This window comes from Echiichthys vipera (genome assembly GCF_963691815.1).
Source record: "Echiichthys vipera genome assembly, chromosome: 9".
Classification (NCBI taxonomy): Eukaryota; Metazoa; Chordata; class Actinopteri; order Perciformes; family Trachinidae; genus Echiichthys; species Echiichthys vipera.
In genome coordinates, this window is record NC_139834.1 from 485,430 (window position 1) to 551,685 (window position 66,256).

Consider the following 66,256-nt stretch of genomic DNA (forward strand, 5'->3'; position numbering starts at 1 on the left):
TCAAAAATGAGTCAAAAATGTCCAAAAAACGTCAAAAATGAGTCAAAAATGAGTCAAAAATGTCCAAAAATGTCCAAAAAACGTCAAAAATGAGTCAAAAATGTCCAAAAACGGTCAAAAATGTCCAAAATGAGTCAAAAATGTCCAAAAATGTCCAAAAATGTCCAAAAACAGTCAAAAATGTCCAAAAACGGTCAAAAATGAGACAAAAATGTCCAAAAATGTCCAAAAATGTCCAAAAACGTCAAAAATGTCCAAAAATGTCCAAAAACGTCAAAAATGTCCAAAAATGTCCAAAATGAGTCAAAAATGTCCAAAAATGTCCAAAAACGGTCAAAAATGATTAAAAAACGTCAAAAATGTCCAAAAACGAGACAAAAATGTACCAAAACAGTCAATAATGTCCAAAATTGTCCAAAATAAGACAAAAATGTCCAAAAACAGTCAAAATTGTCCAAAATAAGACAAAAATGTCCAAAAATGTCCAAAAACGGTCAAAATGTCCAAAAACGGTCAAAAATGTCCAAAAACGTCAAAAACGAGACAAAAATGTCCAAAAACGTCAAAAATGTCCAAAAACGGTCAAAATGTCCAAAATGAGTCAAAAATGTCCAAAACGAGTCAAAAATGTCCAAAAACGTCAAAAATGTCCAAAAACGTCAAAGTTGTCCCAAAAATGTCCAAAAAACGTCCAAAAACAGTCAAAAATGAGTCAAAAATGTCCAAAAATGTCCAAAAACGGTCAAAAATGAGTCAAAAATGTCCAAAAATGTCCAAAAACGGTCAAAAATGAGTCAAAAATGTCCAAAAATGTCCAAAAACGGTCAAAAATTTGTCAAAAATGTCCAAAAACGTCAAAAATGAGACAAAAATGTCCAAAAATGTCCAAAAATGTCCAAAATGAGTCAAAAATGTCCAAAATTGTCCAAAAATGTCAAAAATGTCCAAAAACGTCAAGAATGTCCAAAAATGTCCAAAATGAGTCAAAAATGTCCAAAAATGTCCAAAACTGTCAAAGTTGTCCAAAAATGTCCAAAAAACGTCCAAAAACGGTCAAAAATTAGTCAAAAATGTCCAAAAACAGTCAAAAATGTCCAAAAACGGTCAAAATGTCCAAAATGAGTCAAAAATGTCCAAAAATGTCAAAAACAGTCAAAAATGTCCAAAAACGGTCAAAATGTCCAAAATGAGTCAAAAATGTCCAAAAATGTCCAAAAACGGTCAAAAATGTCCAAAAATGAGTCAAAAATGTCCAAAAACGGTCAAAAATGCCCAAAATGAGTCAAAAATGTCCAAAATGAGACAAAAATGTCCAAAAACGTCCAAAATGAGACAAAAATGTCCAAAAATGTCCAAAAATGTCCAAAAATGTCCAAAATGAGACAAAAATGTCCAAAAACGGTCAAAAATGTCCAAAAATGTCCAAAAATGTCCAAAATTGGCCAAAATGAGACAAAAATGTCCAAAAATGTCCAAAATAAGACAAAAATGTCCAAAAATGTCCAAAAACGGTCAAAATGTCCAAAAATGTCCAAAAATGTCCAAAATGAGTCAAAAATGTCCAAAATGAGACAAAAATGTCCAAAACGGTCAAAAATGTCAAAAAATGCCCAAAAATGTCCAAAAACGGTCAAAAATGTCCAAAAATGTCCAAAAACGTCAAAAATGTCCAAAAATGTCCAAAATGAGACAAAAATGTCCAAAAATGTCCAAAAAAACGTCCAAAAACGGTCAAAAATTTGTCAAAAAATGTCCAAAAACGTCAAAAATGAGACAAAAATGTCCAAAAATGTCCAAAAATGTCCAAAATGAGTCAAAAATGTCCAAAATTGTCCAAAACGAGTCAAAAATGTCCAAAAACGTCAAAAATGTCCAAAAATGTCCAAAAAACGTCCAAAAACGGTCAAAAATTAGTCAAAAATGTCCAAAAACAGTCAAAAATGTCCAAAAACGGTCAAAATGTCCAAAATGAGTCAAAAATGTCCAAAAATGTCCAAAAACGGTCAAAAATGTCCAAAAATGAGTCAAAAATGTCCAAAAACGGTCAAAAATGCCCAAAATGAGTCAAAAATGTCCAAAATGAGACAAAAATGTCCAAAAACGTCCAAAATGAGACAAAAATGTCCAAAAATGTCCAAAATGAGACAAAAATGTCCAAAAATGTCCAAAAAATGTCCAAAATTGGCCAAAATGAGACAAAAATGTCCAAAAATGTCCAAAATAAGACAAAAATGTCCAAAAACGTCAAAAATGTCCAAAACCGTCAAAAATGTCCAAAAACGTCAAAAATGTCCAAAAACGGTCAAAAATGTCCAAAATTGTCCAAAATGAGACAAAAATGTCCAAAAACGGTGCAAAAATTAGTCAAAAATGTCCAAAAATGTCCAAAATTGTCCAAAAATGTCCAAAATGAGTCAAAAATGTCCAAAAATGTCCAAAAATGTCAAAAATGTCCAAAAACGTCAAAAATGAGACAAAAATGTCCAAAAATGTCCAAAAATGTCCAAAATGAGTCAAAAATGTCCAAAATTGTCCAAAAATGTCAAAAATGTCCAAAAACGTCAAGAATGTCCAAAAATGTCCAAAATGAGTCAAAAATGTCCAAAAATGTCCAAAACTGTCAAAGTTGTCCAAAAATGTCCAAAAAACGTCCAAAAACGGTCAAAAATTAGTCAAAAATGTCCAAAAACAGTCAAAAATGTCCAAAAACGGTCAAAATGTCCAAAATGAGTCAAAAATGTCCAAAAATGTCCAAAAACAGTCAAAAATGTCCAAAAACGGTCAAAATGTCCAAAATGAGTCAAAAATGTCCAAAAATGTCCAAAAACGGTCAAAAATGTCCAAAAATGAGTCAAAAATGTCCAAAAACGGTCAAAAATGCCCAAAATGAGTCAAAAATGTCCAAAATGAGACAAAAATGTCCAAAAACGTCCAAAATGAGACAAAAATGTCCAAAAATGTCCAAAAATGTCCAAAAATGTCCAAAATGAGACAAAAAATGTCCAAAAACGGTCAAAAATGTCCAAAAATGTCCAAAAATGTCCAAAATTGGCCAAAATGAGACAAAAATGTCCAAAAATGTCCAAAATAAGACAAAAATGTCCAAAAATGTCCAAAAACGGTCAAAATGTCCAAAAATGTCCAAAAATGTCCAAAATGAGTCAAAAATGTCCAAAATGAGACAAAAATGTCCAAAACGGTCAAAAATGTCAAAAAATGCCCAAAAATGTCCAAAAACGGTCAAAAATGTCCAAAAATGTCCAAAAACGTCAAAAATGTCCAAAAATGTCCAAAATGAGACAAAAATGTCCAAAAATGTCCAAAAAACGTCCAAAAACGGTCAAAAATTTGTCAAAAATGTCCAAAAACGTCAAAAATGAGACAAAAATGTCCAAAAATGTCCAAAAATGTCCAAAATGAGTCAAAAATGTCCAAAATTGTCCAAAACGAGTCAAAAATGTCCAAAAACGTCAAAAATGTCCAAAAATGTCCAAAAAACGTCCAAAAACGGTCAAAAATTAGTCAAAAATGTCCAAAAACAGTCAAAAATGTCCAAAAACGGTCAAAATGTCCAAAATGAGTCAAAAATGTCCAAAAATGTCCAAAAACGGTCAAAAATGTCCAAAAATGAGTCAAAAATGTCCAAAAACGGTCAAAAATGCCCAAAATGAGTCAAAAATGTCCAAAATGAGACAAAAATGTCCAAAAACGTCCAAAATGAGACAAAAATGTCCAAAAATGTCCAAAATGAGACAAAAATGTCCAAAAATGTCCAAAAATGTCCAAAATTGGCCAAAATGAGACAAAAATGTCCAAAAATGTCCAAAATAAGACAAAAATGTCCAAAAACGTCAAAAATGTCCAAAACCGTCAAAAATGTCCAAAAACGGTCAAAAATGTCCAAAAACGGTCAAAAATGTCCAAAATTGTCCAAAATGAGACAAAAATGTCCAAAAACGGTCAAAAATTAGTCAAAAATGTCCAAAAATGTCCAAAATTGTCCAAAAATGTCCAAAATGAGTCAAAAATGTCCAAAAATGTCCAAAAATGACAAAAATGTCCAAAAACGGTCAAAAATGTCCGAAAATGAGTCAAAAATGTCCAAAAATGAGTCAAAAATGTCCAAAAATGTCCAAAAATGTCCAAAAATGAGTCAAAAACGTCAAAAATGTCCAAAAACGTCAAAAATGTCCAAAAATGTCAAAAATGTCCAAAAACGTCAAAGTTGTCCAAAAATTGTCTCATTTTTGGACATTTTTGACCGTTTTTGGACATTTTTGTCTCATTTTTGTCTCATTTTGGACATTTTTGACTCATTTTGGACATTTTTGACTGTTTTTGGACATTTTTGACTCATTTTTGACGTTTTTTGGACATTTCTGTCTCATTTTGGACATTTTTGACTGTTTTTGGACATTTTTGGACATTTTTGACTCATTTTGGACATTTTTGACTCATTTTGGGCATTTTTGGACATTTTTGGACATTTTTGACTCATTTTGGACATTTTTGACTCATTTTGGACATTTTTGACTGTTTTTGGACATTTTTGACTGTTTTTGGACATTTTTGACTCATTTTTGACGTTTTTTTGGACATTTTTGACTCATTTTGGACATTTTTGACCGTTTTTGGACATTTTTGACTCATTTTGGACATTTTTGACTGTTTTTGGACATTTTTGACTGTTTTTGGACATTTTTGACTCATTTTGGACATTTTTGACTCATTTTGGACATTTTTGACCGTTTTTGGACATTTTTGACCGTTTTTGGACATTTTTGTCTCATTTTGGACATTTTTGTCTCATTTTTGGACATTTTTGACCGTTTTTTGGAGTTTTTTGGACATTTTTGGACATTTTTGACTCATTTTGGACATTTTTGACTCATTTTGGGCATTTTTGACCGTTTTTGGACATTTTTGACTCATTTTGGACATTTTTGACCGTTTTTGGACATTTTTGGACATTTTTGACTCATTTTGGACATTTTGACCGTTTTTGGACATTTTTGACTGTTTTTGGACATTTTTGACCGTTTTTGGACGTTTTTTGGACATTTTTGGACATTTTTGACTAATTTTTGACCGTTTTTGGACGTTTTTGGACATTTTTGGACAACTTTGACAGTTTTGGACATTTTTGGACATTTTTGACTCATTTTGGACATTTTTGGACATTCTTGACGTTTTTGGACATTTTTGACATTTTTGGACAATTTTGGACATTTTTGACTCATTTTGGACATTTTTGGACATTTTTGGACATTTTTGTCTCATTTTTGACGTTTTTGGACATTTTTGACAAATTTTTGACCGTTTTTGGACATTTTTGGACATTTTTGACTCATTTTTGACCGTTTTTGGACATTTTTGGACATTTTTGACTCATTTTTGACCGTTTTTTGGACATTTTTGGACATTTTTGACTCATTTTTGACTGTTTTTGGACGTTTTTTGGACATTTTTGGACAACTTTGACGTTTTTGGACATTTTTGACGTTTTTGGACATTTTTGACTCGTTTTGGACATTTTTGACTCATTTTGGACATTTTGACCGTTTTGGACATTTTTGACGTTTTTGGACATTTTTGTCTCGTTTTTGACGTTTTTGGACATTTTTGACCGTTTTTGGACATTTTGACCGTTTTTGGACATTTTTGGACATTTTTGTCTTATTTTGGACAATTTTGACTGTTTTTGGACATTTTTGTCTTATTTTGGACAATTTTGGACATTATTGACTGTTTTGGTACATTTTTGTCTCGTTTTTGGACATTTTTGACGTTTTTTAATCATTTTTGACCGTTTTTGGACATTTTTGGACATTTTTGACTCATTTTGGACATTTTTGGACATTTTTGACGTTTTTGGACATTTTTGGACATTTTTGACGTTTTTGGACATTTTTGGACATTTTTGGACATTTTTGTCTCATTTTTGACCGTTTTTGGACATTTTTGACTGTTTTTGGACATTTTTGGACATTTTTGGACATTTTTGACTCATTTTGGACATTTTTGACCGTTTTTGGACATTTTTGACTCATTTTTGACGTTTTTTGGACATTTTTGGACATTTTTGACTCATTTTTGACTCATTTTTGACGTTTTTTGGACATTTTTGACTCATTTTTGACGTTTTTTGGACATTTTTGGACATTTTTGATTCATTTTGGACATTTTTGACCGTTTTCGGACATTTTTGACTCATTTTTGACGTTTTTTGGACATTTTTGGACATTTTGGACATTTTTGGACATTTTTGACCGTTTTTGGACATTTTTGGGCATTTTTGGACATTTTTGTCTCATTTTGGACATTTTTGTCTCGTTTTGGACATTTTTGACTGTTTTTGGACGTTTTTGGGCATTTTTGGACATTTTTGTCTCATTTTTGTCTCATTTTGGACATTTTTGACTGTTTTTGGACATTTTTGACTGTTTTTGGACATTTTTGACTCATTTTGGACATTTTTGACCGTTTTTGGACATTTTTGACTCATTTTGGACATTTTTGACTGTTTTTGGACATTTTTGACTCATTTTTGACGTTTTTTGGACATTTTTGTCTCATTTTGGACATTTTTTGACCGTTTTTGGACATTTTTGACTCATTTTGGACATTTTTGACTCATTTTTGTCTTATTTTGGACATTTTTGACCGTTTTTGGACATTTTTGACTCATTTTGGACATTTCTGTCTCATTTTGGACATTTTTGGACATTTCTGACGTTTTTGGACATTTTTGACTGTTTTTGGACATTTTTGACTCATTTTTGACGTTTTTTGGACATTTTTGACGTTTTTGACTCATTTTTGACTGTTTTTGGACATTTCTGTCTCATTTTGGACATTTTTGGACATTTCTGACATTTTTGGACATTTTTGACTGTTTTTGGACATTTTTGACTCATTTTTGACGTTTTTTGGACATTTTTGACGTTTTTGACTCATTTTTGACTGTTTTTGGACATTTTTGGACATTTTTGACCGTTTTTGGACATTTTTGACGTTTTTGACTCATTTTTGACTGTTTTTGGACATTTTTGACTGTTTTTGGACATTTTTGACTCATTTTTGACGTTTTTTGGACATTTTTGACGTTTTTGACTCATTTTTGACTGTTTTTGGACATTTTTGGACATTTTTGGACATTTTTGACGTTTTTTGGACATTTTTGACGTTTTTGACTCATTTTTGACTGTTTTTGGACATTTTTGGACATTTTTGGACATTTTTGACCGTTTTTGGACATTTTTGGACATTTTTGACTCATTTTGGACATTTTTGACTGTTTTTGGACATTTTTGACTGTTTTTGGACATTTTTGACTGTTTTTGGACATTTTTGGACATTTTTGGACATTTTTGACTGTTTTGGACATTTTTGACTCATTTTGGACATTTTTGACTCGTTTTGGACATTTTTGACTCATTTTGGACATTTTTGACTGTTTTTGGACATTTTTGACTCATTTTGGACATTTTTGACTGTTTTTGGACATTTTTGACTCATTTTGGACATTTTTGACTGTTTTTGGACATTTTTGACTCATTTTTGACGTTTTTTGGACATTTTTGACTCATTTTGGACATTTTTGACCGTTTTTGGACATTTTTGACTCATTTTTGACGTTTTTTGGACATTTTTGGACATTTTTGACTCAATTTGGACATTTTTGTCTCATTTTGGACATTTTTGGACATTTTTGTCTCATTTTTGACCGTTTTTGGACATTTTTGACTCATTTTGGACATTTTTGGCTCATTTTGGACATTTTTGTCTCATTTTTGGACATTTTTGGCTCATTTTTGGCTCATTTTGTACATTTTTGACTCATTTTGGACATTTTTGACTCATTTTGGACATTTTTGTCTCATTTTGGACATTTTTGACCGTTTTTGGACATTTTTGGGCATTTTTGGACATTTTTGTCTCATTTTTGGACATTTTTGTCTCATTTTGGACATTTTTGACTCATTTTGGACATTTTTGACGTTTTTGGACATTTTTGTCTCATTTTGGACATTTTTGACCGTTTTTGGACGTTTTTGACTCATTTTGGACATTTTTGTCTTATTTTGGACATTTTTGACCGTTTTTGGACATTTTTGACTCATTTTGGACATTTTTGACTCATTTTTGTCTTATTTTGGACATTTTTGACCGTTTTTGGACATTTTTGACTCATTTTGGACATTTTTGTCTCATTTTTGTCTCATTTTGGACATTTTTGACCGTTTTTGGACATTTTTGACTCATTTTGGACAATTTTGTCTCATTTTTGACTCATTTTGGACATTTCTGTCTCATTTTGGACATTTTTGGACATTTCTGACATTTTTGGACATTTTTGACCGTTTTTGGACATTTTTGACTGTTTTTGGACATTTCTGACGTTTTTGACTCATTTTTGACCGTTTTTGGACATTTTTGACTCATTTTGGACAATTTTGTCTCATTTTTGACTCATTTTGGACATTTCTGTCTCATTTTGGACATTTTTGGACATTTTTGACTCATTTTGGACATTTTTGACTGTTTTTGGACATTTTTGACTGTTTTTGGACATTTTTGACTCATTTTGGACATTTTTGACCGTTTTTGGACATTTTTGACTCATTTTGGACATTTTTGACTGTTTTTGGACATTTTTGACTGTTTTTGGACATTTTTGACTCATTTTGGACATTTTTGACCGTTTTTGGACATTTTTGACTCATTTTGGACATTTTTGACTGTTTTTGGACATTTTTGACTCATTTTTGACGTTTTTTGGACATTTTTGACTCATTTTGGACATTTTTGACCGTTTTTGGACATTTTTGACTCATTTTTGACGTTTTTTGGACATTTTTGGACATTTTTGACTCAATTTGGACATTTTTGTCTCATTTTGGACATTTTTGGACATTTTTGACTCATTTTTGACCGTTTTTGGACATTTTTGACTGTTTTTGGACATTTTTGTCTTATTTTGGACATTTTTGTCTTATTTTGGACATTTTTGGACATTTTTGACTCATTTTGGACATTTTTGACCGTTTTTGGACATTTTTGTCTTATTTTGGACATTTTTGACTGTTTTTGGACATTTTTGACTCATTTTGGACATTTTTGGCTCATTTTGGACATTTTTGTCTCATTTTTGGACATTTTTGGCTCATTTTGTACATTTTTGACTCATTTTGGACATTTTTGACTCATTTTGGACATTTTTGACTCATTTTGGACATTTTTGTCTCATTTTGGACATTTTTGACCGTTTTTGGACATTTTTGGGCATTTTTGGACATTTTTGACCGTTTTTGGACATTTTTGTCTCATTTTGGACATTTTTGACTCATTTTGGACATTTTTGACGTTTTTGGACATTTTTGACATTTTTGGACATTTTTGTCTCATTTTGGACATTTTTGGCTCATTTTGTACATTTTTGACTCATTTTGGACATTTTTGACTCATTTTGGACATTTTTGACTCATTTTGGACATTTTTGTCTCATTTTGGACATTTTTGACCGTTTTTGGACATTTTTGGGCATTTTTGGACATTTTTGTCTCATTTTGGACATTTTTGACTCATTTTGGACATTTTTGACTGTTTTTGGACATTTTTGTCTCATTTTTGACAATTTTGACTCATTTTGGACATTTTTGTCTTATTTTGGACGTTTTTTGGACATTTTTGACTCATTTTTGGACAATTTTGACTCATTTTGGACATTTTTGTCTTATTTTGGACGTTTTTGGACATTTTTGACATTTTTGGACATTTTTGTCTCATTTTGGACAATTTTGACTCATTTTGGACATTTTTGTCTTATTTTGGACGTTTTTTGGACATTTTTGACTCATTTTTGGACATTTCTGACTATTTTGGACATTTTTGACTGTTTTTGTGGAATTTCAAAGCTGTAACTTGTGGAAATGTTGAATTTTTACCTTTTTAAAAACTTTTTTTAAAAAGTTTCTCCAATAAAAACTTTGTCAAAGCCTCCGCGCTGCTGTCGTTCTGTCGTCTTTGTTCTTATTTCAAACCTTTAAAGGTTCAAACGTCAGTTTCCACACTTTAACCTTATTAAAAACTGTCATGTTGTAAAAACCTGGTCCGTCTGTGACACGTGGGGTTCGCTGTGTTGCTAAGCAACAGTTAAGGTTCTTAAAGAGCCTGTGGTTATTACGGGACGCTGCGTCACAGGTGGAGCGCGTGAACACAAACAGGAAGTGTCGATTCAGAGGCTGAAGTCAAACACCTGAACGCGTCTTTCACCTGTGAACACTTGTGGGTTCCTGCGGGTCGGGCCGGACTCTGGGCCGGACTCTGGGCCGGGTCAGAGCTTTAAGAGTTTAACATGTTTATCATCGTGTCGGCACCAAACACGCCGTCACGTGACCGATGAAGGTGACGGGTCGGGTGTGGCGTGGAGACCACCTGGTGAGGATCAGATCAGAGGTCGTGCGTCGGTTCCGTCCGTCCTCCTGAAGAGTCGTCGACCCGACACCAGAAGAACTTTCCTCACTGCTCTTGTTGTGAGCGCCCCCAGGTGGACACATTTAAAACTGCACTTCACGTCTTTAATCGCTTCACTCTGCAAACTCGTCCCGCGGCCGGATCGGAGCCTTCGACGGGCCGGTTCAGGCCCACGGGCCGCATGTTTGGCCCCTGTGCTTTAAAGCATCACAGCAGTTAAACAACGATGAAACGGACTCGAACCGGCGTCGTCAGGGAGACGTTTGCTCAGACGAAGGAGAATCAAAGAACGATGAGTCAGTGAAATAAACCAAAGTTCAGTTTTTTAATTTGATATTTTATAAAAACGCTTGAGACGCTCGAGCTCGAGGTCCGCAGACCTGAGAGGAGGTTTCTATAACGTCCTACCGTCTGTAACGTCCTGCTGCCGTCTCCTGGAAACCGTGTGATTCTGTATAAACTGTGCAGGTGACGGTGTGTGTGAGCGTGAGTGAGCGTGTGAGCGTGTGAGCGTGTGCGTGCGTGTGTGTGTGTGAGTGTGTGTGTGTGTGAGCGTGTGTAAACTTGTGTAAACGTGTGTGAGTGTGTGTGAGCGTGTGTGAACGTGTGTGTGTGTGTGAGCGTGAGTGTGTGTGTGTGTGAGCGTGTGTGTGTGTGAGCATGAGTGAGCGTGTGTGTGAGCGTGTGTGTGTGTGAGCATGAGTGAGCGTGTGTGTGAGCGTGTGTGTGTGTGAGCATGAGTGAGCGTGTGTAAGCGTGTGTGTGTGTGAGCGTGAGTGTGTGTGAGAGCGTGTGTGTGTGTGTGAGCGCGTGTGTGTGTGAGCGTGAGCGTGTGTGTGTGAGCGTGTGTGTGTGTGAGTGAGCGTGTGTGAGCGTGTGAGCGTGTGAGCGTGTGTGTGTGTGTGTGTGTGTGTGAGAGCGTGTGTGTGTGCGTGTGTGTGTGTGTGTGAGCGTGTGTGTGTGTGTGTGAGCGTGTGTGTGTGTGTGTGTGTAAGCGTGTGTGTGTGTGTGCGCACATCTTTCACACGTTTGATCTCAGGTGTGATGGTTTTAAACAAAAAGACGTTTGAACCTGAAACAAAAGAAAATAAAGGATCTGTTGTGTTCTCGTGTCCCGACCCTGAAACAGAGAAACGTTCAAAGTTCGCAGCTTGAGTTCGATTCTTATTTTCCACGTTTGAGGTTAAAAACATCTCCGCTCACACGTTCAGTGATGAGTCTTAAATCAGAGGTCGTTAGAGACGACGTGCACGGATCAGACATGAGCGGAAACAAAGAACCAGCTGACTCTGACGTTTGGTTCAGATGTGAAAAGGAAAAGAAAGAAAAACATCAATTTAAAGAGAAATTAAAGCGTAAAATCATCTCAGAGCCTTTTTCAGCAAAGACGAGGCATTTAAAGGTCTTTTTTAACCACTAATGCTGCTGAAAATAACAGCAAACCAAACAAAAACACTGATCAGTAACCATGGAGACAGTTTTCAACTATTAAGGTAGAAATCCAGGAGAGATGCTAACAGGCGGACGTGGCTAACAGTGGTTAGCTCGGGGCAGCACGGTGAAGGCATTCAAAGGTCTTTTTTAACCACTAATGCTGCTGAAAATAACAGCAAACCTCTGCAGCAGCATGAGAAGAGTCCCTACACACACACACACACACACACACACACACACACACACACACACACACACACACACACACACACACACACACACACACACACACACACACACACACACACACACACACACACACACACACACACACACACACACACACACACACACACACACACACACACACACACACACACACACACACACACACACGAGAAGAGTCCCTACACACACACAACAAAGCACCAATGGGCTCCTTCCACTGTAATGGACTTTACTATGAGAGGAGCTGGTGCAGGGGCCAGTAGGTAAGTCTTTAAAACACTCTTTAATAAACTCTGGCTTCACTAACTACGCTGATGACGCTTTGTTTCCTGGTTCAAAATGAGACGACGTCTAAACAACATGAGCTCAAAGTGACCTGATGACATCACAAACGTCTCAACACGGTGAAAAACGTCTTTAAATGTTTGTTTAGCTCCAAAAATATTCACTTTAATGTGAAATCAAAGAGAGAAAATCAGAGATTTCCAGGTTTCAGAGGCTGAAAACAACTTTTTCTGATGGAAACTCAAAACAAAATGACTTAAACTTAAAATTACGTTAGAAATCCAGGAGAGATGCTAACAGCCGGACGTGGCTAACAGGGGTTAGCTCGGGGCAGCACGGTGAAGGCATTCAAAGGTCTTTTTTAACCACTAATGCTGCTGAAAATAACAACAAACCTCTGCAGCAGCATGAGAAGAGTCCCTACACACACAACAAAGCACCATCAGATGCAAAATGACTAAAAACAGAATCAAAATAAGTCAAAATAGACGCTCACACACTTTCAAACTACAGCTAAACCCTGATGAGTCACTGCAGGAGCAGAATATCAGCTCATGTTTGAGCGACGCGTCCTCGTTTGACTGGACGGTGACGCTGTCAGTCATCGTTTTAAACCCGCCCCACAACAGAAGCGTTTATTATCCACCTGAACGTCTGTCACTTTAAATATAATGAATAAAATTAAGTTTCAACATGAAGCTGAAGCTGCAGGCGTCAACTGACCATGAGCCAAGTGGCACCGCAGGGATCTGTCTAAAGCTCATTCTGCTCCAACAGGTCGGACTGAGAGGAGCGCAGGGTTCCCAACGCCACCGCCCCCTCAGTGCACGCCACTGACCATCAGCCTCTGATTCAGCATTAAGACGCGTCACTGCTAGCTAAGCTTTAAGGCACCACTTTAATAATGAAGCTTACTCTTCTGTTTATTCATAAAAGGTGTAAACATGTCGATTTAGGGCGTCACGTTAAGAGCAGGACTAGTTTAGGACTTCTAAGGGCGCCCTCCCACTGTGCCTCCGTCCCGTGCCCCGTGCTTTAGGGTCCTTGTCCCCCCCTCCAGGCCCGTTTGTACTCACACTACCTGGGCCTCGGAGAATGCTTCTTGCTGCCTATACGTCATCACGCCGTAACACGTCACACGCATTGATGACGTCATGGCGATGCGTGGCTTTGTTTCCAGATCTTTCCGTAGACCTCTGAGTTTTTGTGCGTCTTGTCGACTGTTTTTGAATCTTTTCATCGACCAAATCTGCAGTAAACACTCCACCTCCGCATCACACCAACGTGAACCTTTCACCGCCATTGTTTGAAATGTCCGCGCATGGCCCCTCCTTCTTTTTTCTACGTCCCAACAGGCGCACAGGAAATGACCTCAGAACCGCCGTAGGCCTCGTGCTCGTACACGTGCGCACGCTCGTGCTCGTACACGTGCAAACGTGCTTTACTAAAGCCCACCTCTCCCAAACGGGCCGTGGACGGCAAGCGTGCCGCTCCTAGACGTGGTACGGTTGCACTCACACTGGTCAAAGGAACCAGACTTTAGCCGTGACACCTGCTGGGACACGTTTCTGCAGGAACACGATCTGAAACCAACGTCTGCAAACAAGATCACAACAGACGACGTCAGGGAACGCTGTGCTTCGGTCTCACATCACCTTCCTGCTGGAACACGGTTTAGTTCTGGTGTTCAGAAGCTTTCATTGGTGATTTCTCAGCGTAGACACACTTTGCTCGAGTGTTGACGCCCACGATGACACGTGTGCGCTCGAGCATCTACTCAGGTGTGCTGCTCACAAACCACAGTCAGAGCCCTGCAGCTTCATCAGCAGCTCGCTGCAGATATTCCTGTGTGTGCTTCACCTCCTGCTCTACGTCAACGCCATCTGGGACTGAACAGAGAACATTTGCGTTGATGAGACTCTTCACTGAAATATAACACCGCTGATGAAGCTCAGCTAAGCAGCAAATACACTGCAGCTCCTGTAACTCCTTCACAATGAAGGCGATCCACTGGTTCCCCGAAAGAAGGCGCCGACTGTGAAGCAGCAGCAACGACGTCACACAAACGCCTCAGAGTCTCAACAGACCGCAGGTGAACTTTCTCTCTCGTCACCAAGAGGGTGAGACTGCTGCAGGTGGTCAGCTGTTACCGAGCAGAACCACTGCGACGGTGCTAAACCCTGCAGTGAGGTCGCCACGGAGACACACGACACACACGACACATCAAGGCTAGGCCCAAGAAACCTCCATCCAATAATAGGTGTAATAAACCTGATTCACAGCAGACATCTACAGGTGAGCTGGAGCTGCTGAGGCCAGTCTCTCCTCCACGGAGCCTCCTGGTCTTGAGGCCGGATCAGGGCCAGTTTCCGGGTGAATAGGGCCCACGTTCGCTTACCGATGGGTCACGCACCGACGCCGCGGCCTGAGACCAGATCCAGGTTCTCGGGTTCAAACACGGACGTTAGGACTCTGTCAGCAGTTACAGGTGAACTGCACTGATCAGACAGATGAACTTTATCAAGAGACCATTTTTATTCACGTTGTCATGGAGATAAAAATAATATGGAATAATGTTAAAAATCAGCCAGAATGAGACGTCTTTCTTTAGGCGTCATGATTAAATAGTATCAACTGTAGGTCAGGCAACTCCAGTGTGTTTGGACCAGTTGCGAGTTTTGTATTTTTGCTGGTTGACAGCGACTGTGGGGACTTTACAGGACGAGACGCCGCCAGAGACTGATCAGTAGACAGATGAGTACTTGGCGTTCATTTATTTTATTCTACATAAGCGGCAACAGGAAACGCTTGCCGGCTGCAGCCTGGTTGAGAGTTGGGCTTTTGTTAAGCACAGATGCACATGTACGAGCACGAGTGTGAGCACTGCCGGCGGTCATGTGGTCCCCACGACGGACAGTTAGTGGTGGTTTGATGCGGAGGTGGAGTGTTTAGTGCAAACAGACAAAACTAAATCTCTGAGGGGTGATGAGCTGAAGCCGCGGCCCAGATCATTTCAGGGGGGGGGGGGGGGCAATCACCCTAAAGCACGGTACGAATGGACGGTGTGAATGTGCCCTGACTGTTATTCCTGTACGGCTTTATTAAGTTACAGTAGTGTGAGTCTGTTATACAGGCGACGTTTACAGCGTGGCAGCAGGTTTTACAAAAATACTGCGAGGGTACCAGAGCGATATCAGGAAGGGGAGCGTTTTTTGGTTCCACCAGAGACGCAACACCAGCTGGTTCGAAGATGGCCGGAGACAGCGACTTGAACGGAGCCACTGTTGAAGCAAAACTCTGCTGTTAAATCATCCCAAGGTCTTTTTCTTCAAATACACTCAAATAATCCATTGAGACAATTTTTCTGTAACAACTATCAAGGTAGAAATCCAGGAGAGATGCTAACAGCAGCACGTGGCTAACAGTGGTTAGCTCGGGGCAGCACGGTGAAGGCATTCAAAGGTCTTTTTTAACCACTAATGCTGCTGAAAATAACAGCAAACCTCTGCAGCAGCATGAGAAGAGTCCTTACACACAACAAAGCATCATCAGCGTAGTTAGTGAAGCCAGAGTTTATTAAAGAGTGTTTTAAAGACTTACCTACAGGCCCCTGCACCAGCTCCTCTCATAGTAAAGTCCATTACAGTGGAAGGAGCCCAGCCTCAAGGTGAAACTTAATTTTATTTGTCATATTTAAAGTTTCAGACTTTCAGGTGGATAATAAACATTTCTGTCATGTGGGGGGCGGGTTTAAAACGATGACTGACAGCGTCACCGTCCAGTCAAACGAGGACACGTCGATCAAACATGAGCTGATATTCTGCTCCTGCAGTGACTCATCAGGGTTTAGCTGTAGTTTGAAAGTGTGTGAGCGTCTATTTTGACTTATTTTGCATCTGTTGCTGCTTTGTTGTGCGTGTGTGCGTGTGTGTGTGTGTGTGTGTGTGTGTGTAGGGACTCTTCTCATGCGGCTGCAGAGGTTTGCTGTTATTTTCAGCAGCATTAGTGGTTAAAAAAGACCTTTGAATGCCTTCACCGTGCTGCCCCGAGCTAACCACTGTTAGCCACGTCCGGCTGTTAGCATCTCTCCTGATTTCTACCTTAATAAAAACTGTCTCCATGGTTACTGAGGATTAAAGTGCAGAAACAGACCCTGGAGGAGGAGTTTACAGCAGAATTTCACTTTAATTAGATAAAATTTCTGCCATAAAAAGGTTTATTATAAGCTTTTTAAATAAACTAATGTATGTGATAAAAGCCTCTGCTGTTTGAGGTAAATGATGACTAATCCCAGCGGGTCCCTCATATCGCATGTTTTGTTTTGATAACCTTTACCAGACTTGACCAAACGTGGAGGAAAAGTTAGACCACTATCGGCAGAGCTCGCTGTTCAGAAAGAGAAAGAGAGATGCATTAATATCAACAGCACACAACAGGACACGCAGGTATTTGTGACTGAAACATAATGAAAATAGGATTTATTTGTCAAACATCGACGTCAATTTCCCCAAGTTATGTACAGATTTACATTTAATTACACAAAACTGTCAGTTTCACCACTTAAATCAGACAATTCTGGATGTGTTTGACAAAAAGAAGATATAATTGTGTCTCTGAAGCATCACTCCCAGTAATGGAGGAGCCGTTTACGCCCCCTGGTAAAGGCTGTGAGAGCTAATGTGGCCACAGCTACAGCTACACATGTGGTGGAGTATTGGTGAAGAGAAGAGGATCACGTATACCAGTTGTTACCGATACTACCTTTAAAAAAATACCCGGCCACGTTGGCAGCAGCATGTCCGGCCTCGTCACCTTCCACCAGCAGAATCCACTTTAGCATAAAGAAAAATAGGCGGCGCTAAATGAGAGCATTCTTTTCAACAATGGTGCCGGTTCACAAAGAGATCGATCCTCGTCACAACAAAGCGTTTACAGCCGGAGCTTTTTCTCTGCTTTTCCAATCTGACGAGTGATTCAGAGATCATCTTTGTGGAGCTTCACCGTCATCGTAACATCTTAGCATTCACGACACTTCGCGTTAGATAACTGAGATCACATTTCCTATAACAACAAAACTAAACAGAATCATAAAAGTACTCAAAACCCACTGAGTGGGAACAAGGAATGCATTTATAAACAATCAGAAGTACTAAAGGTCACTGCTGAACGTCTCAGTCTGTGGAAAACAACCAGAAAACAGTCTTTTCTTGTGGGATCCTTACCATGGAGCCAGGCAGGTAAAGGTGTTCAGAGAGCCCTTCATCCGCATGGAGGATCAAACTTTACCTAGAAGAAACTGTCAACAAGGTTTAGCAGTAACGTGTACTCAATGCATCATTACACAGAAACACATGCACAGTCTGCAGCTCTGACGTAATCTTAACTCAATCAACAGTGTTCATCCAACTTCAAGAGGTTCAGTACAGCGTCAAATCAAGGTCAGTCTCAACAAAACAGAGATAAGTACTTGACCCTACATTTTGAGCGACGTGCTTGCACTCTCCGCACACTTGGTGCAGAACTCCACTGAGACGTGATTCTTGTCCACGTGCAGACACACGCCACCCGCGGTCTCTTTCTCCTCCACCTTCACGCGCTTCCTGGGTAAGGCGTAGTCGTGGTCGTTGGCGCTGGGCCCCTGGAAAAGCGAGGAAGATAATTTCATCCCATTCACACCGCTGAGCCTGGACAAGAGCTGGGCTAACATGCTCTCATTGGCCAGCACCGCTCTCAAGTACCTGGTCTCATCCTCCAACTCTTCCACTCTCTTGTTCAGCTCAGAGTTTTCCTGCTTCAGGACGTTGTTTTCCGTCGACAGGGAGCCGACTTTCTTCTCCAGGTCGTTCACATATTCTTTCTTCCTCAGGCGGTTCAACCTGGCAGCAATGGCGTTTTTGTTGATCATGTGGTTAGAGTGGTTGTGCCTGTTCTTCATCTTCACGTCAGAGGAAACTCTCTCCGGAGACGAGGCCGTTGAAGCATCGATCTCAGAATCTTGGTCTTTGGCGCCGCACACGCTGAGATCATCCAGCTGGATGTCGAACAGCGTGGAGGCGGCGTCTCTTTCAAGTGTCCATTTCAAGTCTTCAATCCCAAACAGGTCGTCGAGCTCGATCCCCGAGGTGTCAATGTCATCAGATGGGAACGCATCATATGGATTTGGGAGCTCTTCAGTGGTTTCAACCACATCTACGACTTCCACCCCGAGAGGCTGCACGTCTGCGTCTGCGTTGTTCATGGCGCGTCCTCTTCGTCTGGTGATCATCGCGGTTTGACAGACGGACTGCAGGGAACGCCGTCCAGGAGATACCTTGGGATTCCTCACCTGTAGAGAAACGGAAAGAAGACATTGTTTATTAATCACTAAGGTTTTTTTCACTGCTGTTACACAAATAAAAATAAACCTATACACAATGAGAGCTGGAGGACATCAGCGAGAAGCTGCTGTTTCCTTCTCTGACATGTTCCAGATCAGCCCTCAGTGTCGACGCTCCGCCATGAAACATTTTCTCCGCCCTTGTTGCCGTGACGGTGACTCGATTAAAGTGACCCGCTCGCCGAAGCCGTCGCCTTGCACGAAACTCAACAGCAGCAAATAAACAGGAGGTGAACTTGAGCCCGCGGAGGCAGAAGGTGTCTCCTCTCGTCTCTGTCAGAGACTGTGTTGCTCCTACGCTCGCTCTCAAAATCACTTTAAAAGCACAAAACTGAACCGACGCATAACTGGAAACACGGAGATCGTCCAAGTGTTCAGAGGAAGATGAGAGGAATAATAATCGCTCAGAGGAGAGAGAGAGAGAGAGAGAGAGAGAGAGAGAGAGAGAGAGAGAGAGAGAGAGAGAGAGAGAGAGAGGTGCTTCTGTCTGCAGGTGACTCACATCAACAGGAACCTGTCTCACATTTCGCTCCTTCTCACTTCTTTAGTTTGTTCTTATTTTATTTAATCTGCTGTTAAACTGAACGCTGCGTGTTGTTGTTTATGTATAAACCTGCGTTTAACCACAATGTCTGTTGCACTCTGTCACATTAAGTTATTGTTTTTAGCTTTATTTTGATTTGATTTGATGTTTTTATGCTTATTGTCACTCTGATCCTTTCATCTTTGTATTAAAATTGTTGCACAATAATAAAAAAAGCTTCTTGAATCCAGATCTGGATGTTAAGGCACAAAAGGAATCGCTTTAAATCATTTCCTTAGTTTGTAATTTTAAATTTATAAATGTATAATTGACCCGACAGCACTCAGTCAGAAAGTGACAGAACCAGGACGTTGCTGTAGTGTCCTCAAAGCAGTTTCAGTCCAAAGCAACTGGACTTGGTTCTTTGTCAGGAAGACGTTTCACCTCTGATCCAAGAGGCTTCATCAGTTCATGTACACATCTGACCAGGACCAGGACCAGGACCAGGACCAGGACCAGGACCAGGACTGGACCAGGACCAGGACTGGACCAGGACCAGGACCAGGACCAGGACCAGGCTGGGACTGGACCAGGACCAGGACCAGAACCAGGCTGGGACTGGACCAGGACCAGGCTGGGACTGGACCAGGACCAGGACCAACTGTAGCAGTGACCAGTCCCGTTTTTACTAAGTACTCGTAATCAGCTAATGTGAGTATTTGAATGTTGAAATGACTGAAAACACCCGTCCCTCCTAAAGAGACAGCGTCTGAAACACTGAGTGAAACAGAGAAGTCCAGTCACAGCAGCACAGGAAACTGAGGAAACTGAGGAAACTTAATTAAAAAGACTCAAAAAAGCTCTTTGGACTTAATGTTTTGTTACAGTTTTTACTTTAAGGGAATATAATTCTGCTGCACTGTTCAGTAACTTGCTAAATAATAAAAATTAATGTACAGAACGTGATAAAACCGTGTTGTTGCCACATCATTCACACCTAAACACAACATTATCACAAGTAGAGAGAAGTTAAACCCATAAAGTTAAAGTTTGGAACATTTCTGCAGTAAAGTTGAATTATTGTTGTTGAGCCTGGAAACACATGAGTCAGTCAGTCACATGAGTCAGCAGGAAGTTAAAGTTAAAGGAGAGGAAGTCGCTGAAAGCTGCAGGTGAACATTAATATCGTGTTATTTAAAGACTCTGCTGCTGTCGCCTCCATTTTGACTGAACGTCTCACTGACGTAAGAGCAGCGTCACTGTCACCGAGCAACACACTTCACATAACTGCACTTTAATGCACCTGTGACACACGCGCACACGCACACACACGCGCACACACACACACACACACACACACACCCCATCTCCTAATGTCGGTGTGTTTGTGCCACCGACAAACAATAACACACGGTGTCCGTAAGCGTCCTAGCATTAGCTTTAGCACTAGCTTAAACGTTAGCTGTAGCATTAGCTCGTTCGCAGGGCCGTGGTTGCCCAGCGTAAATGTCCTAATGTTTAAAACTCAGTATCTAACTCTCCCGCTGCGGCACCGATAGTTAGTTAGTCGGTTAGTTGAGTCGGTTAACCGTTAAACTGACTTTAGCCGGTTCCCGCCCGGTTGTGGTCGAAGCTAGCGCGGCTAACGCTAACACGCGGCGCTAAAGCAGAACTAACGTAATCATGACGCAGCAGATTTTAACGGCGCGTCTTTAACCGACAACTCACCGTCCTCACGGAAACAGACGAACCAGCTCAGCGGACCGTTTCCGGTAAACGGAGCCGGTTATTCACGCTCGTGCCGCCGCTCACAAAACTTTTACTTAAAGGTGAAAAAGGACAATGGCGGCAGGTCCGCTCTTCTTCTTCTTCTGCGCTCTTCCTCTTCGTCTTCTTCTTCGTTGTTTTTGGCGGGTTGTTAAACCAACTGTAAGTTGCGCAGCGCCCCCTACCGACCGGAGTGTGCACCACAGGGTCCAGTTCTCTACAGTTTTACATCAAATTATCTGAAAATAATGAAACAACAAAACAAAAAACCCTCTATTCATATTCACCTGTGTTAAAGTGTGTTAAAGTGTCCTCTAGGAGCATAAACGTGTGTTAAAGTGTCCTCTAGGAGCATAAACGTGTGTTAAAGTGTCCTCTAGGAGCATAAACGTATGCTAAAGTGTCCTCTAGGAGCATAAACGTGTGTTAAAGTGTCCTCTAGGAGCATAAACGTGTGCTAAAGTGTCCTCTAGGAGCATAAACGTGTGTTAAAGTGTCCTCTAGGAGCATAAACGTGTGCTAAAGTGTCCTCTAGGAGCATAAACGTGTGTTAAAGTGTCCTCTAGGAGCAGAAACGTGTGTTAAAGTGTCCTCTAGGAGCATAAACGTATGCTAAAGTGTCCTCTAGGAGCATAAACGTGTGTTAAAGTGTCCTCTAGGAGCATAAACGTGTGTTAAAGTGTCCTCTAGGAGCATAAACGTGTGTTATAGTGTCCTCTAGGAGCATAAACGTGTGCTAAAGTGTCCTCTAGGAGCATAAACGTGTGTTAAAGTGTCCTCTAGGAGCATAAACGTGTGTTAAAGTGTCCTCTAGGAGCATAAACGTGTGCTAAAGTGTCCTCTAGGAGCATAAACGTGTGTTAAAGTGTCCTCTAGGACACACACACACACACACACACACACACACACACACACACACACACACACACACACACACACACACACACACACACACACACACACACACACACACACACACACACACACACACACACACACACACACACACACACACACACACACACACACACACACACACACACACACACACACACACACACACACACACACACACACACACACACACTCCTTCAGTAGAAACAGTTTTTATTGAATCAAAGTGCCCAAAAACATTTTAAACACAACCACCGTGTGTTCACCGGATCCTCTCTGTGTCGGTGCAGCTGCTGGGTTTGAACATCGCTCTGAGCGCTGGAACCAGAGCGAGCCTGATCTAAACTGAGGTGGAGAACCACTGATCTAAGGGCGCACTCCCGTCCCGTGCCCCAGCACGTGTCACGGCTAAAGTCTGGTTCCTTTGACCAGTGTGAGTGCAACCGTACCACGTCTAGGAGCGGCACGCTTGTACTCACACTACCTGGGCCTCGGAGAATGCTTCTTGCTGCCTATACGTCATCACGCCGTAACACGTCACACGCATTGATGACGTCATGGCGATGCGTGACCTCAGAACCGCCGTAGGCCTCGTGCTCGTACACGTGCGCACGCTCGTGCTCGTACACGTGCAAACGTGCTTTACTAAAGCCCACCTCTCCCAAACGGGCCGTGGACGGCAAGCGTGCCGCTCCTAGACGTGGTACGGTTGCACTCACACTGGTCAAAGGAACCAGACTTTAGCCGTGACACGTGCTGGGGCACGGGACGGAGGCACAGTGGGAGGGCGCCCTGAGTCAACGCACAAATCAATTCATCAACTACATTTTTGTTTCTGCAGCACACTTCTTTTTTTTTTTTGTTTCTTTTTTAAGTTCAGCATCAAAACAACAACATTTGGCAGCGGCTCAGAAAAGTTGAAGTCCAGCTTTGAGCTTGTTGACGTCGCTGTGGCTCCACAGGACGCCGTCGGTCGTCCTCAGGGCGGCGGGCGCTCCGGGGACACGGTGCGGCGCGCTGCTCTCCAGCTCCACCGGCTGGTCGAACACACTCATGGTGGAGTAGTTCTCCACCATGAGGCACGAGGGGTCGTCCGACTGCCCCGGGACTTTACCCAGAGGGAAGTTCTTCCACAGAACCTTGTCGCTGCACACCTGCCACGGAGAACCTCGGAGCACTCTGGACTTCTCCGCCTGGTTCTCTGCCCCTCGGCTCTCCTGAGAGGACGCCTCGCTCCGGTCCGACTCCGCTGCGGGGGGACGGCTGTGGCGCCGGGAATGCTGCAGCTTCTCGTGTAGACTCTCCAGCGTGTACACGGGCTGATGCTTCTGCTCCGGAGGAGAGTCGCAGTCCGAGCGCGTGAACTGAGTGTAGATGGAGCAGAGCTGCAGGAGCCTCTGCCGCGTCTCCAGAGGGAGAGGGTGCTCCATGTCGTCCAGGATCAGCTGGAGCAGGTGAGGCGTGCTGACGCAGGGGGCGTCCAGGCACGCCGACAGCAGCTGCTGCCACCTCAGCTGGATGCGGTTGACGAAGATCCTGTCCTTCATGCGGGCCTTCCTCTGCCCCTTTGTCTCAAAGTGGAACTCAAACTTGTTGCTGTTGCAGAGGATGGTTTCTGAGATCCAGGCGGAGACGTAGAACGCCCTGTGGGTGTTCGGCTCTCTGCTCAGCACCTTCAGCTCAGCGAAGAGCTTCTCCAGCAGGAGGTGGATGAAGGACGGGGAGTTGAACATCTTCAGGAGGGGCAGCCAGAAGCGCAGGAAGGTGGGGCTGAGCCGGGGTTCAGACGCGCGGCAGCTGTCAGGAGACGCGCCGCAGCCTAACGTCTCCAGCTGCTCCGCGGTGGGGACGAGGAACCCGTCCTCCAACAGCACCTCCACCAGCAGCTCGCTGGACTGCAGCGCGAACTGCTTGATCTCACCCAGTAACCAGCTCAGGTCTGCAAAGGGGGCCGGCCACAGGTTCTGGTCCTTGTCCTCGGGGCGCCGGTCCAAAGCCTGGTACTGCTCCTTCTCAAAGGAGATCAGCAGCTCCCTGGCGTCGTTGTAGGCTTCCATCTCCTTCTGCCGGGCCAGGAGCTCGTCCTCCTGGCGTTTCAAGTCCACCTCCTCCTCCTCCTCTCCATCAGACTCGGACTCCCAGTCCTCCGCGTTGGGACCTCCCCCCAGCTGCCTGGACCAGTACTCCTGCTGCAGCCAGTCCAGAACCACCTTACAGCCCTTGCGACACCACTTTAAAGTGGGCAGCTTCCTGTGTGTGAAGTCATGCCTCAGGTCCACGACCCAGGTGGGGATGTTCAGGTTCCCGGCCAGCCTCCTCAGGGGCCGGGCGGTCCGGCCCTGCTGCCGCTCCGTGATCAGGTTCACGAACCTCATCAGAGCCGCTCCATAGAGCAGGACCAGGTCGTCCCCGTCCAGCTGCCCGGAGCTGTCCAGGACCTGGCACCGCACCAGGTCCGCCGTGCAGTCCACCGCCACCGGGGTGCTGTTGGCGTAGCGGCCCCTCCAGGCGGAGACCCTCTGCAGGGCGAACCTCTGCAGGGAGGGGTCCTTGGAGTACAGGTACTCCAGCACCTGGTCCCACTCCGCTTTGCTGGCCCACGCCACCACATGGCGCCGTTTCTCGGAGCTCTTCTTCTTCATTTCCCGGTGACCGGACTTCCGTTCCCACGGTAACGGGTCAAACGCACCGGGCACCGGCGGTTCACGGCGGAGCCTCGAGTCAGACCGGAGCACAAATGTCTTTATGTCGTTAAATCTGCGCGTGAATGTGTTTACAGACGGGAGCGCATCCCGGAAGTGACGTGTGTGGCCTCTTCTTCTTCTGTGGTGTAACGGCAGGTTGGTGCAGCAGCGCCATCTTCAGGAGGGAGTTCACTCATCACTAATATTTTAGTTTTACAAACTTCTTTATTTTCTTTTTCTGTACGATTCAATATTTATCTATATATTTAATTTAATATATATATCAATACATATAATTTTAAATTTATTAGATATTTATTAATATCTCATCTCCAGCCTCTGATCCTGGATCAGGTCTCAGGGGCAGCAGCTCCAGTCTCTGATCCTGGATCAGGTCTCAGGGGCAGCAGCTCCAGCCTCTGATCCTGGATCAGGTCTCAGGGGCAGCAGCTCCAGCCTCTGATCCTGGATCAGGTCTCAGGGGCAGCAGCTCCAGCAGGGACCCCAAACTTCCCTTTCCTGGGCCACATTAACCAGCTCTAACTGGGGGATCCTGAGGCGTTCCCAGGCCAGTGTGGAGATCTAATCTCTCCACCTGGTCCTGGGTCTTCCCCGAGGCCTCCTCCCAGCTGGACGTGCCTGGAACACCTCCCTAGGGAGGCGCCCAGGGTTCATCCAGACCAGATGATCCTGAACCACCTCAACTGGCTCCTTTCAACACAAAGGAGCAGCGGCTCTACTCCGAGTTCCTCACGGATGCTGAACTTCTCCCCCTCTGCTGCCCGGGTCTGGACCCTCGAGGCCGGTCTTCCTCCGGGCAGGGTCTCTCCTCCTCTTCCTGGTTTGTCCGTAGAGTCCGGCCCCTCGCCTGAGACCACTCTGCCATGGGAGACCAGGAGCACCAGGGTCCAGACCACAGCCCTCAGGTTCACAGGGACTCAGACCTGAACCACCATGAGGGGACGGGTCCAGACCACAGCCCTCAGGGTCACAGGGACTCAGACCTGAACCACCATGAGGGGGCGGGTCCAGACCACAGCCCTCAGGGTCACAGGGACTCAGACCTGAACCACCATGAGGGGACGGGTCCAGACCACAGCCCTCAGGGTCACAGGGACTCAAACCTGAACCACCATGAGGGGACGGGTCCAGACCACAGCCCTCAGGGTCACAGGGACTCAGACCTGAACCACCATGAGGGGACGGGTCCAGACCACAGCCCTCAGGGTCACAGGGACTCAAACTGAACCATGATGAGGTGATTGAACCTTTATTTAACCAGATTTAACCGAGCCCACAGAGGCGTTTTAAAGTGTTACACAAAGTCACAAGAAAAAGAAACAACATTATCAGACAAACATGAGATCTCCAAAGACAACAACATCGAGTTGATTGGATTTAAACCTTTGTCACGTTTGTAAAAAGAACATTAACAAATACAAAATGTCCTGAGAACATAGTAAACACAGGGTAAACATTGTAACTGTATGTTAGTCGGTCATTGTTAACATTTGAAGTTAGCATTTAGCTCCGAGCACTGACCCACCTGTGCCCGGAGACGCTTGTTAATACTTTTTAATGTGGAATAAAGGAACAACACTGACTGAGTCTCCGCTCACAGTGACAGAGATTAAAGTGCAAACAGATCGTTTCCACCCCCCCCTCGGTGTTCCTGAGTGCTAATGTTAGTGCTGCTGTCTGCGGCAAAGACAACCAGACAGCTCCCAACAACACTGTGTTTGATTAAGGCTCGTTCAGACGAAGACGATCTTTGTCTTTGTTCGGGGCCCTAGTTTGTCTTTGTTCAGGGCCCTAGTTTGTCTTTGTTCGGGGCCCTAGTTTGTCTTTGTTCGGGGCCCTAGTTTGTCTTTGTTCAGGGGCCCTAGTTTGTCTTTGTTCGGGGCCCTAGTTTGTCTTTGTTCAGGGCCCTAGTTTGTCTTTGTTCAGGGCCCTAGTTTGTCTTTGTTCAGGGCCCTAGTTTGTCTTTGTTCAGGGGCCCTAGTTTGTCTTTGTTCGGGGCCCTAGTTTGTCTTTGTTCGGGGCCCTAGTTTGTCTTTGTTCAGGGCCCTAGTTTGTCTTTGTTCGGGGCCCTAGTTTGTCTTTAATCAGGGCCCTAGTTTGTCTTTGTTCGGGGCCCTAGTTTGTCTTTGTTCAGGGCCCTAGTTTGTCTTTGTTCAGGGGCCCTAGTTTGTCTTTGTTCGGGGCCCTAGTTTGTCTTTGTTCGGGGCCCTAGTTTGTCTTTGTTCAGGGCCCTAGTTTGTCTTTAATCGGGGCCCTAGTTTGTCTTTGTTCAGGGCCCTAGTTTGTCTTTGTTCAGGGCCCTAGTTTGTCTTTGTTCAGGCCCTAGTTTGTCTTTGTTCAGGGGCCCTAGTTTGTCTTTGTTCAGGGGCCCTAGTTTGTCTTTGTTCGGGGCCCTAGTTTGTCTTTGTTCAGGGCCCTAGTTTGTCTTTGTTCAGGGGCCCTAGTTTGTCTTTGTTCGGGGCCCTAGTTTGTCTTTGTTCGGGGCCCTAGTTTGTCTTTGTTCGGGGCCCTAGTTTGTCTTTGTTCGGGGCCCTAGTTTGTCTTTGTTCGGGGTCCTAGTTTGTCTTTGTTCGGGGCCCTAGTTTGTCTTTGTTCAGGGCCCTAGTTTGTCTTTAATCAGGGCCCTAGTTTGTCTTTGTTCAGGGGCCCTAGTTTGTCTTTGTTCAGGGCCCTAGTTTGTCTTTGTTCGGGGCCCTAGTTTGTCTTTTTTCAGGGCCCTAGTTTGTCTTTGTTCGGGGCCCTAGTTTGTCTTTGTTCGGGGCCCTAGTTTGTCTTTTTTCAGGGCCCTAGTTTGTCTTTGTTCGGGGCCCTAGTTTGTCTTTGTTCGGGGCCCTAGTTTGTCTTTGTTCAGGGCCCTAGTTTGTCTTTGTTCGGGGCCCTAGTTTGTCTTTGTTCAGGGGCCCTAGTTTGTCTTTGTTCGGGGCCCCCAGTTTGTCTTTGTTCGCGGCCCTAGTTTGTCTTTGTTCGGGGCCCTAGTTTGTCTTTGTTCGGGGCCCTAGTTTGTCTTTGTTCAGGCCCTAGTTTGTCTTTGTTCAGGGCCCTAGTTTGTCATTGTTCAGGGGCCCTAGTTTGTCTTTGTTCAGGGGCCCTAGTTTGTCTTTGTTCAAGGCCCTAGTTTGTCTTTGTTCGGGGCCCTAGTATGTCTTTGTTCGGGGCCCTAGTTTGTCTTTGTTCAGGGCCCTAGTTTGTCTTTGTTCGGGGCCCCCAGTTTGTCTTTGTTCGCGGCCCTAGTTTGTCTTTGTTCGGGGCCCTAGTTTGTCTTTGTTCGGGGCCCTAGTTTGTCTTTGTTCAGTCCCTAGTTTGTCTTTGTTCAGGGCCCTAGTTTGTCATTGTTCAGGGGCCCTAGTTTGTCTTTGTTCAGGGGCCCTAGTTTGTCTTTGTTCAAGGCCCTAGTTTGTCTTTGTTCGGGGCCCTAGTTTGTCTTTGTTCGGGGCCCTAGTTTGTCTTTGTTCAGGGCCCTAGTTTGTCTTTGTTCAGGGCCCTAGTTTGTCTTTAATCGGGGCCCTAGTTTGTCTTTGTTCAGGGCCCTAGTTTGTCTTTGTTCGGGGCCCTAGTTTGTCTTTGTTCAGGGCCCTAGTTTGTCTTTGTTCGGGGCCCTAGTTTGTCTTTGTTCGGGGCCCTAGTTTGTCTTTGTTCGGGGCCCTAGTTTGTCTTTGTTCGGGGCCCTAGTTTGTCTTTGTTCAGGGCCCTAGTTTGTCTTTGTTCAGGGCCCTAGTTTGTCTTTGTTCGGGGCCCTAGTTTGTCTTTAATTGGGGCCCTAGTTTGTCTTTGTTCGGGGCCCTAGTTTGTCTTTAATCGGGGCCCTAGTTTGTCTTTGTTCAGGGCCCTAGTTTGTCTTTGTTCAGGGCCCTAGTTTGTCTTTGTTCAGGCCCTAGTTTGTCTTTGTTCAGGGGCCCTAGTTTGTCTTTGTTCAGGGGCCCTAGTTTGTCTTTGTTCGGGGCCCTAGTTTGTCTTTGTTCAGGGCCCTAGTTTGTCTTTGTTCAGGGGCCCTAGTTTGTCTTTGTTCGGGGCCCTAGTTTGTCTTTGTTCGGGGCCCTAGTTTGTCTTTGTTCGGGGCCCTAGTTTGTCTTTGTTCGGGGCCCTAGTTTGTCTTTGTTCGGGGTCCTAGTTTGTCTTTGTTCGGGGCCCTAGTTTGTCTTTGTTCAGGGCCCTAGTTTGTCTTTAATCAGGGCCCTAGTTTGTCTTTGTTCAGGGGCCCTAGTTTGTCTTTGTTCAGGGCCCTAGTTTGTCTTTGTTCGGGGCCCTAGTTTGTCTTTTTTCAGGGCCCTAGTTTGTCTTTGTTCGGGGCCCTAGTTTGTCTTTGTTCGGGGCCCTAGTTTGTCTTTGTTCGGGGCCCTAGTTTGTCTTTGTTCGGGGCCCTAGTTTGTCTTTGTTCAGGGGCCCTAGTTTGTCTTTGTTCGGGGCCCCCAGTTTGTCTTTGTTCGCGGCCCTAGTTTGTCTTTGTTCGGGGCCCTAGTTTGTCTTTGTTCGGGGCCCTAGTTTGTCTTTGTTCAGGCCCTAGTTTGTCTTTGTTCAGGGCCCTAGTTTGTCATTGTTCAGGGGCCCTAGTTTGTCTTTGTTCAGGGGCCCTAGTTTGTCTTTGTTCAAGGCCCTAGTTTGTCTTTGTTCGGGGCCCTAGTATGTCTTTGTTCGGGGCCCTAGTTTGTCTTTGTTCAGGGCCCTAGTTTGTCTTTGTTCGGGGCCCCCAGTTTGTCTTTGTTCGCGGCCCTAGTTTGTCTTTGTTCGGGGCCCTAGTTTGTCTTTGTTCGGGGCCCTAGTTTGTCTTTGTTCAGGCCCTAGTTTGTCTTTGTTCAGGGCCCTAGTTTGTCATTGTTCAGGGGCCCTAGTTTGTCTTTGTTCAGGGGCCCTAGTTTGTCTTTGTTCAAGGCCCTAGTTTGTCTTTAATCGGGGCCCTAGTTTGTCTTTGTTCAGGGCCCTAGTTTGTCTTTGTTCGGGGCCCTAGTTTGTCTTTGTTCAGGGCCCTAGTTTGTCTTTGTTCGGGGCCCTAGTTTGTCTTTGTTCGGGGCCCTAGTTTGTCTTTGTTCGGGGCCCTAGTTTGTCTTTGTTCGGGGCCCTAGTTTGTCTTTGTTCAGGGCCCTAGTTTGTCTTTGTTCAGGGCCCTAGTTTGTCTTTGTTCGGGGCCCTAGTTTGTCTTTAATTGGGGCCCTAGTTTGTCTTTGTTCGGGGCCCTAGTTTGTCTTTGTTCAGGGCCCTAGTTTGTCTTTAATTGGGGCCCTAGTTTGTCTTTGTTCAGGGCCCTAGTTTGTCTTTGTTCTGGGCCCAAAGGTGCAAACAGATCGTTCAGAACCGCCGTAGGCCTCGTGCTCGTACACGTGCGCACGCTCGTGCTCGTACACGTGCAAACGTGCTTTACTAAAGCCCACCTCTCCCAAACGGGCCGTGGACGGCAAGCGTGCCGCTCCTAGACGTGGTACGGTTGCATCACACTGGTCAAAGGAACCAGACTTTAGGCGTGACACGTGCTGGGGCACGGGACGGAGGCACAGTGGGAGGGCGCCCTAAAGCTGTTTTGTCGACTTTGTCTTAGTTGCTCTCTGTTAAGCAGCGATGCGTTGTAACGAGGTAATAACGCAGTAGTAAAGCTGTGAAGCATCGTTGTTGTTGAGAATGTGAAAGGCAGAATAGTTTGAGTGTCATGTCAGAAAATGAAGCTTTATTAGTTTCTAAGTGCAGTCACACCTGAAGCACGTCATCACCTGGCTGAGGACAGAAGTGTCAGTGAAAGCGTAAAGAGATCGAGTCCAAATGCCGGTTCTGTAACTTTTCTGAAGCCGTTATATTTTGCAGTCAGCATTTGCTTTTTAATGCTGATTTAAAATAGAAATGTTGTCTGTTGTCACTTTAATCTGCAGCAGCTGAGAGCGTGTGAACGGGTCCAGTGTGGGTTGAGTGTGTGCAGAGTAACAGTTAGTAAACTTATATTCTGGAATGTCTGATGTGTGCAAACAGGGTTTTGCACACGTCACGTTCGGGTCCCACATCGACTTCACACCAACTGAAGTTTCCTCTCTTCTGTTTTCAGTCTGAAAAACAACAGTGGATCGTTTCAGCGAGTGTTCAAAGCTTCTGGGGATTCAAATGTGTCTGAAAACACAAACAAAAGCATCACCTACCTCCAGAGCTGGAGACTGTGCAGGTGGAGACAGAGAGGAGAGGAGAAGAGAGAGTCAGCAGGACGTAAAAACAATCACAGGTTCGATTTCATGTTTGAGCCGTACGGAGAACTTACTGTTATGTTTTTGTTTTAATGTTAGCCTCCCTGAAACCCAAAACCAAGAAGCGTGTTAGCTTAAACCATTAGTGAGCTTTCACCGCGGCAACAGGAGGAAATGATGTCATATATCAGACAAACGAGGCGAGTTAAGAGATGTTTATTGTCCCCGGGGGTAAATTAAAGTGCAGCCAGAGGCAATAACAACAGTAAAATGCAAAACAGTGACACAAACGACGACATGAAGCTAATTATTAAAAGAGATGGAAAACACAACAACACGGGACAACAATTAACGGTCATCAATCAACAAACATGCAACGTGCAACAGAGGCACAGTGGATAAAAACAAGGAGTTAAAGGGACCACAGCGCCACTGGAGCCCAGGGTTTCCTAAACCTGTCAGTCCTGCATCTGGGCCCTAGTTTGTCTTTGTCCGGGGCCTAACCCTAACCTGCGATCAGGAGCACTGACCTGCGATCAGGAGCACTGACCTGCGATCAGGAGCTCTAACCTGCGATCAGGAGCTCTAACCTGCGATCAGGAGCTCTAACCTGCGATCAGGAGCTCTAACCTGCGATCAGGAGCTCTAACCTGCGATCAGGAGCACTGACCTGCGATCAGGAGCTCTAACCTGCGATCAGGAGCTCTAACCTGCGATCAGGAGCGCTAACCTGCGATCAGGAGCACTAACCTGCGATCAGGAGCACTGACCTACGATCGGAAGCGCTAACCTGCGATCAGGAGCTCTAACCTGCGATCAGGAGCTCTAACCTGCGATCAGGAGCTCTAACCTGCGATCAGGAGCACTGACCTGCGATCAGGAGCACTAACCTGCGATCAGGAGCTCTAACCTGCGATCAGGAGCACTGACCTGCGATCGGGAGCACTGACCTGCGATCGGGAGCTCTAACCTGCGATCAGGAGCACTGACCTGCGATCAGGAGCTCTAACCTGCGATCAGGAGCACTAACCTGCGATCAGGAGCTCTAACCTGCGATCAGGAGCACTAACCTGCGATCAGGAGCTCTAACCTGCGATCAGGAGCACTGACCTGCGATCAGGAGCTCTAACCTGCGATCAGGAGCACTGACCTGCGATCAGGAGCTCTAACCTGCGATCAGGAGCACTGACCTGCGATCAGGAGCTCTAACCTGCGATCAGGAGCACTAACCTGCGATCAGGAGCTCTAACCTGCGATCAGGAGCTCTAACCTGCGATCAGGAGCTCTAACCTGCGATCAGGAGCACTGACCTGCGATCAGGAGCTCTAACCTGCGATCAGGAGCACTAACCTGCGATCAGGAGCACTGACCTGCGATCAGGAGCACTGACCTGCGATCAGGAGCTCTAACCTGCGATCAGGAGCACTGACCTGCGATCAGGAGCACTAACCTGCGATCAGGAGCACTAACCTGCGATCAGGAGCACTAACCTGCGATCAGGAGCACTGACCTGCGATCAGGAGCACTAACCTGCGATCAGGAGCTCTAACCTGCGATCAGGAGCACTAACCTGCGATCAGGAGCACTGACCTGCGATCAGGAGCACTAACCTGCGATCAGGAGCTCTAACCTGCGATCAGGAGCTCTAACCTGCGATCACGTGCACTAACCTGCGATCAGGAGCACTGACCTGCGATCAGGAGCGCTAACCTGCGATCAGGAGCACTGACCTGCGATCAGGAGCACTGACCTGCGATCAGGAGCACTGACCTGCGATCAGGAGCACTAGCCTGCGATCGGGAGCACTGACCTGCGATCAGGAGCTCTAACCTGCAATCAGGAGCACTAACCCGCGATCAGGAGCACTGACCTGCGATCAGGAGCGCTAACCTGCGATCAGGAGCACTGACCTGCGATCAGGAGCACTGACCTGCGATCAGGAGCTCTAACCTGCGATCAGGAGCACTGACCTGCGATCAGGAGCACTGACCTGCGATCAGGAGCACTGACCTGCGATCAGGAGCTCTAACCTGCGATCAGGAGCACTAACCTGCGATCAGGAGCTCTAACCTGCGATCAGGAGAACTGACCTGCGATCAGGAGCTCTAACCTGCGATCAGGAGCACTGACCTGCGATCAGGAGAACTAAACTGCGATCAGGAGCACTGACCTGCGATCAGGAGCACTGACCTGCGATCAGGAGCACTAACCTGCGATCAGGAGCAACAACCTGCGATCAGGAGCTCTAACCTGCGATCAGGAGCTCTAACCTGCGATCAGGAGCACTAACCTGCGATCAGGAGCACTGACCTGCGATCAGGAGCTCTAACCTGCGATCAGGAGCACTAACCTGCGATCAGGAGAACTGACCTGCGATCAGGAGAGCTAACCTGCGATCAGGAGCACTGACCTGCGATCAGGAGCTCTAACCTGCGATCAGGAGCACTGACCTGCGATCAGGAGCACTAACCTGCGATCAGGAGCACTGACCTGCGATCAGGAGCTCTAACCTGCGATCAGGAGCTCTAACCTGCGATCAGGAGCACTGACCTGCGATCAGGAGCACTGACCTGCGATCAGGAGCTCTAACCTGCGATCAGGAGCACTAACCTGCGATCAGGAGCACTGACCTGCGATCAGGAGCACTGACCTGCGATCAGGAGCACTGACCTGCGATCAGGAGCACTGACCTGCGATCAGGAGCTCTAACCTGCGATCAGGAGCACTAACCTGCGATCAGGAGCACTGACCTGCGATCAGGAGCTCTAACCTGCGATCAGGAGCACTAACCTGCGATCAGGAGCTCTGACCTGCGATCAGGAGCACTGACCTGCAATCAGGAGCTCTAACCTACGATCAGGAGCACTGACCTGCAATCAGGAGCTCTAACCTACGATCAGGAGCACTGACCTGCGATCAGGAGCTCTAACCTGCGATCAGGAGCACTAACCTGCGATCAGGAGCACTGACCTGCGATCAGGAGCTCTAACCTGCGATCAGGAGCACTAACCTGCGATCAGGAGCACTGACCTGCGATCAGGAGCCCGCTCAGTGCCAACAGTAACACAGGTATGTAACAGAGGTGGTGTCTGGACGCGGCTGCACAGACGACGTCCTCGCTCACGCTCCCGTCTTTGACCTTCACTCGAGTTTCTGAGCAGCTGCAGACAAAGAGACACAGAAACAGCTTCAGTGTGTTTGTGTTTCAGACGTGTGTCATCGTATCCGTGGGTTAAGTCACTCATTAAAAACAAATCCACAGTAAAAAAATCACTTTCAGAACGGGGAAATAAGAGCTCAGTGTGTTTTAAAGGAGATCTGTGGATGGGAAAGATTTGAAGTTCGTGCAATTTCTAACGCTCTGCTCGTTATCAAGCAGCTGAAGCTCGTCACCGGTTTGAAAATCGTTAAAATCAAGTGTGATGGAGCAGGAGGAACCTGACACATGCAGGAAAGTGGCTCCAGGAGCAGGAGGAACCTGAAACATGCAGGACAGTGGCTCCAGGAGCAGGAGGAACCTAACACATGCAGGACAGTGGCTCCAGGAGCAGGAGGAACCTGAAACATGCAGGACAGTGGCTCCAGGAGCAGGAGGAACCTGACACATGCAGGACAGTGGCTCCAGGAGCAGGAGGAACCTGACACATGCAGGACAGTGGCTCCAGGAGCAGGAGGAACCTGAAACATGCAGGACAGTGGCTCCAGGAGCAGGAGGAACCTGAAACATGCAGGACAGTGGCTCCAGGAGCAGAGAGGAACCTGAAACATGCAGGACAGTGGCTCCAGGAGCAGGAGGAACCTGAAACATGCAGGACAGTGGCTCCAGGAGCAGGAGGAACCTGAAACATGCAGGACAGTGGCTCCAGGAGCAGGAGGAACCTAACACATGCAGGACAGTGGCTCCAGGAGCAGGAGGAACCTGAAACATGCAGGACAGTGGCTCCAGGAGCAGGAGGAACCTTTAACATGCAGGACAGTGGCTCCAGGAGCAGGAGGAACCTTAAACATGCAGGACAGTGGCTCCAGGAGCAGGAGGAACCTGAAACATGCAGGACAGTGGCTCCAGGAGCAGGACTGGGCACCCTGCTCTATAGTGACATGTTTACAGTACAACCCCAAAGGAAGGAGCCCTTCGCTGCTTTGTTGTTGTGTGTAGGGACTCTTCTTGTGTGTGTGTGTGTGTGTGTGTGTGTGTGTGTGTGTGTGTGTGTGTGTGTGTGTGTGTGTGTGTGTGTGTGTGTATGTAGGGACTCTTCTCATGCTGCTGCAGAGGTTTGCTGTTATTTTCAGCAGCATTAGTGGTTAAAAAAGACCTTTGAATGCCTTCACCGTGCTGCCCCGAGCTAACCACTGTTAGCCACGTCCGCCTGTTAGCATCTCTCCTGATTTCTACCTTAATAAAAACCGTCTCCATGGTTACTGAGGATTAAAGTGCAGACAAAGACCCTGGAGGAGGAGTTTACACTGAATTTTACTTTAGGACAGTTTTGAACACGTTACAGGACGCCGGCTCCTGGAGGCGTAAGGTGGAACAGATCAGTGACGACAGAACAAAACAATCATTTGAGGTTAAACATCACAGCGCCGGCTCAAACTGGAATACAGTAATCAGTAACTGGTATTACTGATTTAATCATGTGTACGGGGGAATAGTCATAACCTGATTTGTCTGCGCCCAGTGTGATCATAAGCCTCACACACAGGGGTTATTCATGTCCATGTAAATGTTCAGTGTGTCGGTGTCTTACATCATCCACAGCGTGCAGTTCACACCGTCACGGGAAAAGGAGCCCGGCTGGCAGGGTTCACACACCGTGTCATTTCTGTGGGTTCCTTTGAGAAACAGACAAGAGTCGGATTAATCACACAGAAACACAACGTCAGGGGAGGATGGTCCATCAGAGGAGTCAGTGAGTTCACACACAGTTATGATCAGAGCAGCCATGTTAGGCCCATTTCAGGGGGCGGAGTCATCGTAACTGTAACTAAAATACACTTATTTGGGTAAAGTTCATAAACTCAGTCTTTGTCTAGACGTCACAACAATAATATTCAAAGCCTTCTTCGACGGCACCACGAGTAAAAAACGCTTCAGACAGAGTAAACAGAGGAAACGTCTTTAATTACTGATCTGCAACGAAGAGGAAGTAGAATTCATTCACTCACTTGTAAGAATCTAAAAGGTAAATTTCATATTTAAACATTTTTGTGTCGGATCAGTGAAATAAAGTGACGTTGATGAGAGAAAGCAGTCAGAACGTTTGGGCGACGCTCTGCCTGAGTGGCTCAGGTGGTGCATGGGCTTTTATTGTGAAGGACGGAAGTTTGGACAACATTGATGGACTTTTATTGTGAAGGACTGAAGTTTGGTCCTGAATGTTTGGACAACATTGATGGGCTTTTATTGTGAAGGACTGAAGTTTGGTCCTGAATGTTTGGACAACATTGATGGGCTTTTATTGTGAAGGACTGAAGTTTGGTCCTGAATGTTTGGACAACATTGATGGACTTTTATTGTGAAGGACTGAAGTTTGGACAACATTGATGGACTTTTATTGTGAAGGACTGAAGTTTGGTCCTGAATGTTTGGACAACATTGATGGACTTTTATTGTGAAGGACTGAAGTTTGGACAACATTGATGGACTTTTATTGTGAAGGACTGAAGTTTGGTCCTGGATGTTTGGACAACATTGATGGACTTTTATTGTGAAGGACTGAAGTTTGGTCCTGGATGTTTGGAAAACATTGATGGGCTTTTATTGTGAAGGACTGAAGTTTGGTCCTGAATGTTTGGACAACATTGATGGACTTTTATTGTGAAGGACTGAAGTTTGGACAACATTGATTGACTTTTATTGTGAAGGACTGAAGTTTGGTCCTGGATGTTTGGACAACATTGATGGACTTTTATTGTGAAGGACTGAAGTTTGGTCCTGAATGTTTGGACAACATTGATGGGCTTTTATTGTGAAGGACTGAAGTTTGGTCCTGAATGTTTGGACAACATTAGTGGACTTTTATTGTGAAGGACTGAAGTTTGGACAACATTGATGGACTTTTATTGTGAAGGACTGAAGTTTGGACAACATTGAAGGACTTTTATTGTGAAGGACTGAAGTTTGGTCCTGAATGTTTGGACAACATTGATGGACTTTTATTGTGAAGGACTGAAGTTTGGACAACATTGATGGACTTTTATTGTGAAGGACTGAAGTTTGGTCCTGGATGTTTGGACATCATTGATGGACTTTTATTGTGAAGGACTGAAGTTTGGTCCTGAATGTTTGGACAACATTGATGGACTTTTATTGTGAAGGACTGAAGTTTGATCCTGGATGTTTGGACAACATTGATGGACTTTTATTGTGAAGGACTGAAGTTTGGTCCTGAATGTTTGGACAACATTGATGGGCTTTTATTGTGAAGGACTGAAGTTTGGTCCTGAATGTTTGGACAACATTAGTGGACTTTTATTGTGAAGGACTGAAGTTTGGACAACATTGATGGACTTTTATTGTGAAGGACTGAAGTTTGGTCCTGGATGTTTGGGCAACATTGATGGACTTTTATTGTGAAGGACTGAAGTTTGGACAACATTGATGGACTTTTATTGTGAAGGACTGAAGTTTGGACAACATTGATGGACTTTTATTGTGAAGGACTGAAGTTTGGTCCTGGATGTTTGGACAACATTGATGGACTTTTATTGTGAAGGACTGAAGTTTGGACAACATTGATGGACTTTTATTGTGAAGGACTGAAGTTTGGCAAACATTGATGGACTTTTATTGTGAAGGACTAAAGTTTGGTCCTGGATGTTTGGACAACATTGATGGGCTTTTATTGTGAAGGACTGAAGTTTGGACAACATTGATGGGCTTTTATTGTGAAGGACTGAAGTTTGGACAACATTGATGGACTTTTATTGTGAAGGACTGAAGTTTGGTCCTGGATGTTTGGACATCATTGATGGGCTTTTATTGTGAAGGACTGAAGTTTGGACAACATTGATGGGCTTTTATTGTGAAGGACTGAAGTTTGGACAACATTGATGGACTTTTATTGTGAAGGAGTGAAGTTTGGTCCTGGATGTTTGGACACCATTGATGGACTTTTATTGTGAAGGACTGAAGTTTGGTCCTGGATGTTTGGACAACATTGATGGACTTTTATTGTGAAGGACTGAAGTTTGGTCCTGGATGTTTGGACAACATTGATGGACTTTTATTGTGAAGGACTGAAGTTTGGTCCTGGATGTTTGGACAACATTGATGGACTTTTATTGTGAAAACCTGAAGTTTGGTCCTGGATGTTTGGAAAACATTGATGGACTTTTATTGTGAAGGACTGAAGTTTGGTCCTGGATGTTTGGAAAACATTGATGGACTTTTATTGTGAAGGACTGAAGTTTGGTCCTGGATGTTTGGACAACATTGATGGACTTTTATTGTGAAGGACTGAAGTTTGGTCCTGGATGTTTGGACAACATTGATGGGCTTTTATTGTGAAGGACTGAAGTTTGGACAACATTGATGGACTTTTATTGTGAAGGACTGAAGTTTGGTCCTGGATGTTTGGACAACATTGATGGGCTTTTATTGTGAAGGACTGAAGTTTGGACAACATTGATGGGCTTTTATTGTGAAGGACTGAAGTTTGGACAACATTGATGGACTTTTATTGTGAAGGACTGAAGTTTGGTCCTGGATGTTTGGACATCATTGATGGGCTTTTATTGTGAAGGACTGAAGTTTGGTCCTGGATGTTTGGACAACATTGATGGGCTTTTATTGTGAAGGACTGAAGTTTGGACAACACTGATGGGCTTTTATTGTGAAGGACTGAAGTTTGGACAACATTGATGGACTTTTATTGTGAAGGAGTGAAGTTTGGTCCTGGATGTTTGGACAACATTGATGGGCTTTTATTGTGAAGGACTGAAGTTTGGACGACCAGAAGCTCCAGTGTTTACGGAGAGGAGATATAAAGGGTTAGCAAACGGCGAGGGTAGGTACTAAGGTAGTGTGAGTACAAACGGGCCTGGGGGGGGGGGGGGCAGGACCCTAAAGCAGGGGGCACGGGACAGAGGCACAGTGGGAGGGCGCCCTCAGGAACACAGAGCTGAAACCCTGCTCCACTATCTTCCATGTCCTGCAGTGTCCTCCCCTGAACATGATGATCAGACTCGAACCCCGGACACAGGTGTGTGAACGTTAACCTCTCTCACCCGGTTCCTTCGTCCTCTCTCCGGGCGCACACCGCGTGTGTCTCTGAGCCGAACCACATCCTGTCTCAACCGTGAAGCTTTTGCAGAAGAAGCCACTTAAAGCGTCACAGACCGTGTCCCTGGTGGTTGAACACTCGTCCTGGACAAAGAGGCCGTGACCTGAGAGCACACACACACACACACACACACACACACACACATGTTATAAACTAAGGTGATGATGAGGCTTCGTTTAGCCGTTTATTTTATTTATTTCCACTCGATCAGAAGGTTTCAAACTCAGACTGCACATGAGCATGTTGAAAGCCCCTGTTTTCCATCTTTCTTTTGCCGTTTTTGTGGTGTTTTCATCTGTTTTGAGTCGTTAACAGATCATCTGCCTCCCACCGCTGCTGAAAGCTCCTGTCCTCCATCTTTGTTTGGGGCGTTTTTGGGGAGGGGTGGATTCAGTGTGTCTGCAGAGACTGGCAGCATGGATGCTCATGTGTGTGAACAGAAAAGTAGACGTGTGTGTGCTTTGTACGCGCGGGCTCTCACAGAACCTGGATATGATTACACCACGGGCCTGAGTTTGACCCCCCTGCACTAGATGGAGCGCTCTGTTTAACTGATTTTCCTTTCATTGAGCCTTTTTCTTCAAACCAGGCTCTCCATCTCCCCGCTGACACCTCGACCATCACTCCCCTCCCCCCCCCGGCACGCAGCCGTGGCGTTATCCTGGACCCCCCCCTTTCCTTTGATGCCCACGTCAGCTCCATTCTCCGTAAAATAAGATATAGAGTTCTCTGTGGCGAACAAAAGCATCATCATCATATCAGTTAAAATAGTCTCAAAACGGCAAAATTATCGTTTATCGCAATAATTTCTGGGACAATTAATCGCCCAGCAAAACTTGTTTTCGTGACGGGTCTATTTATGCATTTACATTTGCTCAAATATCCCAATATTTGTCAATAATATGTCAATAAGAATGAAGGAAAGACACTTTAATGAGTGGGTGACAGACGTACCTCGGTCACAGGAGCTGCAGGGGAAACAGCTCTTCAGGCCGTTGGGTTTGTTCATGAACGTCCCGGTGACGCAGGCGCTGCACCGCGTGCCCGACTCCTGCGTGCAGTCTCTGTGAACAACTGTTCCTGTTCAAGACAGAGAGGCATGATGGGAAATCACAACGATGCTGGACGTGCTTTTACAGTTGGACAGCTGGACAGACATTTGATGGCCTTTTCTGCGACCTGGTGTCGCTCAGCAGGGACCCCAAACTTCCCTTTCCCGGGCCTCATTAACCAGCTCTAACTGGGGGATCCTGAGGCGTTCCCAGGCCAGTGTGGAGATCTAATCTCTCCACCTGGTCCTGGGTCTTCCCCGAGGCCTCCTCCCAGCTGGACGTGCCTGGAACACCTCCCTAGGGAGGCGCCCAGGGTTCATCCAGACCAGATGATCCTGAACCACCTCAACTGGCTCCTTTCAACACAAAGGAGCAGCGGCTCTACTCCGAGTTCCTCACGGATGCTGAACTTCTCCCCCTCTCTCTAAGGGAGACTCCAGACCCCCTCCTGAGGAAACACACTTCACACGCTTGGACCTGGACCTGGTTCTGTGGGTCCTGACCTGGACCTGGTTCTGTGGGTCCTGACCTGGACCTGGTTCTTTGGGTCCTGACCCAGCTTTCATGACCACAGGTGAGGGTAGGAACCAGGACTGAAGGTAGATCCAGAGCTTTGCCTTCCTCAGCTCTCTTTTCGTCACAACGGTCCGCACCGGAGTAGAGTCTGTGGGTCCTGACCTGGACCTGGTTCTTTGGGTCCTGACCTGGACCTGGTTCTTTGGGTCCTGACCTGGACCTGGTTCTTTGGGTCCTGACCTGGACCTGCCTTTTTTGCCTGGTGGAGTGAATGAAATTGACTTCAGACAGACCGAGGTATATCACGGCTGGATTTAGCGCCCTCGTGTGACGGCTCGGACCGGTTGATGCGTCTTGGCGGCGCAGGCGTGACTCAGGCTGAGGTGTCGGTGTTGTGCGACCCACAGCTGATCACGGGAACAAGAGACGGCAGAATATTAACTGTCGTGATGAAAGTGAGATGCTGAACCATCGGACCGCAGAACCGACTTCTTCTTCACTGAACGCCAAACCTCACGCAGGAATATTACGCCCTGTGATGCATTTTCTACATAAAAGCCAAGCCCCGCCCACAGAGAGAGCTTCCTTCCTGTCCAATCAGGAAGCTTGGTCAGCGTCAGTTCTCTGAGTGTCCACTAGGGGCAGGTTTCATAACAGAGCAGTTTCTCATTGAGCCCCATGTTAAACAGCCGTTTACACAGCATCATTAAACCTGTTTAAGGACAAAAGAACATTCTAGTCTGTGTGTTTAGATCATATCTCCATGGCAACACTGAGGGGGAGGGGCTAGTTTTCATTTTATTGGAGGTTAAAGTTTATTAATAATTAGGGGCGTGGCCTCTTGAGTGACAGCTAGCCTCTGGCCCTCACTTCTCCTCGGAGGCTAGTTGTCAGGATTAGCATCATTAGCATGCTAACTCCGTCATCTGGACCTGGACTGTGGTTGTTTGTGTGGTGGTGTTTCCATGGTAACGACTGAACCTGATGGTTTAGGAACACACCGTGTTAGCGTTAGCTCTGTTATGCTAATTAAATAGCTTTGAATCCAGCCTTTTAAGTGTTTAACATGTATCCAGTGTTCACTGATTGTGTTTGATAGTTTTTCCTTCTATTGAAACTCTGTTAATGTCTTTATTTGTCCCACAGCAGGAAACGTGCAGAGTTAATAACAATAACAAAGACATCCGTGAAAATTCAAGATATTATACAAAACATGAAGAGGAAATCAAGTAAAAAGAGCAGAAGGCACTGAATGAGTGAACAGACAGAGGTTTAATACACACTACGCACAGAACTACACACAGGAAACAGTGAGTGAAGCATCTACGCGGAGCCGCGCTGATGGTGCAGTGTGACCGCAGCAGGAAGTCAATGAAGCAGCAACGTTGGTTGTTGTTTACGGCACAGTTGTAATTTACCTTCGTGGCACATGGGGCAACATTGCCCGTCGCTCGTCTCATATTCCTTTGGAAGACAGCACAGAACTGGTGACGCAGAGATGACGAAGTAACCTGCAACAGAGACGGGAGTTCAAAACCCTGTGTCCTCTAGGAGCATAAACGTGTGTTAAAGTGTCCTCTAGGAGCATAAACGTGTGCTAAAGTGTCCTCTAGGAGCATAAACGTGTGTTAAAGTGTCCTCTAGGAGCATAAACGTGTGCTAAAGTGTCCTCTAGGAGCATAAACGTGTGTTAAAGTGTCCTCTAGGAGCATAAATGTGTGTTAAAGTGTCCTCTAGGAGCATAAATGTGTGTTAAAGTGTCCTCTAGGAGCATAAACGTGTGCTAAAGTGTCCTCTAGGAGCTTAAACGTGTGTTAAAGTGTCCTCTAGGAGCCTAAACGTGTGTTAAAGTGTCCTCTAGGAGCATAAACGTGTGTTAAAGTGTCCTCTAGGAGCATAAACGTGTGCTACAGTGTCCTCTAGGAGCATAAACGTGTGTTAAAGTGTCCTCTAGGAGCATAAACGTGTGTTAAAGTGTCCTCTAGGAGCATAAACGTGTGTTAAAGTGTCCTCTAGGAGCATAAACGTGTGTTAAAGTGTCCTCTAGGAGCATAAACGTGTGCTAAAGTGTCCTCTAGGAGCATAAACGTGTGTTAAAGTGTCCTCTAGGAGCATAAACGTGTGCTAAAGTGTCCTCTAGGAGCATAGACGTGTGCTAAAGTGTCCTCTAGGAGCATAAACGTGTGTTAAAGTGTCCTCTAGGAGCATAAACGTGTGTTAAAGTGTCCTCTAGGAGCATAAACGTGTGCTAAAGTGCCCTCTAGTGTCCTACAGCGGCAAAATGTCAGAAAGGAAATGTGATAGTGGAGCATGACGACTGAAAAAACTGTGAAAATTCCTAAATTAACAGGATTTTTCAAGGTTGTGTGTTTTTTTATTATTGTGGGGGGCCCAAACAAACAGGAGCCTGGGGCCCATGACCGCCTCAATCCGCCCCTGCTACAAATAATATACTTAAAACCACAAAAACAAATGTCAATTTTAGATCAATCACTATTGTTTTCATTTATTTCTACAGCACAATTTAAAGTTCTTACCTCAGAGCATTAAAAAAAACACATAAAATCACAAATAAAATGACATTTACATAAAATTAATAACCATAAACCAGGAAGTTAAAACAGTTAATGCAGTTAAAAGTATTTAATGACGTCATGTTAAAGGTGTTTGGTGCTGTGTTTGATTTAAAATGATATTTAAGCACTAAACAAACACACTGGATGTTTAATTGTTAAGGATAAACTGTTATTGAGTAACTCTGAGGGGAACAGGAGTTAGCTTTAGTCACTTTTAGCTAGGCTAACGTTAGCTTGAAACAGTTCAGGGCGTTCGTCCATTTTAAGATACTTACCGATAAAAAACAGCGTCGAGCGCATGATAAAGCATAATATCACATAGTTTTATTAAGTTTAGTTTGGTTAAATTTGGGGAACAGAATCTGGAAATCCCCGTAAACTGTTTATCCAGCTCTACTTCCGGTGTTACGCCCATAACGGTTCCCACAACAACTGGTTCCGTGTTTACTTTGTCAACAAAAACATATTTATATTTATATAAGTATTTTCTAATACATGTTGTCTGTTTAATATTTGAGTTTGTGATGAAAATAATTAAAACAACCGACAAAAACAGGATTATACAAAATAATTTGATGTCGTTTTAATATTAAACAGTAGGGGGCAGCAACACGCCACAGCTGCCTCACCGAAGAAGAAGAAAGCAAGATTCGAAGAAGAAGAAGAAAGATTCGAAGAAGAAGAATACGTCACATCCGGTGTTGCTGCCCGCTGTCACAGACAAGATGGCGGCCCTCGTCCCCCTGCGGTCCTCCGTGCTCGGCAGGGTGCTGCTGCTCCGCGGAGCTCTCAGCCCGGGTGTCCGCGCCTCTGCGGCCGGGCTCAGGTCCGTCTGTTCCGCCGCTCCGGAGCAGACAAAGTGGGCGGTGTCTGAATCCACGGAGGAGTATAAGTTCGTGGAGCGGCTCATCCCAGCGTCCCGGATCCCCCCTCCGCCCAAACACGCCGGGAGAACCCCGTCCGGCTGGATCCCTCCGGCGGACTCCCCGCCGCCTCTGCCCTACATGATCCGCCGCTCCCGCATGCACAACATCCCGGTGTACACCGACGTGACCCACGGCCGCCGCCTCACCACGCTGGTACGGAAGGTGGAGGGGGACATTTGGGCTCTGGAGAAGGACGTGAAGCAGCACCTGAAGGAGGTGACGGGGAAAGAGCTGCCGACGCAGGTCAACGAGGTCACCATGACCCTGACGGTCAAAGGCCACGTCGACAGCGAGCTCAAGGAGTGGTTGGCCAGCAAGGGCTTCTGACTGCGGGGTCCAGGACCGTCCCAGCAGGGGCCAGGACTGTCCCAGGTCCAGGTCCAGGACCGTCCCAGCAGCCTCTCTTCGGGCTCCAGGACTGTCCGGGGTCCAGGACTGTCCCAGCAGTGCATCTGCAGGCTCCAGGACTGCCCCAGGTCCAGGACTGTCCCAACAGCATCTCTGCAGGGTCCAGGACCGTCCCAGGTCCAGGACTGTCCCAGCAGCGTCTCTGCGGTGGGTCCAGGACTGTTGTGTGAAAGCACAGTTTGACTGAACACCAAAGAGATGTTGTTGTTGTTGTTGTTCTGGGCTCTAACTGTGTACATACGTGTGTGTGTGTGTTTGAGATGAATGTAATATTAAATATGCAAACGTAGCCACTGCTTCCTGTTTGGATTATTATTTTTTCTATTTAGCCTCAGACTTTTCTTTATGATGATCATTATTATTATTAATGGATCCTTTGGGATGAACTCTCGTAAGGAAACTCGATATTCAGCAGCTTGAGACGATTAGAAAACATCAGATTGATGCGTCTCTGGTTACGTTCAAAAGGCCTCAGGATGAACATCTGCAGCCTGATGTTTCCCCTTCAAAGTGTTCAGAGTCCGGCTCCTGTTGTTTTAAAGGTTCCTGTGAACCGTTCCAGGCCGAGGGAGCAGCAAACCTCAGCACTTCCTCTCCCACATCAGAACAGACCTGAGATCTTGGTCCCGACATTATCTCTGTTAACGTAGAACGAAAGGGAAGCAGGAAGTCGGGCTGAGGCAGCCGGAGGTGTCTCATGCCTCACTGTGTTGATGAGGACCATCCAACCCGTTCATACAGAGAACAGGGAGGAACCTCAGAGACCCAAGATGTGGAAGAACTGAAACACTCGAGCTACGAACCCTGAGGAAGACGACTGAGGGCAGATTTAGTGTTAGAGAACAGCATGACTTTAGTTTTTTCAGTGTTTAAATCAAAAGTTCTTACGCAGTTGAAGCGAACAGGAGCAGGGAAACAGATCTGCGGTCTCCAGACGATCCGCAGATCTGTTTCCCCTTCGTCCAAAGCTGTTGAGATTGTTTCACGTTGTCACCTGATGCAGTGAGTTTGTGTCTGTTTGTAACTTATTTCATTTGAAACGACGTAAAACTGCAGAAAATGCTCAGAGAAAATCAGGAACAACTGAATGTTTGGCTTTTTCTTTAAGGTCCAAACTGCTGCAGCACGTAAGGGTGATCAGAAGACGACACATAAATGCACGAGAGGCACTTTTACTGTTAAAGTTTAAAACATTACATTTATTCTTTAATTAAATAGGAACATTTCGAGCGAAGCTGAACTCTGATGACACTTGAGTTTGTTGAGCCCGTCCCTGCAGAGCTGTTCGTGTTGATGACGAGGTCGGTGTGTTAATGTGAACTGAACCTGATCAACGCCTCAGTCACACTGAAGACTACAATAATAAACTGTTCAGTCTCCATGGAGACAGTTTTTTCTGTGTAACAACTATTAAGGTAGATATCCCAGAGCGTCGTTAACAGCCAGGGCGTAAACGTTTCCCTTCCCGGTGTCTGTTTGATTCTGAGCTTCTCTCCACGCTGAGCGCCGACCGACAGTGACGACGTCTTTTAAACAGCATGTGTGTTTTCATAGCAGTAATTTTCTAGCTGCACAGACAGAAGGGAACATAGGGACGACATGGAGACAGTTTTTAAGGTAGAAATCCAGGAGAGATGCTAACAGCCGGACGTGGCTAACAGTGGTTAGCTCGGGGCAGCACGGTGAAGGCATTCAAAGGTCTTTTTTAACCACTAATGCTGCTGAAAATAACAGCAAACCTCTGCAGCAGCATGAGAAGAGTCCCTACACACACAACAAAGCAGAAATGGGCTCCTTCCACTGTAATGGACTTTACTATGAGAGGAGCTGGTACAGGGGCCAGTAGGTAAAAACACTCTTAATAAACTGGGCTCGACTCCTTTGAGGATGAAGGAGAGGAATATTCTTTAACTCCAGGGACAAAACTAGTCTATTGATTAAATACAGTATTTCGGAAATGCAACATGAACACATTGTTTTGGTTCTCTTACCTTTTTTGATTAAAACCAGATCAGCTCGCTCTAAAGCTTCTTTGTTGTGCTTATTATTAAATTACCCGTCTACTTAAGTTTGAAACCTGTGTTGTTGCTCAATAATAATAAATCTCTCCCTAAAATAAACTCTGGCTTCACTAACTACGCTGATGACGCTTTGTTGTGTGTGTAGGGACTCTTCTCATGTGTGTGTGTGTGTGTGTGTGTGTGTGTGTGTGTGTGTGTGTGTGTGTGTGTGTGTGTGTGTGTGTGTGTGTGTGTGTGTGTGTGTGTGTGTGTGTGTGTGTGTGTGTGTGTGTGTGTGTGTGTGTGTGTGTGTGTGTGTGTGTGTGTGTGTGTGTGCGTGCGTGTGTGTGGGGACTCTTCTCATGCTGCTGCAGAGGTTTGCTGTTATTTTCAGTAGCATTAGTGGTTAAAAAAGACCTTTGAATGCCTTCACCGTGCTGCCCCGAGCTAACCACTGCTAGCCACGTCCGGCTGTTAGCATCGCTCCATCGTCTCCATGGTTACTGATGATTAAAGTGCAGACAAAGACCCTGGAGGATGATTTGAGCTCTTCTCACTTCAGCAGACAAATCACCTTCCCCCCTGAATGTTGGTTGTTCTGATCCAGTGTCTGTTCACTGACGTCAGGGACGCAGGGAGAAGAAGTCTCTCGTTCGCCTCGAAAGCTCCTCCATTTGGTCCGCTGGAAAATATAAAAGAAGGAAAAAGCAGATAAATATTTAATAATGTGCAAATACACTGAGTGTGTGAGTATTTAGTGTGCGTGTAGGGGTGTAACGATACACGTATTCGCACCGAACTGTCACAGTCCAGCTCTTCTGGACAGGCACAGAGGTGGACCGTAAACGTGGCGTACGTCGCGTTAATACGGCGAATGAACGGTCTTGTTTTCAGGTGCAGAACTTCAAAGTTGTTGCCGAGCGACGACATGAAGCCGGAGCTCGCAGACGTCCCCCTGTCGTTCAAGTCCCAAAGTGTGGGATAACTTCAGATTAATTATGAACACGCACACACATTTACAAAGGCTCCATCCAGCTGTTGCCATGGTTACTGTGAAACAAACCAGCTCCAGACACTATTTCAACAACCCCGACCTGTGACTCCAGAACCTGAGTGAACGCTGCAGCTGCGATTATTAAGGAAGGATTTGATTTATTGGAGAATCGTGGCAGTATTTTTTATATATTTGTTATCGAGTGGAGAGATTAGATCTCCACACTGGTCCAGGAACGCCTCTGGACCCCCAGTTAGAGCTGGTTCATGTTTGGGGTCCCTGCTGGAGCTTCTGAACCCGTGACCCGACCCGGATAAGAGATTAAAGATGAGTGAGTGAGTGAGTGAGTGACTTTAAACCCAGATGCGCACCGCCCCGTGACTGTAGTGCACCGCTGCACGCCTGTGTGCATGGTCAGAGGACGTTCACTCACGTAAGTTGCGCTTCTCTCCTCGGCTCCAGTAACAAGGCTGCGTTTGGAGCTGGTTCAAGTTCTCATTCATGGAAACCGAAGCTTCGGAGAGTTCCTTCAGCGTTTCCAACTCCTGAGAAACAAAACACACCAGAAGAAGATCAAGCGTCAGTGGGACTCTGTGTCTACAGGACGGGTTTGTGCTGAGAGGCTGAGACGGATGTGGACGTACCGTGATGAGGGCGAGCAGTAGCTGGTGTGTCCTCTGGAAGACGTCGGTGCCCGTGCTGAAGTCGGGGGGGTCTCTGCTGCAGTAAGATCTCAAGTCTGTTTCAAACACGTGGCTGAAAGTCGCCATCAACATCTGGAGGTCGCACGCCGCCACACGCAGCGAGCTCGTAGAGAAAACAGCAGGACTCTGAGCGTCATGGCGGAGAAAGTCACACTGAGGAGAACAGAAAGAAGAACACGGCAAACGGATCAAACTCAGAACGACCACGACCATTAACAGTGGGAGGGCGCCCTCAGTGACAAGCTGCTCCTCTGAGTTCTGCTCAGCACCTTTTTCCTCAGACGAGCTGAGAAGTTTAGAGGCGAGTCAACCTGAAGACCAACATGTGTACCAGCCTACCTCTGACTGCAGCTGCTCCAGGGCGGACTGAGTCATCCGCAGAAGCGAGGAAGCATCAGCAGCGTCTTCTCTGCTCGACCTACAAGAGGGTCTGGTGCCTTTGTGCAGAGCCCTGTGAGGTAAAGATCAGCACAATGAGACGGGTACAGACACACCGCTGCTGCCGCCGCCGCTGCTGCTCCTTCAGTCTCTTATTGGATGTGCATGCAGGAAGGGATATAATGTAAGTGCAGCAGCACACGCACTTGATGTGTGCAGGCCAGGGGTCGAGTGTGGGTGTGAGCATCTCCGTGAGATGAGGTAAATGTTCGGCGGCGTGGAGCTCGTTCAGCAGCGTCTCTTGATCCGTCCTGAGCCCCGCAGACTTCCCACAGCCAGGAACTAAAGTCAGAAGCTGCTCGAGGAACCGAAGCTGCCTGTGAGGACTCGCTTCACCCTGAAGTGTACAGACGAAACAGGACATTTTCAGTTCATTGTGACGATGCAGGTTTTAGATCCTTCTCAGCCACAGCAGCTTTATGCTCTCACCCGGATCAGGTCCAGGTCGTCTGCTCGGGACAGCATCAGCTCCTGCCCCAGCACGGCCATCTCTGCACGACAGGGACGAAAGGCTTGCTCTTATCTTAGTTAATGTGGAGTTAGCCTATCCTGCTGTTCAGTCGTGACAGAACACCCTTTCAGAATAAGACTTCCTGTCTGAGCCTCGTGTTTCTCCTCAGTGTCGTGTTCCCCGTTGTTTGAACAGATGTGAGTTTTTAAAAACATCATCATTGACCTTTGACCTCTTTCTTCTGCATGAAAAGAGTCAAACTGAGCAAAGGGCTGATCCTGATTCTTCACATGTTCGAACCTTGGTTCTGTTTTTTTGGACCCGGAAATCTTATTTTGAAAGGGTGTTAGGTCACACTGAACAGAGGGATCGGCTAAATCTGGTATATTTACAGAAATGACCTCAGAACCGCCGTAGTCCTCATGCTCGTACACGTGCGCACGCTCGTGCTCGTGCTCGTGCAAACGTGCTTTACTAAAGCCCACCTCTCCCAAACGGGCCGTGGACGGCAAGCGTGCCGCTCCTAGACGTGGTACGGTTGCACTCACACTGGTCAAAGGAACCAGACTTTAGCTGTGACACGTGCTGGGGTACGGGACGGAGGCACAGTGGGAGGGCGCCCTGAGATTATTGTATCATCGGCTGATAATCACGTGCTGTGTAGGAAAGTTAACATTTTCACCTTTGGTCAAAGAGTCCGGGCCTTTGGACCTCCTGGACGTGGCCTTGGAACTGGCAAAGTTGGGGTTGATGCTGCAGAGAGAGAGAGAGGTGGAGGAATGACGGGGAGTCACATTTGTGTCTTTAACGTATTTCTGACGGATCAGAACAGCGCTGATGTTCTTCCACCTGCTGCAGATCCACGCCAGGATGTCGCTGCGGTGCTGAGAGGGAGCACACAGCAGCTGCAGCATGCTGTCCTCCTCCTGCAGGGACAGGCCCTCCACCAAGGGACACGACGCAGCCTCCGCAAAGACAAAACAGACAGAGACTTCAATTTTACAACAACGTCACACACTCCACGTGGGTGCAGTTAATGTCAGAACCCGTACGGCAGATACTCATCCGTCATGCAACGCCATCAGGGAGGCGTGTGATTGGCCCAGAGTGTGTTCTGCAGCAGGACAACGAGCCCACACATATAAAGAACAAGCACCAAACATGGATTTACCTTTCTTTTGATCAGTCGCTGCTGAAGTGATTAAAATTAACTTTTAATCACTTCTGTTCCTGAAACATTCTTAGTTTACAGCATTTTTCACACCGGCCTAAAACTTCTGAACAGTAACGTGTGTGTGTGTGTGTGTGTGTGTGTGTATATACACACACAGTATAGGGTCATTGGAGAGTTGTGAATTACACTTTATGCCCTGTAGATTTCAAATATTTTTTATTTTATTTTATTAAGTCGCAGCAAGTGTCATTAACAACAATTAATGTTCTTTCGATGTCGGATCAAATGTATTTAAAGTGTCTTTATAAGTGGATTTTTTTCATTGACACACATACAAACAGTGTATATATATATATATATATATATATATACACTGTTTGTATATACTGTTTGTGTGTGTGCTTATATGGATGTTTATATGTAGGCCTATAAATTATATCATATTCCTTTACATATATATGTTTATTTATGAAATTGTATATTGTATTTATTATTGTACAGTTACATTTACAAATTCTTCTTATAATAGATGAATTAAATTACAGCATCACTGAACTGTGAAAATGTGTCGGATTAAATAAAAAAGAGAGAAAATTAAAAATTAAATGAGTGAAAACTTCTTCCTGCTCCCTTTTAATGAATAATAATAATAATAATAATAATAATAATAATAATAATAATAATACAAGGGGCAGGAATAATTTAAAGTTAATTATATTTATGTTGTTACAGTTTTATTTGTTAAACTAATTTAATTTCGTACACTTTTGTTTTATTGACAAGTTTTGAAGAATAATTAGAAACTAGTGTTTTTATTTCCATTTAAACGCAGTTTTTTAAACTTCTGACAGTTTTAAATCACAACATTTGTTCCGGACATAAACACGGAGCTTTTTTAAACAGTTCATTTAAATATTTAAACATTAAACATTTAAACATTAAACAGTTGCTTCGTGTTGTTCAGAGGAAGAGTCGTAATTCAAACCTGTAATTCAGAATAAACGAACCGGCCGAGTTGTTTTTCTTTTGCAGCAGCCGCCATTTTACAAACTCTGCTTCTTCTTCTTCGCTGTTTATTGGCGGGAAAAGCTTTAAACTTCTTCTTCTTCGTCTGTATTTGCTGCAGAGTTGATGCCTCAGGGCTCACTGCTGCCGCCCTCAGGTCACAGTTATATCACTTTATTCTTTTATTATTATTATCTCCATTCTTAAAGAACTTTATTGAAGTTTATACAATTGACAAGTTATATATATATATACACACACACACACACACACACATACACACACACATATATATATATACTTTAGCACTTTAACACACGTTTATGCTCCTAGAGGACACTAACACACGTTTATGCTCCTAGAGGACACGTTAACACACGTTTAGGCTCCTAGAGGACACTTTAATACACGTTTATGCTCCTAGAGGACACTTTATCACACGTTTATGCTCCTAGAGGACACTTTAACACACGTTTATGCTCCTAGAGGACACTTTAGCACACGTTTTTGCTCCTAGAGGACACTTTAACACACGTTTATGCTCCTAGAGGACACTTTAACACACGTTTATGCTCCTAGAGGACACGTTAACACACGTTTATGCTCCTAGAGGACACTTTAACACACGTTTATGCTCCTAGAGGACACTTTAACACACGTTTAGGCTCCTAGAGGACACTCTAACACACGTTTATGCTCCTAGAGGACACTTTAACACACGTTTAGGCTCCTAGAGGACACTTTAATACACGTTTATGCTCCTAGAGGACACTTTAACACACGTTTATGCTCCTAGAGGACACTTTATCACACGTTTATGCTCCTAGAGGACACTTTAACACACGTTTATGCTCCTAGAGGACACTTTAACACACGTTTAGGCTCCTAGAGGACACTTCAACACACGTTTAGGCTCCTAGAGGACACTTTAGCACACGTTTATGCTCCTAGAGGACACTTTAACACACGTTTATGCTCCTAGAGGACACTTTAACACACCTAGAGGGCACATTTTTCAACAATTGGGCCACGGGGGGCTGACTTAAAATCTAATCATGAGTGTGAAGTTGTTCTGTATTTATTTACCTCTCAACAAGTTGACTGAAGAGAGTGAAACACACACACACACACACAGGTCCCTCCCTGTGTGTGTGTGTGTGTGTGTGTGTGTGTGTGTGTGTGTGTGTGTGTGTGTGTGTGTGTGTGTGTGTGTGTGTGTGTGTGTGTGTGTGTGTGTGTGTGTGTGTGGAGGACCTGCCTGACTTGTTTTGCCTGTGTCTGCAGTAGAAGAGCAGCGCTCTCACACTCCTCAGTCCTCAGTTTCCTGAGCTGCTGCGTTTGAAAGAAGGAGAATGGACAAAGGTCTCGAAGCCAACGGGGAGGAAATGGCTCTGAACAGAGTGGACGACGTCGAGGTGAGAGACACAGACTCACTCCTCTCCATCAGATTCAATCAGATACGAAGTGCTCCTTTATTTCTGCTCTGCCCTGTTTGAGTCTCTTCTGCTCTAAATGCTGTTGTTGTTCTTTACTCTGTTCGGTTTCTGTTGGATTTGTATTCATCGCCAACAATCAACACAAAGATAAAACACAAAGACAGATGAATCCTTCCGAGTCAGAAGAGGCAGAAGCATAAAGTTTATAAAGTCTGGATGTTACAGAATAAATGAATATAATGCATTTCTTTATACTGCATATATGAAACACAGCTCATACAGTTCGCTTTATTACATCATTAATAACTCACACTACACAGGCGCGTCCCTAAATGTCCCTAAATGTGTTCATTCAGGGTTTCAGTGTAAGTTGTTGGCGGTTAGATGATAAAAGTGTCCCTCACGTGTTCCTGTATCTGCACACAGCACTGAGCCGACACATCCTGCAGAAGGAAGACACACACAATCACACACACACACACACACACACACACACACACACACACACACACACACACACACACACACACACACACACACACACACACACACACACACACACACACACACACACACACACACACACACACACACACACACACACACACACACACACGCGCCATCACACGCACACACACACACACACACACACACAGACACAATCACACGCACACACACACACAATCACACGCCATCACACACACACACACACAATCACACACGCCATCACACACACACACACACAATCACACGCACAGCCACTAAAGTCCAGAGTTATTACTTTTACATAAGGAAGCAGGAGAGACGCATGTTTATCTGTTCTGCTGTCAAAAGAGCCGTGACACGTCACACTCGTTTGGGATTGTGACGGATGGATGGATGGATGGATGGATAGATGGACGGACAGACAGACAGACAGACAGACAGACAGACAGACAGACAGACAGACAGACAGACAGACAGACAGACAGACAGACAGACAGACAGACAGACAGACAGACAGACACACAGACAGACAGACAGACAGACAGACACACAGACAGACAGACAGACAGACAGACAGACACACAGACAGACAGACAGACAGACAGACAGACAGACAGATGGACAGATGGACAGATGGATGGACAGACGGACAGGCAGACAGAAAGATAGATAGATCTAAATGACGTCATCGCAGCAGTTGTACAAAACAATCAGAAATATAAAATATAAACTACAAACAGAATCAGAATCAGTATCAAACATTTAAAACACTAATATTAAAATAAACTCTGTGTTTTACAAAGAGCAGGAAGTGACCAACAAAAAGGTGAGTCCATGTTTTATTTTTACACTTGTAAAAAGCTGGAAATGACTCGAATCACACACACACACACACACACACACACACACACACACACACACACACACACACACACACACACACGTGGACGTGACAGAGTCAGCGTGTTGCGTCTCGTTCTCTCTCCAGACGAGTTTTAACCGGTTGCTCGGCCGCTCCCACGTCTCCTCACACACCTGGAGTACACACACACACACTCAGAGAGCGTAGCAACAAAACACAACACGCCTTAAACCGCGGTGACGCATGGACACGTGCACGGAGAACACTCAGACGTGCACGGAGAACAAAACAATGACACTTTCTCTTTACTGTGTAAGGAGCTTCTGCATGAACGCAGCTCTGCCTGGATCCTCCAACAGGAGCTGAAACTCTCTCTCTCTCCTCTCTGCACTCGCAGGCGCAGACGGCCCCATCTGGGAAGGGGCGTCGCACCATCAACATGAACCACTACGCCACGAAGAAGAGCGCGGCCCAGAGCATGCTGGACGTGGCCCTGCTGATGGCCAACTCGTCCCAGCTGAAGACCGTGCTCTATGTGGGGCCCAACTACCGCTTCTACGTGCCCCTCATAGTCCTGCTGTCTCTGTCCATCACGCTGCAGGTCATCGTGGGGCTGCTGCTCGTCTTCATCGGCAAGTCGCTCTGCATCTGTCGCTCCTCCTGCATCTTTAAGGAGCTTTAGACACTTTTAAACTGAAGCCAGCTGGAGAATTACACACAAAACCCTTTAATGGAGTCTCCCTCAGCCCTCCTCCTGTTTGCTTTACCATCGTTGGGTTGTTCTGCTGAACTCACGCACACACGACACACACTAGTCTCTAATTTGACTGTAAATCTCCATTTCAAGGAGGCATTTTGCTTCTTTGGTAGAACAACGTATTATAAAATAGTCAAGGTTAACACTCATCACAGCTCCAAGTGTCTCTGAACAGGACTTCCCGTCTTATACGGAGGTCCGCGTGCTGACATCGTTTGCACGCCCCATCAGGTCTTTAACACACTCACACACACATCTACCATCAGTGGCGTCTACGCTGTGTCCAGACGTCATCACGCCCAAACACAGTTCTGTTGTTTTCTAAGCAGATTGTGTTTATCAGGCTTCTGTCCCAGAACACGGTGACCTCGGCCTGTTCACTTTCTCACTCATGTTTTCTTCCACACGTGATCGAACATCATCGTGTTAACACTTAATACTCTACACTGGGGGGGGGGGGGGGGCACCTTTAATCTACCAACTAACCATACTTTCTTTAATCTGCACAAAAAACAAGAAGTGAGGGGTTTACAGGGGAAAGGACGAGTGTGTGTGTGTGTGTGTGTTTAGAGAGAGAGGTAAATGTTGTTATGGAAATGTATTTCTTCAACAAACAGGATCAGCTCTTTCTCTGTGGTTTATTCTGACAAAGACAAAAATACGTTCACCCTGCGTCCTCACAAAGCTCAGAGTTTAGCAGGAACGACCCCGAGCCCACTGGTGCTCAGCCTTTTAGAGGAGGAGACCCCCCATCCAGACAGACCGGGTCACAAGGTCACAGACAGGGTCACAGACTGGGTCACATGGTCACAGGCAGAACGAGCTAAGCCTTGGTCGGGTGACGTCTTTAGACCAAACAAAAACACGCCTCAGACATTACAATTCTGAACATTCTGAACCTCTCTCATCACAATGTCTCTAAAACAGGGTCCACTTATGCCGTTATACCATCATGAGTTAGTAATTTGCGTCATCCATTAAGAAGTTTAGACAGAGGAGACACTGACCTGCGTCTGACCTGACAAAACTATGATTATAAATTACAAAGATCCAAAATTCCCACAACAATGTTTCAGTAAAGTTTACAAAAGAGCAAAACAACGTGACAAGATGGAGGCCTGATAAACATTTACCTTGTCACGCCTCCATCTATCTAACTGTCTTCACACAGACCTACTTCCTCCAACCACCACATTATGACTTTAACTCTTGATATTTAATCTTCCATGTTTCCAAATCCAAAATCATCGTCCACACTTTAAAAAAAGCACTAATTTTGTTTGGGACGCCACTTTTTTTCCACCATCTTCATTAAAATCCTTTCTTCCCTGATTTGAACATTTCTATTTGTGATATAAAAACATATTTGACATTTCTTTTTAAGTATGAATGAATGTTTTATGTCAAACATGTGAAACTAAATGACACTTGAAGCTCGAGTCGTTAAAACACTTTGTATGTTTGTAAAGAAACAAAAGAAGCATCAGCTTCATAATTCATAACCCGTCTCCACTTTAGTACCTACTCCAGGTTTACTTACTTCCTGTTTCCTGTTTGTTTTAATACGCTCAACAAAACAACACAATAACCTCTTGTGTAAAATAAATAAATGACAAGTATGGATAAAGGGAGACCCCTGGTGTGTGTCGTCCCCCTCTTCTTCTTCCCTGTACCTCGTAAACACCGTCTGTTTGTGCCGTTGTTTGAATCCGCACCTGGTCGGACGTCGTCTGAGCTCCTCCTCTCGTCTGTTAAAGGTTTTTAAAGTTAAAGTGTGCGTACACATGTTTCAGATTCAGTTTCTCCTTCTCTTGGAAGAAACATGCTTGAATATTTACTGCTTACATGTCGTTTGTTGCTCTTTACTGGAAACTGAGCAGATCAGTGAGTTTCAGTATCTTTGATTTGGAGAATAAGGGGTTAATGAGTCTGTGAAGGTTCTCATGTGTCCAGGTCGTCGTTCTCCTCAAAACAGTTTCAGTCAAAAGCAACTGGACTTGGTTATTGGTCAGGAAGACGTTTCACCTCTGATCCAAGAGGCTTCATCAGTTCATGTACGCATCTGACCAGGACCAGGACCAGGACCAGGACCAGGACCAGGACCCGGACCAGGACCAGGACCAGGACCAGGCTGGGACTGGACCAGGACCAGGACCAGGCCGGGACTGCTGTCCAATGCAATGAGGAATGCAAAGATCTCTACACTGGAGAAACAAAAGAACCACTGCATAAACGCACGGCCCAACACAGGAGAGCTAACTCCTCAGGCCTGGACTCTGCTGCCCACTCACATCTCAAGGAGAAAGCCCACTGATGACAATAATGTCCACATCCTGGACAAAGAGGATAGATGGTTTGAAAAAGGAGGAAAAGAAGAGAAACCATGGCTAACCAGAGGAGGAGGTCTGAGACACCAGGACCAGGCTGGGACTGGACCATCGCTAACCAGAGGAGGAGGTCTGAGACACCACTTCTCTCCAGTTACCAATGCTGCCCTTTCATCCCTTCATCCAACCTCAAAGAACAACTGTTCACACACGTCCTCCTGTGACTCCAACCACTGTCGTTTAGACTCAATAGAGCACTAACCAAGTCCAGACCTACTTCCACCAACCACTGGACCAGGACCAGGACCAGGCTGGGACTGGACCAGCACTAACCAAGTCCAGACCTACTTCCACCAACAACTGTCACTCTAACGACGGTCGTTGGCACTTGGAGCACAAAGGGTTCCAGTGACATCATCGGCCTGTGAGAGGTTAAATACCTGGATCTCACACCAGCTAGTTGGACCAGTCCCAGCCTGGTCCTGGTCCAGTCCCAGCCTGGTCCTGGTCCTGGTCCAGTCCCAGCCTGGTCCTGGTCCTGGTCCTGGTCCTGGTCCAGTCCTAGCCTGCTCCTGGTCCTGGTCCTGGTCCTGGTCCTGGTCCTGGTCCTGGTCAGATGCGTACATGAACTGATGAAGCCTCTTGGATCAGAGGTGAAACGTCTTCCTGACAAAGAACCAAGTCCAGTTGCTTTGGACTGAAGCTGCTTTGCGGATAAGGTCTGAGCGTGTTCTCTGTCCCCAGTGTTGGGAACGATCCTGACGGCTCTAAGTCGCTACGACATGTCTGAGGTTTTGTTCTTTTATCATTGTCAGCACATTTTGGACGAAACAGTCTTCACCTTCTTTCTTAAACAGAAACTCTTCTAAAGTTCTGATTCTTCAGCCGTGTGTGTGTCTCATGTCTGCGCTTCTGTCCCGACAGTGAAGTACGATCTCAACGACGTGAGGAAACAAGCCAAGCTGAACACGATGAACAACGCGGCGACGGTGTTCGTCTTCTTCACCGTCCTCATCAACATCTTCATCACGGCGCTGGGGTTCGAGGGCCATGCCATCAGGTACAGAACACACACACCCGCTGTGGCGTCGCCGCGCCCTCCTCCTGCTCTGAACGCCTCTCCCCTTGTTCTCCACAGCTCAGCGGCGGCGGCACCTGTGATATCCTTAGAAGAGCCCAAGCTTTCCATCCTGCCTGCAGACCTGAACGTGACCGCGAGCCTTTAGACCCGGTCTCGGACCAAACTAAGACGTTTGCTCGATCCCCTGTTGTCTCAAAGTCTTTAATCTCAAGGGTCAGGGTCGGGCTGCAGCCGTTCTGTAACTTCTCCATCAGCTGCGTTCAAACGAGGACTCGTCTGGGCGAAGATTCACCAGCTGGAACACACTTCCTGGCTCCATCCACCATCCTGTTAGGGCGCCCTCCCACTGTTCCTCCGTCCCGTGCCCCAGCACGTGTCACGGCTAAAGTCTGGTTCCTTTGACCGGTGTGAGTGCAACCGTACCGCCTCTAGGAGCGGCACGCTTGCCGTCCACGGCCCGTTTCTCTAAACCCCCCCCAGATCTGAAGATGAAACTTTACAAAAACCAGTGTGTGTCCAGCACACACACACACATAAACTCCCCCCCACACACACACGTGCTCCCTGAAGAGGAACGAGGGTTAAAGGAGCCTGGAGACCCTGGTTTGCTGAATGGTTTGTAAAAGTTGAACTTACTCGCACGAGCACCTCCACTGCAACTGTCTCCGTCAGCTGCAACGCTCATGGAGACAGAGTCCTGCTGCAAACAGGTGAAGCCGTTCACTGAAGCTCAGGAGATCGAAACGATGAGACGACCAGAGTCCAGATCTGAACCCATGGAGCACAGGTGTCAAAGTGATCCAGTGAAGAGACGCTGTGGCTGCAGGTTTTCAACCCAACCAAGCAAAAACACACCTGACCCGACGTATTCAATCAATTGGTTTGTTGGATCAGGTGTGTGTTTGCTTGGTTACAATGAAAACCTGCAGCCACAGCGCCCCAGTACTGGATCAGTTTGACCCCCCTGCCATAGAGAAGCTCTGGAAGATCCTCCGTGACAGAGTAAAGTGTAATAAACCCACTCCAGGTAGTGAAGTGTGTCAGGGCGCACCCCCACTGTGCCTCTGCACCGCGCCAAAACAGGTTTTACCCGTAAAGTCTGGTTCCTTTGACCAGTGTGAGTGCAACCGTACCACGTCTAGGAGCGGCACGCTTGCCGTCCACGGTCCGTTTGGGAGAGGTGGGCTTTAGTAAAGCACGTTTGCACGTGTACGAGCACGAGCGTGCGCACGTGTACGAGCACGAGGCCTACGGCGGTTCTGAGGTCATTTCCTGTGCGCCTGTTGGGACGTAGAAAAAAGAAGGAGGGACCATGCGCGGACATTTCAAACAATGGCGGTGAAAGGTTCACGTTGGTGTGATGCGGAGGTGGAGTGTTTACTGCAGATTTGGTCGATGAAAAGATTCAAAAACAGTCGACAAGACGCACAAAAACTCCGAGGTCTACGGAAAGATCTGGAAACAAAGCCACGCATCGCCATGGCGTCATCCATGCGTGTGACGTGTTACGGCGTGATGACGTATAGGCAGCAAGAAGCATTCTCCGAGGCCCAGGTAGTGTGAGTACAAACGGGCCTGGAGGGGGGGACAAGGACCCTAAAGCACGGGGCACGGGACGCACGCACAGTGGGAGGGCGCTCTAACCTGTGACTGAGGCACAGTGGGAGGGCGCTCTAACCTGTGACGGAGGCACAGTGGGAGGGCGCCCATAGAGAGCGAGTCAGGACGGACGCAGATCAAAGCAGAGCAGAGGGAGAAACTAGTGACGTCCTGTGGGTTCAGACGTGCTGACGTCACTCACAGCTGTGGCCTCTGCACTTCCTGTTCCTGTTTGAATCCTACAGAAGGAAACATGGTGGAAGTCTTCTCCTCTGACACGATCAACGCTCTTCTCTGACTCTGATCTCTGTGTGTTTGAAGCCTCTTTGTTCTTTATTGTAAATAAACTCAGAGCTTTTTGTTGTTTGTTAGATTCAAAGCTTCTTTTTCTTGCAACTAAATAAACGAATGCTTTACTTAATATTTGACTCTTTAACTTTCACCTCATTAACGTTTTGCATTGTTGTGGAAAGACGCTTGGACCTGGACCTGGTTCTCTGGGTCCTGACCTGGACCTGGTTCTCTGGGTCCTGACCTGGACCTGGTTCTCTGGGTCCTGACCTGGACCTGGTTCTGAGGGTCCTGACCTGGACCTGGTTCTCTGGGTCCTGACCTGGACCTGGTTCTTTGGGTCCTGACCTGGACCTGGTTCTTTGGGTCCTGACCTGGACCTGGTTCTGAGGTCCTGACCTGGTTCTGAGGGTAGGAACCAGGATAGAAGAAGACTTTGTTTGGATATTTAAATAGAACAGATTCATTCAAGTTCGTAGGATTTCACCTTAAGTGCTTAAAGTTCAGTGAAATCAGTATTTAAGACGGGAGAAAGGGTCTAAGAGGAGCTCCACGAGGGTCACCCACCCCTGGAGGGACCCATCAAGACGGCTAACGGAGTTTCAGTTTGATACTGGAGCTGGATTTTGACAGGATCAGCTTTTTCTCTGTGGTTTATTCTGACAAAGACCAAAACACGTTCACCCTGCTTCCTCACAAAGCTCAGAGTTTAGCAGGAACGACCCCGAGTCTTTTAGACCCCCCATCCAGACAGACAGGGTCACAAGGTCACAGACCGGGTCACAAGGTCACAGACAGGGTCACAAGGTCACAGACAGGGTCACAAGGTCACAGACAGGGTCACAGACAGGGTCACAGACAGAACGAGCTAAGCCTTGGTTGGGTCTTTAGACCAAACAAAACATGCCTCAGACATTACAACCAAGGTCTCTAACACAGGGTCCACACAGGCCCAGGTCTCTAACACAGGGTCCACACAGGCCAAGGTCTCTAACACAGGGTCCACACAGGCCAAGGTCTCTAAAACAGGGTCCACACAGGCCAAGGTCTCTAACACAGGGTCCACACAGGCCCAGGTCTCTAAAACAGGGTCCACACAGGCCAAGGTCTCTAACACAGGGTCCACACAGGCCAAGGTCTCTAAAACAGGGTCCACACAGGCCAAGGTCTCTAACACAGGGTCACACAGGCCGAGGTTTCTAAAACAGGGTCCACACAGGCCAAGGTCTCTAAAACAGGGTCCACACAGGCCAAGGTCTCTAACACAGGGTCCACACAGGCCAAGGTCTCTAAAACAGGGTCCACACAGGCCAAGGTCTCTAACACAGGGTCCACACAGGCCAAGGTCTCTAAAACAGGGTCCACACAGGCCAAGGTCTCTAACACAGGGTCCACACAGGCCAAGGTCTCTAACACAGGGTCCACACAGGCCAAGGTCTCTAACACAGGGTCCACACAGGCCAAGGTCTCTAACACAGGGTCCACACAGGCCAAGGTCTCTAACACAGGGTCCACACAGGCCAAGGTCTCTAACACAGGGTCCACACAGGCCAAGGTCTCTAACACAGGGTCCACACAGGCCAAGGTCTCTAACACAGGGTCCACATGCACACAACAGCTTCCTTTTCATCTCCACCGTCGTGTTTTTCAGAAACTTCAAACACTTTTTTATTGATTCATTTATTTTTATTGATCAGCACATTTTGAAAACAGTCTTTGGTGTTTTTGGACATGATGTCGACGACAGTTTGGAAATATGAGATGGTGCAGCATGACATCATCATGTAAACGACATCATCATGTAAACAACATCATCATGTCAACAACATCATTATGTAAACAACATCACAGGTAGAGAAAAAGCCTCGTTCACTCAGATCTGTGCAGAAACGTCAGAATCATCAGACGTGGAAGTGATTTTTCCTTCAGTTCGCTGTTTTTAGCACCAACGACTCAACTGAGCGTCAAACCAGGGGCCGCCTTTATGAAGGTGGTGCACGCACAGAAGGGCGTGCACGAGCAGAAGAGCGCGCACGCACAGAAGAGCACGCACGAACAGAAGAGCGTGCACGAACAGAAGAGCGCGCACGAACAGGAGAGCACGCACGCACAGAAGAGCGCGCACGGACAGAAGAGCGCGCACGCACAGAAGAGCGCGCACGCACAGAAGAGAGTGCACGAACAGAAGAGCGCGCACGAACAGGAGAGCACGCACGCACAGAAGAGCACGCACGCACAGAAGAGCGCGCACGGACAGGAGAGCGCGCACGCACAGAAGAGCGCGCACCAACAGGAGAGCGCGCACGCACAGAAGAGCGCGCACGCACAGAAGAGCGCGCACGCACAGAAGAGAGTGCACGAACAGAAGAGCGCGCACGAACAGGAGAGCACGCACGCACAGAAGAGCACGCACGCACAGAAGAGCGCGCACGGACAGGAGAGCGCGCACGCACAGAAGAGCGCGCACCAACAGGAGAGCGCGCACGCACAGAAGAGCGCGCACGAACAGGAGAGCGCGCACGAACAGGAGAGCGCGCACGAACAGGAGAGCACGCACGCACAGAAGAGCGCGCACGGACAGAAGAGCGCGCACGCACAGAAGAGCGCGCACGCACAGAAGAGAGTGCACGAACAGAAGAGCGCGCACGAACAGGAGGGCACGCACGCACAGAAGAGCACGCACGCACAGAAGAGCGCGCACGGACAGAAGAGCGCGCACGCACAGAAGAGCGCGCACCAACAGGAGAGCGCGCACGCACAGAAGAGCGCGCACGAACAGGAGAGCGCGCACGAACAGGAGAGCGCGCACGAACAGGAGAGCACGCACGCACAGAAGAGCGCGCACGGACAGAAGAGCGCGCACGCACAGAAGAGCGCGCACGCACAGAAGAGAGTGCACGAACAGAAGAGCGCGCACGAACAGGAGGGCACGCACGCACAGAAGAGCACGCACCAACAGGAGAGCGCGCACGCACAGAAGAGCGCGCACGGACAGAAGAGTGCGCACGAGCAGAAGAGCGTGCACGAGTCGCCACTTTCTAAGAAACTGGGATTTATAAAAAGGAAACTTTGTCGTGAGTTCGTATGAATGAAAATATGAATTTGTGGCGTTTCGTTGATCATTTAAAGGCGTCTGTGAGCGTGAAGCCGCTGAAGCCGCTGCAGCTGCGACGCATTCAGAGCTGAGTGTGATTTATAAAGGAAACCGGAGTCAGACGTGCATGAAACAGTGCACACGCACGTCCTGCACCGCTCCCCTGGGCTCTGGTCGTACGCCCTCTTTGACGTGAATCCTGCACAGGTTTCTTAAATGAACATTCACTGATGTGTCTTTGTTTGTGTGTTTGTCGTGATGGCGTATGAGTGAATATTAATTTGTGGCGTCTCACTGATCATTTAGAGGCGTCTGTGGGCGTGACATGACATGAGCTGATTGTGATTTATAAAGGGAAACAAGCGTCAGACGTGCACGGTTTAATAAACCCCATCATGTCTCTGCACACGCTCGTCCGTGCGGCGCCTCAGACCTGAACCCTGCGCACGTTTCATAAACGAGGCCCCGCTGAGCCGAGGCTCTTTCTCTAAACTAATAAAGTAAAATACAGAAACTTTGCATGGATATAAAACAAAGTGCAACATTTCATGCAACAAAGCAAAGGAATATAAAAGGAGAGCAAACATTAACCCCCCCCCCCCCCCCCCCCATTACCAGAGGAGCCGTGGGTTTGAATCCCAGCGGCTCTTTTTCTTTAAAGTGGAGACAAAAACGCTCTTTAAGGGTTTTATGTGCAGCCACAACATGATGTTCATGATTCAGGGACATTATTGGAAACCCTGATTACACAGAGGACTAATATAGAATATTTAATATAAAACATATAATATTTAATATAGAACATTTATCTTTAACACACAGACTAGAACCGCTCTGCTGTTGTTCGGTTTGTTGTTGTTTTTGCAGCAGCTCCCGGTGCGTCGTAGATTTTGTTAAGTTTTTATTGTTTTTAGTGTATTTCTTTATTTATTATTGTAATAAAGTGTTTTAAACGTGCGATACTGTTCTAACTGTAGTTCTTTACTGATCTGGTGACATGAGGAAATATAGATATAAAATTAAAGGAATGTGTTCAAACTGTTTAAAAATGATCATAAAAAACGTTTTCTTATCTAGCACCGACGATAAAAGAGCCCTGACGCCCTGACGTCCTGACGCCCTGACGTCCTGACGTCCTGACGCCCTGACGTCCTGACGTCCTGACGCCCTGACGTCCTGACGTCCTGACGCCCTGACGCCCTGACGTCCTGACGCCCTGACGTCCTGACGTCCTGACGTCCTGACGCCCTGACGCCCTGACGTCCTGACGCCCTGACGTCCTGACGTCCTGACGCCCTGACGTCCTGACGCCCTGACGTCCTGACACTGAGGGGCCGTCCACACCAACGCAGGTGTTTTTGAAACCGCGTGTTTCTCTGAACGCTTTGTGTCGGGTATTTTTTAATGTGCATCTTTTTACCGTTATTTACTTCTTAATGTAGCCTGACTGGTTTTAATGCACTCACCTCAGCCTGCTGTTCACAATCTTATGATAATAATAATAATATTATGTGCTGGTTTGATAAAGACCAACAGACGTAAACATCGGGTACAAACAGGTGAAAACGTCACGTCGTCGTCCAAACGCACCTGCTGACGTCAGCAGTTAATAAATCCAATTAAACATTAAAGTGCATCTAAACTGATGAACAGCAGCGTCCTATATGAGTGTTATTAATCTGGGCTTTATCCCTTTATGTTAGAGTTAACGTGTGTGTTTTTACTGCTGACTCAGCTGTTTTTCACAGAGTGTCACTGATTCTACAGGAGCTCTGCTCACGGGGGATGATGGCGTAGGAACACGCGGGCTTCACCGCAAATCATTTTTCTATGAATACCAACGTTTGCGTTCTGCGTCTCCTCACCTGCAGCCTGATTGTTGTTATTTACTTGTTTTAATATATTGATTTTATTGCTTTATTGTGTCTTTGAGTAGCTTTAAAAAGCACTTTACAGATAAAATGTATTAATATTATTATTATTATTAAGGTTAACCTTTCATCCACACGAACCACAGCTGTTGCTCCTGAAACCAGAGTTTGACGGCACGCTGTGCGACGGTGAACAGTCTCTTCCATGGAGACTCTACAGACGTGACCAGCTGACAGAGGTGGACTTTGCGGTTTCACGTGGACGCAGATATTTTCGTGTGTGGACGTGATTTTTCTTTTTTAGCGGGGGACCGTAAAAGCTGTGTTTCCAAAAGTACCCGTGTTCCTGTGGACGAGGTCGGGATCAGATCACTGAGTCTCAGACGGACGCTCGTCATCGCTCATCACGCGGACGTAGGCGTAGTAGACGGCTGCTAACACGGCCGACAGCAGCAGCAGGCGGGTCACCTTCCACACGCAGCCTGCAGACTTCCTGGGCGGCTCCTTGGAGGGTGCTGCGCTGTGATTGGCTGCTCTGTCAGTGATCTGGACAGGAGGCCTGGAGCACAGGAGGAGGAGGATGTTTAGTCCAGGGGACGGACATTTGCTCAAACTCACCACGGGTTCTACGGCGGACTCACTCCGTGTCCTGGTCCGACTCCTCGTCTTCATCCGGCTCAGCGTTGCTTCTTCGCTTCAGCCTGAACGGAGGAAAACGTGACTCTTTCATTTGAATCCAGCGACAAAGTCAAAGGCGTTTATATGAAGCAACCACAAAGTACCAATGTGCAGATGATCCTCAGTGTTGGAAAGAAGCTAAAGACTTCTACTTTACTCAAGTGCTGGTGCTGTAACCTCTCAGCATTATGAACCTATTCATCATTTTAAAAACCTTCAGGTATCACCATGAAAATGACTGATATGATTTCTTACATCAAATAGATAAAAATGTATTCAGGTGGGCTAACAGGGCCTAATGTAATGACGTATGTGCTGGTTTAATAAACACCAACAGACGTAAACATCGGGTACAAACAGGTGAAAACGTCACGTCGTCGTCCATGTGCGATATTAAATCCA

At 46.0% G+C, this 66,256-nt stretch overlaps 7 protein-coding genes across 13 annotated transcripts in view; 2 read left to right on the forward strand and 5 right to left on the reverse strand.

Moving 5' to 3' along the window:
• Positions 1-16,922: 16,922 nt before the first annotated feature.
• Positions 16,923-21,188, reverse strand: crebzf (CREB/ATF bZIP transcription factor). Of its 2 annotated transcripts, XM_083920277.1 has the most exons (5): positions 21,051-21,188; positions 18,162-18,748; positions 17,901-18,061; positions 17,646-17,719; positions 16,923-17,254 (listed from the first exon to the last, which is right to left on the reverse strand). In XM_083920277.1, exons 2-3 carry the CDS (start codon positions 18,686-18,688, stop codon positions 18,013-18,015), a joined length of 576 nt encoding a protein of 191 aa, XP_083776403.1. In that variant the 5' UTR covers positions 18,689-18,748; positions 21,051-21,188; the 3' UTR covers positions 16,923-17,254; positions 17,646-17,719; positions 17,901-18,012. The 2 variants fall into 2 exon arrangements, with proteins under 2 accessions (XP_083776403.1, XP_083776402.1); XM_083920276.1 differs by having other exon boundaries at positions 17,646-18,061; positions 18,162-18,743; positions 21,047-21,182.
• A 1,160-nt stretch (positions 21,189-22,348) lies between these two features.
• Positions 22,349-24,735, reverse strand: las1l (LAS1 like ribosome biogenesis factor). Its single transcript, XM_083920808.1, has one exon. It carries the CDS (start codon positions 24,623-24,625, stop codon positions 22,892-22,894), a length of 1,734 nt encoding a protein of 577 aa, XP_083776934.1. The 5' UTR covers positions 24,626-24,735; the 3' UTR covers positions 22,349-22,891.
• Positions 24,736-30,574: 5,839 nt separating this feature from the next.
• On the reverse strand, positions 30,575-43,679 carry LOC310951219 (tumor necrosis factor receptor superfamily member 14-like). Of its 6 annotated transcripts, none has more exons than XM_083919341.1 (9): positions 43,548-43,679; positions 42,115-42,207; positions 40,083-40,208; positions 39,073-39,231; positions 35,592-35,676; positions 33,874-34,004; positions 30,918-30,947; positions 30,802-30,816; positions 30,575-30,711 (listed from the first exon to the last, which is right to left on the reverse strand). In XM_083919341.1, exons 1-9 carry the CDS (start codon positions 43,570-43,572, stop codon positions 30,707-30,709), a joined length of 669 nt encoding a protein of 222 aa, XP_083775467.1. In that variant the 5' UTR covers positions 43,573-43,679; the 3' UTR covers positions 30,575-30,706. The 6 variants fall into 6 exon arrangements, 4 of the variants coding, with proteins under 4 accessions (XP_083775467.1, XP_083775470.1, XP_083775468.1 ...); XR_014593320.1 differs by having other exon boundaries at positions 30,676-30,711; positions 33,854-34,004; XR_014593319.1 differs by having other exon boundaries at positions 30,577-30,711; positions 30,802-30,947.
• Positions 43,680-43,995: 316 nt separating this feature from the next.
• On the forward strand, positions 43,996-44,885 carry mrpl49 (mitochondrial ribosomal protein L49). Its single transcript, XM_083919955.1, has one exon. The coding sequence runs from the start codon at positions 43,998-44,000 to the stop codon at positions 44,523-44,525; it is 528 nt and encodes a 175-aa protein (XP_083776081.1). The 5' UTR covers positions 43,996-43,997; the 3' UTR covers positions 44,526-44,885.
• A 2,240-nt stretch (positions 44,886-47,125) lies between these two features.
• On the reverse strand, positions 47,126-51,409 carry haus7 (HAUS augmin-like complex, subunit 7; the record flags this gene model as incomplete). Its single annotated transcript, XM_083920280.1, has 9 exons — positions 47,126-47,288; positions 48,034-48,145; positions 48,245-48,457; positions 48,644-48,755; positions 48,889-49,079; positions 49,172-49,233; positions 49,876-49,946; positions 50,043-50,158; positions 51,353-51,409. The coding sequence occupies 9 exons, from the start codon at positions 51,407-51,409 to the stop codon at positions 47,230-47,232; spliced, it is 993 nt and encodes a 330-aa protein (XP_083776406.1). The 3' UTR covers positions 47,126-47,229.
• A 1,243-nt stretch (positions 51,410-52,652) lies between these two features.
• LOC310951472 (ninjurin-1) lies at positions 52,653-60,341 on the forward strand. The gene is made up of 4 exons (XM_083919696.1): positions 52,653-52,787; positions 54,554-54,788; positions 58,165-58,300; positions 58,379-60,341. The coding sequence occupies exons 1-4, from the start codon at positions 52,725-52,727 to the stop codon at positions 58,464-58,466; spliced, it is 522 nt and encodes a 173-aa protein (XP_083775822.1). The 5' UTR covers positions 52,653-52,724; the 3' UTR covers positions 58,467-60,341.
• A 3,608-nt stretch (positions 60,342-63,949) lies between these two features.
• The window catches only part of emd (emerin), a 17,156-nt gene continuing 14,849 nt past the window's right edge, over positions 63,950-66,256 (reverse strand). The window contains exons 6-7 of the mRNA XM_083919961.1: positions 65,818-65,877; positions 63,950-65,735 (exon numbers count right to left, since the gene is read on the reverse strand). Of these exons, the coding sequence (XP_083776087.1) occupies positions 65,546-65,735; positions 65,818-65,877 (250 nt within the window). The 3' untranslated portion in view covers positions 63,950-65,545. The remainder of the gene's footprint in view (positions 65,736-65,817; positions 65,878-66,256) is intronic.

Bases quoted from the DNA above. Each gene is read 5' to 3' on its own strand.
- mrpl49 (XM_083919955.1), top strand. From the start codon at position 43,998: ATGGCGGCCCTCGTCCCCCTGCGGTCCTCCGTGCTCGGCAGGGTGCTG.
- las1l (XM_083920808.1), bottom strand. From the start codon at position 24,625: ATGAAGAAGAAGAGCTCCGAGAAACGGCGCCATGTGGTGGCGTGGGCC.
- LOC310951219 (XM_083919341.1), bottom strand. From the start codon at position 43,572: ATGCGCTCGACGCTGTTTTTTATCG. The intron at 39,232-40,082 runs GTACGTCTGTCA...GTGTGCTCTCAG, and splicing joins CTGCAGCTCCTGTGACCGAG to GTCACGGCCTCTTTGTCCAG. The intron at 30,948-33,873 runs GTCAGTGCTCCT...TTTGGGTTTCAG, and splicing joins GAGCGGGCTCCTGATCGCAG to GGAGGCTAACATTAAAACAA.
- LOC310951472 (XM_083919696.1), top strand. From the start codon at position 52,725: ATGGACAAAGGTCTCGAAGCCAACGGGGAGGAAATGGCTCTGAACAGA. The intron at 52,788-54,553 runs GTGAGAGACACA...CTGCACTCGCAG, and splicing joins ACAGAGTGGACGACGTCGAG to GCGCAGACGGCCCCATCTGG. The intron at 58,301-58,378 runs GTACAGAACACA...TGTTCTCCACAG, and splicing joins TTCGAGGGCCATGCCATCAG to CTCAGCGGCGGCGGCACCTG.
- crebzf (XM_083920277.1), bottom strand. From the start codon at position 18,688: ATGATCACCAGACGAAGAGGACGCGCCATGAACAACGCAGACGCAGAC. The intron at 18,062-18,161 runs GTACTTGAGAGC...TCGCTTTTCCAG, and splicing joins GAGTTGGAGGATGAGACCAG to GGGCCCAGCGCCAACGACCA.